Below are 72089 nucleotides of genomic sequence, written 5' to 3'. Positions count from 1 at the left end.
CTTTTATGTATGGTATTAGGACTTAAAGATTATTCTACAGAATCCTGACTTAATACATCATTAGGGATAATCAGGCATGGAGATAGGTTGAGAGAACTAAGCAAGGAGGTTTAAGGAGAGAAGAGAAGGTAGGAAATGAGAAAACAAGATTCAGAGACAAACCACCTGCATTACATTGTCCTGAACCCAGCTCTGATAACTTCCCACAACCTCCAAAAGGCTATTCACAGATCTTAGTCCAGACATGCTTCAGTAACAAAAAAAATACCACAGACTAGATGGCTTATAAACAACAGAAATTCATTTCTCACAGTTTTGGAGGCTGGGAAGGCCAAGATCAAGGTGTCAACAAATTCGGTGCAAGCCCACTTCCTGGTTCATCGACGGCCATATTCTTGCTGTTTGCTCAAATGGCAGAAAGAGCAAGAGATTTCTCAAGGGTCTCTTTTATAAGGGCACTAATTCCACTCACGAGGGCTCCACCTTCATGACCTAATTACTTCTCAAAGACCCCACCACCTGATACTATCACATTGGGAATTATGTTTCAACATACAGATTCTGGGGGGACACAAACATTCAGTCTATAGTGTCACACTTGTCAACCCCTCCCTGGGATCATACAAATACTTATATGTCTATTCAAAGATTTCCAGGGACGAGGAAGCTATAGAACTCTAGATTGTGTAGATTTCCATTTCAGAGCTTTTTTTCAGATTCCTTAAAAGCCAGAAAAACTTTAACATTTGTGCCCTTTATTTATGTCCTTTATTTCCTGACCATTCCCATCATCATAATGGAAACAATTCTCAGCCTTACTGGTTTTATTTTGAGTATGTAAAATATAACATGACACTAACACCAAAACGATTTTTAAAAATACTCAGGGAAGTATCACTCTCCCTTACCCTGTCCCCATTCCTCCACCCTTTCCACCCTGCTCCCACCCATTAATTCATTAATTCATCCAACCTTCAAAGATCCCCCACTGGTATTGTTTCTTGGTTCTCAGGACAACACATTCTATTTCCATTGGGAGTTACCACTGTCTTTCCTCCCAGATGGAAACCTTGAGACTTGCCCCCAAACCGCAGTCAGCATTGGCAGCAGACCCCTGAGTTAAAGGAAGAAATTCATCCGTAGACCCTTATTCATTCCTGGAGTGACGCTGCTAGGCCCTGCACTTGAAACCCAATGCTTCTTTGATAAACTATACCTGGCTCCCTTACAGCAAACTCAACCTGGGAACTATGGCCAGGTCTCAGAGGAAAATACTTCCAGATGATCTTCCAGAAAGATGTTGAAGAAAGAAAGAGATTGTGCTCCTCTGTGGCTTGGCTTTCCTGAGGCTCCAGTCATGGCTTTCCCTGACTTCAGAGAGCTGCCCTGAAAGCAACAAGGACTCCACTCATTGGAATCCTTCATGGAACTTACAGTTAACTCTTCAACAAAAGAAGCCTGACGCTGTTGGTCTTGGCTGAGTCCAAGATGAGTCATCTACTGTTTCAAGTACCTGATTGAATATGGATAGAATGAAGGGGCTCGCTGGGTGTTCTGGCCGGTGGAACAGTTCCATGCAGAGACGAGGGTTGGGGGAGCCTGTGTTCTCAGCACAGAAGGCACGTGGGGCACAGAGCAGCTGGGCTGGCAGCCTCCTCCAGCTATGAGTCACTCATTTGATCGCAGCCCTCCTCCTGCAAACAGGCCCGCCCTGCGCCAGCTGCTGGGCCCTTGCTTATCACTGGACAGCCCCCCTTTGTTTCAACGCTGAAAAGGCAACAGCCCCAAGGAGAAAGCTTTGGAAGGAAGAAAACCAAGGGCATTTCTAGACAGCACCAGCTCACTAGTGCTCCTACAGAAGGGCATTCGGCAGGGCACGCGCAGGCCTCAGGGAGCCGCTCTCCCGAGCAGTGGGCTCGAGCCGTGTGATTATCACCTTCCAGGTCCTGTGAAGTCTGGCATTTCTCCTTTGTGGTTCCTCTAAAGTGACCATGAAAGGAAAGAAAGGATGTAGGACAGACACGTATTCCTGGAGTGATGTTAGAGCATGCCGCAAGCCCTGGGAATGGCTGCAGATGGCTCTCCTTGGTGTCTGTGTGCCATTTAGCAAACAGAAACTGGCCATCTAATCCAGCCCCTTGTCTGGTTTTCACTCACATACTCCTGTGTTCTGAGCACCAAGAAAGGAATTCCTTCTTACGAGCAAATCCTTCATTCATAGACTCCCTGGGTTGCATAAACAGAAGTTCTTAGTTTGAAAAAAAAAAAGTTCTTAGTTTGGTGTCTAATGAAAACACTGAAAAACTATGAATGACATAATAATAGTCTCTTTGTTTACCTGAGTTGTCTGTTCCAAAAGACTTAAAGTCCTGGTATTTAAAATATCATTTTACCTTCTTACAGTATTTCTCTGATATATGTAGGAACCAGGATGGGTGACCTACATTTTTAAGAGAAAATTGAGGTCTGGAGAGGTGAATAGATAGGTGAGTTGTAAATGCAGAGTTGCATGCCTTCTGTTCTCCACTAAGCACCCCTGTACCACGTGTGGTCGAATGTTTGCTGGGGACCCAGCAACGCCGTCCTGGCTGACCTTCAACATTCAGCTCAAGTTTTACCCTGCCCATAAAAGCTAGCACCCCTTTCTCATCTGCACTCCTCACTCCAGGGTCATTCTTTGACTCACTATTGGGCCAGTCTTGAGGATGCAGGTACTGCTTTTTATCTATAATAATAAAAGCGTAATATGCTAATTAGGCCTGATGATCTCCTGAACGAAGCCAGGGCTGTGAGGGAAGCCCGGGTACGGGGTGCCACAGGGAAGCCAGTGCCGGCAGCCAGGGGAAGGAAGGCCTACTCTTGCACGAATTTCGTGCATCGGGCCTCTAGTTTTATTATAATGAGGGGTGATGTAGCATGTTCTTTCTCACTAAGTAGCTTGGGAGGCCCCTGAGGTCAACAGCCATGTCTGAAGCCACTTTGTTTGCCCATTCCTTAGCTCCTTGTGTTGTATACAGTCAGCTCTTAATAAAAGTGTTGATGCCATTCATGATGATGCGTGGTTTACAGTTGATGACAACAGCCACTACTTAGGAAAAATGATGCCCCTCAAATCATACAGGGTTTTAAGTTGGCAAAGCGCTGCCCCAGGCCTTATCTGATACCAGCACCCCAAGGGCACACAACATCCCCAAGTATAGAGCATGACAGTGAGCCTCACAGACTGTGCCTTGCCAGACAGTCCTATGACTGGTGAGTGACAGGACTCAGACTGGAACCAAGTCTGTATTCAAAGCCCGTGGTCCCTCCCCCACAGCACAGCCACCACCGTTGTTCATGAAGAATTGCGCACTTGCCTCCACACCGAGATCCCCGAGGCTCTGGTACACCGAAGCTGCTCTGTATTTTCCTATCCTCCTGAGCGGCTTCCCCTGGAACAGTGCTCCATTACGAACACCAAACGTTAAAATCGAAGGCACATTTTCTATTTTCTTAGGCATGTCATGCAAACACAGCCTCTCTGATGAGGTGGGTAGTAACAGCTGTGCACAAATTTTATTAGAACGTTTCCAATTGATTACCCTAGATACACTCCCGCTGTGACAGTGTGCCCTGCGGTACCCCAGACAGAGAACATTCTGTCTTGGACCATCTGGTCAACCCAGGCCAGTGCTCTTCCAAGCTGCCAGCCTCCATGATGCCGAGGCCTGAATGGACCTATCACATGCGCATGTGGGGATGTCCAAGGTGTCTGCCCAGTTCAGCCCCTGCCAGGCCCTGCACCAGGCTCTGCTTCTGGCCTCCAGGCTGCATGCCTGCACTGAAACCGCTGTGACTCAACCATCCCCTTCCTGAGGTGTCTCCCTCCTCAGACTTGTCAGCCTGGTGCTCAACCCCAAGCAGGACAGATGGACAGAGAGAGCAGTGAGGTTTTCGTGGACGACTGCTCTCAAACACCAAATTCCACCTGGCTGGCATGGATCAATGGTTGAGTGTCGACCTATGAATGAGGAGATCACAGTTTGATTCCAAGTTAGGGTACATGCCTAGATTGAGGGTTTGATTCCCAGCAGGGGTGTACAGGAGGCAGCCAGTCAATGATTCTCTCTCATCATTGATGTTTCTCTCTCTCTCCCTCTTCCTTCATCTCTGAAATCAATAAAAATATATTAAAAAACAAAACCGACCTAATTCCATTTTCTGCACCAAACTGAGGCTACTGGGCAGAAAGGAAGCAAGAATCTGCAACTTCCCAAGCTTTTGACTCTTTGTTGTGAGATTTTTTTCTACTTCAGGCCGATTCTGAGTGTCATTAATATGCCAGCTTGGTGGGATACCTTGGGTGTATGATGAAACTGTTCCGATATTCCCAGCAGCAGAACCTCCTAAACAAGGGTCCGCACAGATGGGCTCAGTGCAGAAAGGCATCCTGGGCACAGCGTCACTCAGCAGGTCAGCAGGCAGCGTTTACAAAAGATTCTCAGAGGACTCCTCCTACAGGAGGGATTTCTTTCTTCTTCGATGCTTAGGTATCATTTAGGATGAAGTTTGGTGAAAGCCACCTGAATCCAGTATTGTACATAGTTTACAAATCATTGAAATGTGTTTCCATGATTTTAAAGAAATACTGTGGATTGAAAACTGTCATTATATTGTAGGGTCCTGCTCTCTGGGGTCCCCATGCTTGGATCGGCATTAAGACACACTTCTATTTCTTGGCAGTGGCCCAAGGGTGCTTTGCTTTTGAGCTGCTTCTCAGTGTTATGCTTTTACTGCAGGAATTCAGTTTTCCAAAACGATTTCTCAGTCTTTCTGGGATAAAGGATCCATAAACCTCCAGAGCTTATCCAGTGTCCCCAACAGTGACACTTGGTAGAGTCACACCTCTGCCTGGTTTCTCTCCATTTCCAGTCACAAAGGTCTGTGAAGTGAGCTAAGTCCTCAGCAGATTATTTCATCAGCCCCAAGACAGGCATGTCAGGGCTCTGCCAGCAAGAATCTGGTTTCAGCAGCAACTTTCCTTTTAAAGGGCCAGGGTAATCGCTTCTACCCAAACCCCAGAGGATCGCATTGCAGGAAGCAAACACAGGATAGCAGGGCATCTTGGCGGACAAGCTCCTTCCCTCTCCCCCTTGTCCTCCGAACAAATGGCTCTCTGGGGGCATGATGTCTACATCAAAAGCTGCTTGTCACTCAGTGGGCCTCCCAGATGGGGAAGTGTTTGCTTTGGCTCAGGACGAGTGTGTTCTCTGCATCCGGAGCCAGGGGCTGGATGCTATGGACACTTGCTGGCTGCAGCAGGGCGGGCTGGCGGATGCCGTGCCTTTCCCAGCTCCCATCACCCAGAAAGGTCAGAGGAAGGTTAGACAATGCAAGTACTGAAGATCTCCCCCGGCCAGAGTAGCTCAGTGGTTGAGCATCAACCTATGAACCAGGGGGTCATGGTTCGATTCCCGGTCAGGGCACATGCCTGGGTTGCAGGCTTGATCCCCAGTGCGGGTTTAGAGGTCACTTTCATCAGGAGGCAGCTGATCAATGATTCTCTCTCATCATTGATGTTTCTCTCTCTCTCATCATTAATGTTTCTCTCTCTCTCTCTCTCTCTCTCTCTCTCTGAAATCAATAAAAATACATTTTTAAAAAAAGAACTAAAGATCTCCAGTCCAGGATGCTAGGTGAGCCACAAGGGTTATAAAAGCTTCTTAAGCTTCTGAGTTGATAATATCCAGCTCTTGATAAAAGCATACCATAATAGACAGAAACAAGTAAATATTCCTATTTAATTTGTTCATTCTTGCATCCATAGAATCTGCATTAAAAAGTCAATGACACAAGTGGCATACCAGCATCCTGGGGTGAGAAATTGTGTTTTCTCTCTGTCAGTCGCTGATGGTAATGGGATCACCGTTTGATGTTCTGAGCCCTAAACAATTTCCTCAGTTGTTGCCTTTTTCATTGATAGAAATTTGTGGCACCATTCAGCGACTAAGAGCTATGTCAGCCTCAGAAAGCTCTCCTAACTCACTTTTACACTCAGGTGAGACCCTCACTCCCAGCTCTGCCCCACGGGCCCAGCATCCTTAGTAAGGAAGGGGCTGGTCATGTGGGAACAAACCAGAGAACAAAGTCACGATTGTGTCCTGTGACTTTTATACATGACAATGATAGAAACAAAGAAGGGATTACTGGCTTAGGATAGGGATAATCAAGAAACAGAGGCCAACATACATTAGAATTGAGGCAGGTCTTGAAAAAAGTTATGCTCATTTTCTTAGAGAGTTCTAAGTGCTGGAACTTGAATGATCCTCATAAAATAATATAACACTTAATATTTGCATTTTTACCTTTCACAAATGTATCTTCTTTAATCCTATTTTCGGGGTGCCTTGTCTCACCAATCCTTGTACAATTTCTTCAAGGAAAAAAGACTTTATTTCTACATACTTTACATCCTTCAAAACGTGACCCACGAGCCAGCAGCGTCTGCACCCACTAGAAACTTGAAAATGCAGAACCTCAGGCCCACCCAGGACCTGCTGACCAGGATCTGCATTTGAACAGGATCCTCAGGGGATTTGTAATTTAAAGTTTGAGAAGTGCTGCTGTGCACGTTTATATCTCCAGACCACCAGTCTTTACACATAATCCTCAATTATGATATAAATGCTTCATTTTCAACGTCACTGAGATACAACTTGCGCACCATGCAATTCACCCATTTGTAATGTATCATTCAATGGCTTTTAGTGCTTTCACAGACTTTTGCATCCATTACCACCCAACCCTTCATTTCCCCACGACTCTGGCCAATCTGAATTTGCTTTCTGTCTTTATAGTTTTGCCTGTTGTGGACATTTCATATAAATGGAACCACACAACATGTACTCTTTGTGACTGTCTCCTTCACTCAGCACAATATTTTTTAAAAAATATATGTTTTATTGATTTCAGAGAGGAAGGGAGAGAGAGAGAAACATCAATGATAAGAATCATTGATCGGCTGCCTCCTACACTCCCCCTACTGGGGATCAAGCCTGAAACCTGGGCATGTGCCCTGACAAGGAATAGAGCTGTGACCTCCTGGTTCATAGGTCAATGCTCAACCACTGAGCCATGCAGGCCTGGCTCAGCATGATATTTTCAAGGTTCATCTATGTCATAGCATGTATCAGTACCTCATTTCTTTTTATTTCCAAATAATATTCCATTGTGTGGATATACATTTCATTTGCCCATTCATCAGTTGATGGACTTTTGGGCTGTTTCTTTGACTATCATGAATAAACCTTCTGTGACCATTCATGTTCAAGTGTTTGTGTGGACATATGTTTTCATCTCTTTCGATGTGTCACTGGGAGTAGAATTGCTGGGTCATGCTTTATGTTTTTAGAGTATCGCCATGTGTTTCAGCAAGGCCAGCTATCCCCATTTAAAAGATGAGGAAACTGAATCCAAGAGGTTGACTTGCCTGTGGACCTGTAGAGATTAGGTCTGTCTTTTGACTCTATGTTGGATTAGATTGGTGAATGGTATAATTAAAAGAGAACAGGTTAATTGGTTTTTCCAAAATCACCCAAAACGTTTAGTTTAATAAAGGAACATTGTGGTCTTGGGTTGACAATATTTCTTCTCAAAGTCCTATAAAGTAACTGGGAGTCTAATTCAGTCACTCTTCTATTTAGTCTGAATGAAGTGTTTCTTCTAGTCAATGTTTTACTTGTACAAGGCAGTCTGAAGGGGAGGCATTTTAAAAGACAATTACACAAAAGCCAAGTGTAAGACAAGCTCTCTATTCCCTGTTTCCCCTTTATTACAAACTAGAGTCCAGTGTACGAATTCATGCACGGGTGGGGTCCCTGAGCCTGGCCAGCGATCAGGGCCGATGGGGGCCGGCCAGAGGGAGGGACCACAGGAGGTTGGCTGGCCATGGGAGATTGACTGTGGGAGTGCACTGACCACCAGGGGGCAGCTCCTGCATTGACCATCTGTCCCCTGGTGGTCAGTGTGTGTCATAGCAACTGGTCAACCAGTTGTTCGGTCATTTGGTCATTCGGTCACTTAGGCATATATATGTGTGTGTGTGTGTGTGTGTGTGTGTGTGTGTGTGTGTATACACACACACTTGAGTTGTTCCTAATTAAAATGCATGGCTCTCTCTGCTTTTGCCAGGAGTGGAGAATTTATGTTACGGTGAGTTGCTTGCATTTAGTTAAACCGCAGCTTTATGCATTGCTTTATGATTTATCTATTAAGTTTCTATAGTACTTTTCCACGTAAGAACTCACAGTACTGGTCATGTAATCTTTTGGATTCTATTTTTAGACATTTCTAAGCATCTTAATGTCTAGATTAACAACAAGAATGATTCAAAGTGTAACTAAAGAAAAAGACAACAGGCCTGGCCAGCGTGGCTCAGTGGTTGGGCATCAACTAATGAACTGGGAATTCATGGTTTGATTCCCAGTCAGGTCACATGCCTCCATGTGGGGTGTACAGGAGGCAGCCAATCAATGATTTCCTCTCATCATTGATGTTTCTGTCTTTCTCTCCCACTCTCTTCCTCTCTGAAATCAATAAAAATATATTTAAAAAATAAGTAAAAGACAACAAAGAAATTATTAGAGTGACATAAATATGAACTATGAACATATATATGAACTACAATGGAGATATGAACTAAAGTACAAGGAGAGTACAGAGGAGGAGAAAGCTGATTCTTCCATATGAAGTAGGGGAGAGGAGAAATTAGGAAAGATCACAAAGAAAGTGATATTGGAGGAGAGTTTTAAAACATAATTAGAAGTATTAAGATAGATAGGAGTGGAAAGAACACTTATTTTTAAAGCTATCTTGAGGTATAATTGATATGTAATAAGCTGCACACATTGAAATTTCGGATTTAGTAAGTTTTGACATAAGTAGGCACCCATGAAATCATGCCATAATCAAGACTGTGACCATATATACTCATCGCTCCCAAAAATTTCCTGTGGCCCACTGTAATTCCTCCCTCCTGCCTGGCCCCACCCATCGCATGATCATCCTGTCCCCAAGCAGACATTGATATGCTTTCTTACCACATTCATTTGCATTTTCCTAGAATTGTATGTAAATGGAATCATAGAACATGTATTCTTTATACTCAGCATTAATTATTTTGCGATTGATCTATGTGATTATGTATATCAGCAGGTTATTCCTTTTTATTGTTGAGCTGTTTTCATTGAGTAGATATACCACATGGTATTCATCACCTTTTATGTATACTTGAGTTGTTCCTAGTTTTATAAAACTGCTGCAAGAACATTCATGTACAAGTCTCTGTAAGGACATACACCTTCTTTCTCTTGGATAAATACCGAGGAGTAGAATGACTGGGTCATAGGGTAGATATTAGGTCAACTTTTTAGAACCTGCCAAATAGTTTTCCATAGTTGTTGTACTGTTCTACACACTCACTGGCAGTGTACGCATCCCAGTTCATCCACATGACTTGGCCTGGGCAATCTTTATCATCTTCATTTTACACATGTTGTGTGTGTGCAGGGGCACATGTTCTGTGAGTCCCTTGGGAAAAAATTATTGAGGCAACAGGAACATTTAAATCTCTTATTTTATACTAGAGGCCCAGTGCATGGATTCATGCACCGGTGGGGTCCCTCGGCCTGGCCTGCAGGAATCAGGCTGAAACCGGCTCTCTGATATCTCCTGAGGAGTCCCAGATTGTGAGAGGGCGATTCCCCCAGAATCAGGCTCCCTCCTCTCTGGTTCCAGGTGCATCACCCAAGAACCGCAGCTGCCAAGTTGCTGCAGCTCGGCAGCTCCTGCATTGAGCATCTGCCCCCCTGGTGGTCAGTGTGTGTCATAGCTACCAGTCAAATGATCGGACAGTTGGATGGTCGCTTAGGCTTTTATATATATAGGTTGCAAATTGTCTTCCACAAAATTCTTTATTTATTTACCCTCCTAACAAAGTTTTCATCTTACATACCTCTTGAAATCCTCCTTCATTTCCCTCGGAATTCCTGTATGGAAAAACCTATGTCCCATCTTTCCTGTGGAGCAGTGTGTGGAGAAGGGCTGGGGGGTGGGGAGGTTGTTTTGTTCATTTGGATATTATCTTTAGCCTCCCTGTGGTCCCTGCATTGCCAGGTATCTCTGCAGAGGTAAGGGCTCCAGGGCACAAGGTAGGAGGAGTGGTGAGGTAGAGAGCAGGACACACAGGCTGCAGCCAGGATGGGGGGCATTGTTATGAGCGTCTAGAGGTGACCATGGGCTGTGTTCTTGCTCAAGTGTAATGAACTACTTGGTGCTCCTTTAAACTTGAATAAAAACTACAACTTTTCTTTTTCCTCTCTCAGGCACCACCTCACTATTTGTGTCACTTGTAACTATGTTTATTTTTCATCATCTGTCTGTCTAAAATCTTTTCTGAAAAATTTGGCCCAGGGGTTAGATTAGAGGGTAATCTGCAATGGGTTTTCCAGTTTTGTGGTTCTCCAGGGGCTATTTCCCTTTAGAAAAACAAATCACTCCTGCTTCTGTCTTTTGAAGCAGTGAAGGTTTCCGCCTTTCACAGATGTTAGAGAACTTGATCGTTACCGGCACCTCACCTTGACCTTTCACTTGGCAATGGAGGTATTTCTTTTTCCCGTCAAGTATTAACCCATGACGATTCTTCACATGGACCGTCTGGAGGTATGCGGAGGTTTATCTCCCTAGAAAATGACTCACCCCAACCTAAAAAGGGACTGGGCATGACAATTCCTTTTAAACCCCAGCTAGACCCAGCTGAAAACCCTGCACAAAGGACGGGGCTTCCTGGCCCAGGGGGGACTCTAATCAGAGGGAAACGGATTCGATTGAGAATTAGTATCTGCCCCTTTGTTTTGACCAGAGCCTCCATATGGTTGGTGGTCCTGGGTGGCATCTGAGTTGGCCTTTTCTTGTGCTCTGTAGGTGTTCTGAGGGCCTTGTCTGGGGGTGAGTGGGGAGGCACCAGATAAGCTCTTGATGACTGGAAGCAGCCTGGCTTTTAAGTTAAAATACACGAGTGGTTAAGATCCTCTTTCTCACCACCATTCCTCTGGAACACACACCGTAGTCTCTGTGTTCAGTTGAAGCATTTCTCCAAGAAGCGGTCCTTCTCAAAAGGACCGAATGGCTCAGAGGAGGAGAGAGTACTTTTCTCCTGATGATGAGTCTGTCTGCCCTGGGCATTGATCCTTTCTCCTTTCCTCTTCTCGAATTATCTTTCCCTTCCCCCTCTTTGGCTCTCTCTTGATTTCCACCTTTCATCAGGGCAAAGACATCCCCTTGTTCCAGTGCTGCCCTAAGAGGTGCCCTGTCCATAGGCATTGCCCATCCATCCCGTCTAGGTGGCCAGCCCTCAGGGGACACTGCATTTCCTTCCTGAATGGGCCCCGAAGAACAACGGTCTCTGATAAGGGTCACTGGCCAAGTTCCCAGGAAAGTTGCCTTCTCGCAGACAGAGGGTGTGAGGGAGGCAGGAAGCTGCTGTGGTCACGAACCAGTGCCCTGAGTGCCCTCCGGACAGGCGAGGTCAGGGCCGACTGCTGAGGTCAGCCCAGGGGAATGTTCCCAGGTGACACCCCCTCCTTGGCGAGGGCGGTGAGTCACAGGGAGAGGGGAGCCCTCCCTCGACGTGAGCAAAACTGCACACTAAGGGCAAGACAGGGAGCAGGAGGTTAGTCACTCCTCGGCTTGGCACAGGTCCATCTCCTGAGTCCCTCCCATTCTCTTTCTCTAGCACAGTGGTTCTCAACCTTCTGGCCCTTTAAATACAGTTCCTCATGTTGTGACCCAACCATAAAATTATTTTCGTTGCTACTTCATAACTGTAATGTTGCTACTGTTATGAATTGTAATATAAATATCTGATATGCAGGAGGGTCTTAGGCAACCCCTGTGAAAGGGTCGTTCAACCGCCAAAAGGGTCGCGACCCACAGGTTGAGAACCGCTGCTAGCAAATCCAAGTTCTGGTTGCTCCTCGCATGGATGGGCTCTGCCAGGCTGTTGGGAGTGAGTAGGAGGAAGCCGCTCACCTTCCCTGCCGCCTCCATGGGGAAGGAAGAGTCCATTCAGTTGAGGACAAGGGGAGGCGGTGCCTTGTCCCTGCCACAAGCTAGAGAATCGGCAAACATTTACTCACTGAGCTGAGAAGTGGGAGTCCACATGGCACCGCCGTCCGGAGCTCTCTCCTCCACACTCTTGTAGAATCGCATTTTCTCAGCAGAATGGATTGGGAGTCAGATCAAGTCTCTCACTCAGAAATGGCACCAATGGCCTTGGCTGGCTTGGCTCAGTGGATAGAGCGTCAGCCTGCAGACTGAAGAGTCCCAGGTTTGATTCCGGCCAAGGGCACATGCCTGGGTTGTAGGCTCAGTCCCCAGTGGGGGGTATACAGGAGGCAGCTGATCAGTGATTCTCTCATCGTTGGTGTTTCTATCTCTCTCTCCTTCCTCTCTGAAATCAATAAAGAAATATATTTTTTTTAAAAAAGAAAGAAATGGTACCAATGGATTCAGAACTTGCTAAGTGGGCTCTGGCAGCTGGGAGAAGACTATAGTGGCTGTAAATGTGGGCAATCACTAAGTTAGCCAATGAACGACAAGATCTGACACAATGAATGAGAAACAGTGAGGGGAAATAATAACTAACACTAAAGTAGCCGTCACTATACAAGCCCGTTTCTAAATATGGAACATTTATTAACTCATTGAAGCTTCATGGAAACCCCGTGAGTTGAATACTATCTATTATGAACCCCACTTTACAGATAGGAAGACTGAGGCACAGTGAAGTAAGGAAAGTAAAGAAGCAAAATATAGCTACATGCAATATAAGAATGAGTAGTCTGCATATATTATAACAGAAGGTCAGAAAAAAAATAATTCACCTACGGGTTCGGGAACATTCCCCCTTCCTCCCTCTGTCCTCACCAGGGAGGGCTGCATTATATGGAGTGTTATGTCCGCTTAAGCCTGAGTGCCTTCAACCCTGGGACTCAGACCTGGGCAAGTAGCAGTCTATTTACATGAAAATCAAAACGACTCCTGGGGCAGAAAAACGCACACATAACACTGGTCCTGAGGGAGAGAGGGGCAGGCAGACCTGCTCCTTATAAGACGCAAGAGGGAGTAATCCAGGAGAAGGATGGCTGTGTTGATCTTTCAGATCTGTCTTCTGGTCCTGCCCCATGGACCCATGCCTGACTCTTATTTTAAACAGAATATAAGCAGAGTAGCGTAAGAAAAGGGAATATAGCTGCTTCACAAAACCTGGGCACAAGCTGCTGGACCAGTTTAATGGCCCGTAACATTAAAAGGGAGTCAAGAATCCGCTCCCACTTTTCCAAGGAACATTATGCACCTCAGCACCCTTTCCCCTCCCAGCCCTGAGGTTTCGACACCTCAGGACCTGCTGAATGGGCTCCGGGGTGTCTTGGGCGAAAGTGAACCGTGGGAGGCAATGATGCCGCAGGATGGCAGAGACTGTAGCGCCCACAGCCTCGCAGCGCCCAGTGGCGTGGCCTGGCACCCAGTACATGCACGTGGTATCCAAGAGAGGCCGCAGGCCCCGACCAGAACCCTGCTACCGAATAAAAGTTTCTGTGGTATCTGCAGTGATGGTGGGACTTGGGAGTTAGGTAGGCAGAGCGTCCAAACAGAGCAATGGAAAAAAAGAGAAATAATCTTATGTTCAGATAAACAGAAGAACAAACCCCACGGGATTCCTGAGAAATAATTGTTGCAAGGGCAATAAACACAAGTGATTGCTGTGAATATAACCTCCAATTTAAGAAAAAAATTTAAATAGCCTCATAGAGAAGTATTTGAGTTGCTTTTATTTTAACTTCGATTTTAGGCAAAATCTGTATTTTAACAGAGTAACATGTTCGCCAATAATAATTTTTCTGAAGCCAAAGAATATATTTTAGGTTATCACAATATCAACCCAAAGGAGACTTATTGTTTTGAAAGGCAGTTTCTTAGGAATTCGTGCTCATTTTTGTTTCCTTAAAGTTTTGCTAACTCCTGGTGAATCTTTTCTGTTTCCTATTGTTTGAGTAACATTGGTGTTCCTGTAGACGAAATCCAAGACTCTAGATGCACAAAGAAAGTTCATGGCATTTGGATCAAGGTTTGCTACTTTCCTCTTTTCCCCCTGATGTTGATTCATTGTGGTCTTGGAGGCATGACCTTATATATTAATCTGAACGACATTCTGGTTTTTGAAAGGGCAATACTCCGAATGGCAAATAATGAAATAAAAGTGTGTAATCTCTTTAGTCCACCTGTGTAGCTAGAAGACTTTATCTGAGAGGGTATATGTGTAAGCAGTGCTCTCAACTAACTCTCTAGGGATCACCTGGGTTATACCTAATGCAACAAATACTATTTAACTTCTACAAAATAAGAATTGTATACTGTCTGGCTTGTCCTTAATTCTTCCCTAAGGGTCTATTTGGTTTAGCATCAAATATAAGATTAAGAGACTCCAAACTTCAGCTAAACAGCCACTCAAGGGATTTAGAGATGATCTCTTTACACAACGGAGAGTTAGCAGACATCTGACATCCCTGCATGGAGAACACAGGCTATGCATAGAATAAACCCACTTGTCCTAATGCTGTTTATTTGAAAGCAAAATAAAAATTACTGTTACTATACACTCAAAAACTCAACTTCAATTGTGTAAAATTTTGGGCAAGACAAAAGTCTCTATCGATTTATAATGAGAAAGAAAATATTGACGTTACAGTGACTAGGTGATCATAAAAATGTGTGTATCTACATGTGTGTGCATACATGTGTATACTGGTATTTGCATATATCTTAAATTCGCAAAGCATAAATGAAATGGGAAAGTCAAACCTCGTAACATTCTCAACAGGAATTCGTGCTTGGGTCTTCTAAGACCGATTCTAGTGTTCCTTGCCTCACCCTTAGACAGTACCCAAATGGGGATAGAAACTCACAGGGCAGAGGAGAAAAAGTGCAGGGGAATATGGCTCAGGCCCACCTACTGGCTAAGGATGAAGTATTTTTGCAGAGGTAGTGAACCATAATATGCATTTTTCTCATGTATTCAGACTTAATAAAATTGTTCTCAGAGTTTTTTTTATTTTCTTTATTGATTAAGGTATTACATATGTATCCTTATTCCCCCATTGCCCCCCCACACACACTCATGCACTCACCCCCCAGTTGTCTGTGTCCATTGGTTAGGCTTATATGCATGCATACAAGTTCTTCCGTTGATCTTCAGAGTTTATTTTAATGTATATTTTTATTGAGTTCAGAGAGAAAGGGAGGGGGAGGGAGAGATAGAAACACTCAACCACACTGGCCAGGCAGTTCTCATAGTTTTAAAGAGAGGAAAAGTAGAGAAACAGGGAAGGAGAAAGAGATAGATGGTAATAGAGAGAATGAAGGGGTATATCTCTTTCTCTGTGTCTTTCTGTCTCTGTCTCTCTTAGAGCTGATTTTCTCCAAAGATATCATAGAACTATGTAAAGAGCTGCAGAATTCCACAGTGTAGCACCACAAAGTTACAAACCGGAGAAGTGGACTTGGACACAGGAGTGGAGGAGCACAGTAGGAAGGTTCAGGAAGGCAGAGGCGCCTCAGCAAAGGCACCCCCAAGCCCGTTGGCCAGACCTGGCTCAGTTGGAGAGGTTTCCATGTCACGATGCACTGGCAGAGCAAAGTCACTCCTAGTTTATCTGCAAATGAGAGGAAAGACATAGTTTAATATTTGCATTGTGTGTGCAGGGTCAATGCAAATATTTGTGTACAAACACGTTTAGATGACAGCGATTGATTGTTACATTTTCTAGAATTAATCATTTCATGTTCATAATGCTAGACTGCGTGGCGAATTGTTGGGTGGAGAGCACAGCTGTTGTATCCAACCCCTTCATATACAGAGGAGGGAACGGATTTGGGTATCCCATATGGTTTGCATATGCATAGCTTATGTAAAGTGATATTTTTAAACGTGAGGGCGTAACTAAGCATTCAGAACTATTTATTTAAACTCTCTTGGCTTTCTTTGATTCTCCAGAGTCCTAAGTTTTCTTCAAGTGGAATTAGAGCAGTAATCTTTGTAACAACTTCATTTCCGCAATGTCAACTCTTCCTCTAGGCAGACCTCTTGCCCTAGGAAGAAATGCTGATGGTATGGCAACAGCAACCAAATAGAAGATTAGGTGCTGCTGGGGAAAGAGTATTACTCATAACTTGGTATACATCCTGTCAATTATTGTGCCTTGATGAATAGTATGTGACGGGAAACCAGGAAGTGGCAAAAGACCTACCAACCCCATCTCTTTGACAGGGAAGGTGGAGCGGTGAGTGATTGCATACCAGGCACCTTGCCACACTCACCACAGAGCAGGGCTGGGTTCATTCATCACGAAGACTGCAGTAGACAGCCTCCGCTCTGCTACAAAGTATAGGCATAAAAGGGTTTGACATTCAGGGCTAAGTAGATGAGCCAATGGTATAAAGAGTCCAAAATGAATATCCTGTCTCAAACCAAAATATTAGTTAAGAGTGAGGGGAGAAGAAAAATCATGCAAGCAAAAAGGGTAGCTTTGCTTCAAAAATGCATCTTTTGCCCACTGTCTTTCCCCAGTTTGTAAATAACATAATCTAACCCAGTGGTTCTCAACCTTCTGGCCCTTTAAATATAGTTCCTCACGTTGTGACCCAACCATAAAATTATTTTCGTTGCTACTTCATAACTGTAATGTTGCTACTGTTATGAATCGTAATATAAATATCTGATATGCACGATGGTCTTAGGCGACCCCTGTGAAAGGGTCGTTCAACCGCCAAAGGGGTCGCGACCCACAGGTTGAGAACCGCTGATTCTAACCAATGTGTCACCATTAGAGTGAAAAAATACTTTTTTCATATCTCTGTGTTGATGAATAGTGTGTAACTTGATTTTAGAGCAGCAGGCCCTGAATTGCAGGGATCCTGGTGGCTTTGACATGGAAGATCTCACCCAATGGAGGGACTCCTCCAATACCCCGGGGACTGACACAGACACAGTTCGTCCCTGAATGTTGCCAGTGTTACCGGCAAGTCGTGACCTACCCAGGCATGTCATTCTACCTTCAAAAAGTTCTAATTATTACAAAGTCCTATGTAATAGGATGAGGCTGGGTTTTAGACACTTCTAGAAGTTCACATGTCCCTCACCAAGTATATTGTGCATGAAGTAATCGGATTGGGAGCTTTGTTTGACCAAAAGAAGGAGGTAGAAAGGGAAGACAAAGAGAATAGAGACCACACAGAGTTCCATTCTAGCCCTTTGGCCTGGTTTGGAGCCCTGATAGAAGTGAGGATTAAGGGCCGGAAAATGATAAACTCTGAGCACAAGCATCTACCAACTGGGGTCAGCTGAGAGCCTTTCCCTGCCGTTGTCATGGAGACCAGCTCTGCTGTGAGCCTTGATGATGGGCAGCTTGGCGGGGTGGGGGGGTGGGGGGCGGGGGGGGGTGCACTGATCAAGGGCACCTGTGCAAAGACATTGGCCTTATTTGTGGCCCAACCGCTATAGCAAGTACCATTGTGAGGCCTCAGACATGGAGAAGGGAGACAGACTAGGAAATGAATGCAGCAGGTGTCTTGGGGGAACTGATGTAGACAGGCTGGGTATTGGGAAAGTTCTAGAAATATTTTGGTTGGAAGTCAGGGGGACAGGAGGTGTGGGTGCAGGGAACTGCCTGTGAGTAGCAGTGTGGGCAGACCAATCCCCTGGGTCACAGGTCTCAGAGTATCCAGGCTGTGAGCCAGAGGAACGCTTGGACTGCATTTATGGAGAATCACAGTCGCTTCCTTTGCAACAGAAGCTAATTAAATTGCTACTCATTTACAGAGACCGTGAGGGTCGAATGTGTTATTAACTCTGAGCAGTTGTCTTTTAAGTCACAGAGTGCTTTTGTCAATAGAAATAATTAATGACTTCCATATTTTCATAACATAAAGCATACTTTAATCTCAAACAATATGAGCAGTGAGAAGCAATCAAGTTAAAAGCTGTCAGTTAAAGGAAGAATGACCATATAATACATCATCCAAACCAGGACACTTCTGAGAGTGAGAGTGTTATTATTATGCTGAGACAAGAAACAATAATATGGACTGTTCTGGGTAAACTGGGCCATATGGTTACCCTACCTACAAGTGATTCCTGCTTGGTAAGACACATATGGGCACTGAAATCAAGCGGCAATACTTGTATTTACCCAACTGCCTGGAATGCAGCCTGAATGTGGCTGGGTCATCTTGAAGCCTTGGCATCCTCTGCCAGCTGACGCCAACCTTCTCCACCACCACCAACAAAGAAAGGGGTGGGGGGACAGAATATTCTAGAAATCTCAAAGAGTAATATAGATTTTTTTCTTCCAATTTTATTTTTTATTTGTTTCAGGTGTAAGCTTAGTGGTTATGGAAGGAGGGTGCTGAGCTTTCATGCCTTCTTCAGTGGCCACTCTCCCCAAATCTACACCCAATGTTCATCAACTCAGAAGCTTGCCAAACCCAGTCCCTTCCGGTTTTTATGGAGGCCTCATCACATACCCATGGTTGACTAAATCATTGGCCATTGGCTGTTGATTCAACCTCCAACCCCTCTCCCTGTCCTAGAAGTCAGGGTGTGGGACTGAAAGTTCCCACCTGCTAGTCACATGGTTGGTTCTTTAGGCAATCAGCCCTTATCTTTAGGTGAGGTCCAAATGTCACCTCCTTAACATAACAGCCCTTAGGAAATTTCAAGTTTTAGGAGCTTTATGCCAGAACCAGGGATGATGACCAAAAATATATTTCCTTTTTTTTATTTTATTTTAAATCTTTATTGTTGAAAGTATTAAATATGTCCCCTTCCTCCCTCCCCCATTAACCTCTTCTAGCCCACCTCCACCCTCTGTCCCAGTATATTTCTTATTATAAACTACTAGAGGCCCGGTGCACAAAATTCATGCACAGGTAGGATCCCTAGGCCTAGCCGGTGATCAGGGCTGATCGGGGCCTTCCTTCCCCCAGCTGCCAGCTGCTGGTCGCCGGCTGGGGCCTTTTTTCATTCCACGCTGCCCCTGGTGGTCAGCACACATCATAGTGAGCGGTCAAACTCCCAAGGGGACAATTTGCATATTAGCCTTTTATTATATAGGATAATAAATATCACACAATCAGGAGTAAGTGGAGGGAAAAAGCCAACTAAGGCTTTTATATTTTTTGGAGGAGGGTAAAGCTATTGATTAACTGTATATTTTAAAAATTAAATATGCATGTTCTATTTTCTGGGTCAATACTGAAAAATGGAAACAGTGTATCACTTAAAAATACCAGAAGGAAAATATTAAGAAATGGAACAAAAACTTAGTCCAAAAGAGAGCAAGAAAGAGTATGAGGGAGAGAAACCTAGAAGGAGAGAAAAGGACAATTAGAAAATACAAACTAATAAGCACACTAAATATAAATGGGTTAATTAATATCTCCAGTTCAAAGATAAAGATAGATTAGATCTTTTCAGATATACACCTGCACTCTGTTTGCAAGAAATCAACTTAACACTTTAGAACACAGTAAGGTTGGTTAAAAAAATAGAAAAAAATATGCTAGGCAAATCCTACAAGAATGAAAGTAGGATAGCTATTTAAATACAGATGAAAGAAACTTTAAAGCTGAAAACATCAATGACAATGAAGATCACTACAGAGTGATAAAAATTTTAACTCACCAGGAAGATATATCAATTCAAAATTTGTATAGCTTCAAAATATATAAAGCAAAATTTGGAAGAATTACAAATTATACATCAATCACGACAGTGACAGATTCTAATATACCTCTTTAGCAACTGACAGATCAAGCAAGTAAAAAGGAGTAAGCTGATCAAAAAGTCATTATATCTAAAAATCATATTTGAGGCCATAAAGCAAGCATAACAAATATTTTTTAAAAATCTATTTTCTATAGACAATCTCTGGCCACAGCACAATTAAATTAGACACCAGTACTAAAAAATTAATTCCACACTGCACCTCTCAAAAACCAACTTGGGGAATTAAAATAAATAATCTATGGGTTAACTTCTTAGAAAATACATAGAATTACAAAGTAAGGGAAATGCTACACCTCAACACTCCTGTGTTTTTCAGTTAAAGCAGTACTTAGCAAAATAAAAGACTTACGTGCATTTTTTAAAAGATGAAACTATATGAGCTAAGCATTCCATTTAAAAAGGTAGACAAAGAATGTCAGAATCAACCCAGATAATACAGAAGAAAAGAAATCTAACTATTCCTTCCCTGCTATTTTATGGTTATTATGTAACATTGTTGTCCCTGTTTTAGTTTTATTGGTCTGATCTTGTTGCTATGCATTTCATAATCATCTTGTTCATTTAGAAGTTCTGCCATCATATTCCATTCCATTAATGGCCTGGGGTTTTTTCTGCCTTATAAATCAGAACAAATGCCTCTATTGCCCTATTCTTTCAAAGCTATTTCTCCCACTGAGACCCACTGGTTCCCCCACTGATTTCCTCCTTCTCATTTCTCCACATTTTGCTCACAACCTAATGTCATGAAATCTGTAGAATCCTTTCCTTTTCCCCCTTTCTTCCCTCCTCCCAATTATCCCTCCCCTCCTAATTAAACTCTGTAAGGTTTTTACTTCCTCTTGCACTCTTAGTTGTAAGGTTTTGCTGAAGTCATTAAACACGGAATTTCACTTCATGCTTGTTTGTTTGTTTGTTTTCAGGGTGCACAAGTGGATCCATTACATGTTCTACCTCTATTCATCAATATTTAATGACATATTTATAAAATCAATGAATTAGTTATCTCCAATTCTTTCCTACTTTACCTTCCCCACCTTGAAGTCTCTGTTTTAGTTCATTGGGTCTTTGGAAAGGTCCTTTTCTCAAGTGTTTACCTCAGATGGGGAACACAATGGTTTAGTTTCTGATTAGTACATGTCTTCCAATATCTTTCACCTTAACAGATAAGCAACTATAAATGCCTAGTGTAAGATTCTTGGGGTTTCATTCAATCACCTAAACATAAGAGTCCACTGTCCTCTAGCTTCCTGTGTGGCAGATAAGAAATCCAATGATGCCTGGCTGGCATGACTCAGTGGTTGAGCATCGACTTATGAACCAAGAGGTCACGGTTTGCTTCCCAGTCAGGGCACATGCCCGGGTTGTGGGCTCGATCCCCAGTGTGGGGCATGCAGGAGGCAGCCAATCGATGTTTCCATCTCTCTCTCCCTTTCCCTTCCTCTCTGAAATCAATAAAAATGTATTTTTTAAAAAAAGAAAAGAAGAAAGAGAGAAATTCAATGACAGTCAAAAGGGAAAAGCCTGGAAACTTCTTTTACCGGATGTATGTCTGTCTCATCCATCAAGAGTTCTGAGCCTTTTTACTCTGAAAGCTTACACCTTTCTTTGGCTTAGAAAAATTTCTCCTAAGTTATTTCAAATTAGTTCTTCCGCTTCATGTGCCCCTTCCTTTACTTGTAGAATGTGTTGTCCACATGACAGGCATCCTGCGCCCGTTTCCAAATCTCACCTCTTCCCTCGTGACTTCGGTCTCTGCCTGCTTTGCTCTGTGATTTGTGATGCTAATGGTGGCCCATTTCTCAGTCAACTCATATAGTTGTCATCTGTCACCACTCACCCTCTTGACTCACTTACTGAATTCGTCGGATTATTAAAAAGTCTTTTTACTTTATGTGCATTTTTATAGTTTTGTCCCTTAAGTGCTCTTTTTATAAGATTTTTAAAAAATATATTTTTATTGATTTCAGAGAGGAAGGGAGAGGGAGAGAGAGATAGAAACATCAATGATGAGAGAGAATCATGGATCAGCTGCCTCCTGCACGCCCCCTACTGGGGATTGAGCCTAAAATCCCTGACCGAGAATCAAACCATGGCCTCCTGGTTCATAGGATGATGCTCAACCACTGAGCCACACTGTCTGGGCATTAGTACTCTCTTTAATTTTTTATTTAGGAGCCCATTTATCTACTCCAGCAGATCTGTTCCGTTGGGGGTGTGATCTGATCATCGTATTTATTTGTCCTCTCTTTGGCTCTGGACACCTTTGAATAGATGAATATTTTTCTCTGTTGGCCAATCGGAATTGAAACCTTTCCCTTTTTTGATGCTGCTCTAAAAATCAGGAAACTCTCAGGCCACAGGGTCCCCTCCCTGTGAGTGTGACATAGAGGCTGACAGCCCCTCGGAGGCACCACAGGAAGTGCTGCTCTCAGATCACTCTGGGCTCTCCCTGCACGCGTGGCCGAAAAGATTTGTCCAAGGCCTTATGTCCCTTAAGGGATCCTGGGATAGTCAAGGAGGACAGAGTGCTACCCCAGGGAGCTACGAATCTTGATTGACAAGCCCTGTCCCTTTCCCAGAGCTCATCTAGCTCAGCACCAGTTCTTTTACCAAGAAAAGATTTTTAGCCCTAACTGGTTTGGCTCAGTGGATAGAGCCTCGGCCTGCAGACTGAAGGGTCCCAGGTTTAATTCCCGTCAAGGGCATGTACCTTGGTTGCGGACACATCCCCAGTAGGGGTTGTGCAAGAGACAGCTGATTGATGTTTCTCTCTCAACGATGTTTCTAATTCTCTATCCCTCTCCCTTCCTCTCTGTAAAAAACAAACAAACAAACAAACCAGAAAACAATAAAAAAATATTTTTAAAGAAATTTTTAAAAGGATGGGATGGAGAAGAGTATTTACTGAGAGCCCACAGCTACTGTAGGTCCCAACTCTGTAAAATGAGGAAATTTAGACTAGTGTTAGATAATACTTACAGGCTTTTCAACTCCAATATAATATTTGTAAATCAGATATTAAATTAAAAAAGTGTTCATGATTATGATCATTTATGAGATTAGGAGTATCATGCAAGAAACACTTTAGAACAAGTATTTTAAGGAAAAGACTAGTTTTTGAGTTGTAATTCTTTTATGAAAAACAAACTAATTTGGAGTCAGGAGATTGAGTTTGAAACGGTGGCAAGATCCTCTGAGTTTTCAAACTTCTTCATCCTGATCCTACAGGAAAGGAAAATATTTGTTCCCATAACCTAGAACAATGCCTCTCAAACTTACTGTACGTACAAATGACCTAGTGATGTTCCAACGCAGGTTCTGGTCCAGGGGAGTGCCTGAGAGTTTGCATTTCTTACCCAAGAGCATGCCCTCACTGCCTGTCTGAGGCTCAGTTCAGTAGCCAGGCTTGGAATATTTGTAGCGGTGAGTAGAGACCTCTGGCGGCCAGAGTAGAAATATACAATCACGTTGTCATACAGCTCTAAATTCTTTTTCTGGGAATGTTAAAAAATATATATCCCCCAAAGCCAGCAACTGATATATTTCTATCAATTAAACATGATATAGGCAAAGCCAACATTTTATTAATTTAGACTTATTAACCTGGAATTTGGTGTCATTCCAACAGACCACACTGCTAGTGATAATCAAAGATGGAATGAATTTAGTCTATTAAGTGCTAAGGCAAATTCATTTCTTCTTAAAAAAATGAAAGCAAACCAGTAGTAGCCTTTATATACAAATAATGAATGAGTTATAGATGATTGTCTTTGTTTTATTGAATTTTTTATTGTCTAAGGCTTTTAATTTGATTCTCTCCCCCTCCCTTGTTAAGGGCTGCCATAAATTACATTTCTTATAAAGTGTCCTCTGATTCAGGCCCTTTTCTGAATCAGACAAGCCTACTCTTTAATTAGGAAAAATGACAGCGGTTTCATAGTAGTTTTAAGTTTCTCAGTCTCCTGGCTCCTCTCAGTCTGTACTTCTCAACAGAACATAAAAAGTGCTCTGCTGTTTGACTAACTCTTGTCAGGGGTTCAAATTAAACAAAGAAAGATATTCAATTTGGGGAATTATTTTTCTCTATTGTTATTTTTCTAGCTACAAATATGTTTCTTATTTTGAATGTCAGTAGACATATTCCCTGGCTTTGCCATGGTAAGCCGATAAATGTTCCAGAAATCATGCCTTCTTTCTGAGATAACAAAGTTAGTAACACTCTAGGAAGGAAGATAAACATGCTGCACGAAGGATGTGCTTATTCTCAAACGTGAAGCCATTTCATTAACACAAGCTTGCTAGCTGATGCCAGTAGGAAGTTGATGTTGATATGAACCTCTGTCTCATGAACCAGTCACTATCGCTAGACTGGTTCATGGGACAATGCTCCATCCACTGGGCAGTTACTGAAAAATGGTCCCTTGGCTAATGGAGATTTTCCTGAGTCTGCTCATGTTCTAGTGTCCTTGCATTTGGATACTAAACGGGAACCCAAAGCAAGTGTTTCCCTTGCCAGCTTCCACAGGATTATCATACTCATCTATAATTATAAAAGTGTAATATGCTAATTAGACCAGACGTCCTTCCGGACATCCTTCCAGATGAAGCAATAGCGGCGGGGGCCAAGGCAGAGGAGGCAGAGGCAGCAGAGGCGGCAGAGGCCCCCCAGCCTCCGCTGCGGGGGCAAAGCCCCTTGCAGGAATTTCATGCATCAGGCCTCTAGTTTATTTATAAGAGTTATACAGATCTTCCCTATTGTAGGAAGTTATATATGTCTATGCAACCTTTTTATCAACCAGCTTTATAACAACATCTAGAGTTGTTGCTACTAATGATCTGGACTTGGCAGTTACCGACAGAACTGCCTGTGTAGATCATTTAAAAGCCACGTATTCTGGGGTTCAGGGGTATGAGATGCTTTCTCAGTAAAGGTTTGGTGGGAAGTGCAGGTATGTGGTGAGACATCATAGCAAGTATTTCTGTATTCTTAGTCTCCAAAACTACTCAAAAGTTCACATGCATCTCTGACACAGGGATAGGCATGTGTTTCATGCGGATAACTACCCATCACCTGGCAACAGCCCCTCATTGGTTTGCTGGAGGGAAAATACCATCCCTCTGCCCTCTGCTCACCATACATTGACAGCAGGAGTGGGGTTGTCCCCACATCCACCAATTCTCTGACACCAGCTGGTGATCTGCAGTTCAGTTCTGTCCGACACCATCTGCCTGGAACTAGTCAGATCGCACAGGTGAGAGACGGAGTCCCACCCACTGCCCCCACTTCGGATGCCAATTCCCCAGGTGGCCCGGCCTCTGTCGGACTTGGCTACAAATTGGGGTTCCAGTGACCCTTTCCTTTGGGTTCAATAACTTGCTATGATGTCTCACAGAACTCAAGGGAATACTGACATTTACTGGTTTTTCTTTTAAGAGAGAATATGATAAATGATAAATGAACAGTCAGGTGAAGAGACACATAGGGTGAGGGCCGGAAGGGCCCCAAGCATAGCAGCTTCGGTCACCGTGGAGTTGGGGAGTGTCAGCCTCCCAGCCATGTGTCCATGAACTTGAAACCTTTTGAACACTGTAGTTTAGGGAATCTTAAGGCATTTTCATCACAGAGGCATGATTACTTAGTAACTGCAACTTCTGGTCCCTCTCCCTGCTTGGAGGATGGGGAGTGGAGATGGAAGTTCCAAGCTTCCGGCCCAGGCTTGGTCTTTCTGGTGACCAGCCCCCATCCTGACATTATCCAGGAGCCCACAGAGAGTGACCTCATTGCGCCAAAGATGCTCCTATCACCCAGGAAAGCCCAAGGGATTGAGGAGCTCTTTGTCAGAAACTGGGGTGAAGGACTAACATTGGAACAAAAGATTCTCCTAGTGCCTTTATGGCTTACAGAGATTTGGAGAGCTCTGGTCTGGAGCCAGGGACAAAGACCACAATATATTTATGTATTTATTATTACAGCACAGTACCCCACGAACCTTAATAGTTCATTGCATTTTAAAATCCCTGCCTTAGAGGTTAAGTGGGAGACTGTTAACCAGCAGGTTTTGTTTATCTGCAGTTCCTAGCATTTCATTACCACCAGGTCTAAGGAAGGAACAGAACCTCAATTGACATCTACTAAATTCAAGACACCGATTATTTTGCATTTTAAGGTCTAATTGATTCCTTTCTTAGGTTTAATTTATTCTCCTTCTTGTCTTTCATTCTGTGGAGCTCTTTTCTACCGAGTGAGGCAGAAAGCACGAAGGTAATCATTGGAAGCGAATCGCTCTGCACGCCGGCCCTCAGCGACCACCAGAAGGAAAAGCGGAGAATCATTCCTGGTTAAAGCGAATCTATGTTTTGGTAGCAAAACACCCAAATCACACACACAAAAGAACAGAATATCTAGATCCTATCTGTGTGCCCACTATGACAACCACGGAAGCCATTTAAAACTGGAAAAACTTACGGGCTCTGTGATTTCAGAACAGAGTGAGGGAGGAGGTGAAATAATAGGCAGCTCAGGGAGACGGGACAATCCACCTTGGGGGGGGGGGGGACTCACCACTTTGAGACTTCTTGGACCCCAAATATATTTACTTTGTGTGTTACATTTATATACTTTTTTAATAAAGATATAAATAAATAAATAAATATATTGATTGATTTTTTTAGAGAGGGAGGGGGAGAGAAGATAGAAGATAGAAGCATCGATCGAGCCCGAAACCCAGGCATATGCCCTGACCAGGAATCAAACCAGCAACCTTCTTGGTGCATGGGACGATGCTCAATCCACAGGCGCATTTCGAAGAGTGGGCCAGGCCATTTATGTACTTCTAAAAACTAGAAATATATTTAAGATAAGCTTAAGTGTTAATTGGGAATGATTAATTCACCCGTGAGAGGGAATCAATTCAATCAGATGGCTTTCTTCTGCCTCTTCAGAACAGCCACGTTCAGAGGGCTCAGGAAAGAAGGTGAGTCTGAATTACAGAATTCTCCTGGGCAATCGCCCTCCTGGGGGGTAGGGCGGGCAAGAGGCACCCTCAGTCTCTGGGTGGGGAGAGGTCAGAGGAAGGAGGCCTCTATTGCTGAAAGTTGCGCAAGGTGCAGACAGGTAATTCGGGAAAATCAAGTCCCCAAAGGAATGCAAAGTCAGAGCCAAAACAAACCTTCTAAAGTGGGTCAGCAACCCCAGAGGCCACATCCTGAGCGACAACGAAGATAAGACGCCAAATGGGTTAGAAAAACAAAAGAGGAGACCTGAGAAGTGGAAGGAGCAGGCGGGACCCACGCAGGCAGCTTTTCGAGGTCAGGCTGATGGCATTTAGAATGAAAGTAGCTCAGAACTAACTCCAACCGCACCTCCCCCACCCGGCTTCCTCCTGTGAGGGTTCCCTAGATTTGCCTGGTCCACGGCTCTGAAGTCTGGACCATGCATTTCCAAGGCGATGGAGGTTCCTTGCCATTGTCACGGGGGATGAGTTACTGGAGCTCTTGTTGGGATTGAATGTTCAGGCACAGTTCGGAGGGTGGGTTGGGTGTAGCAGGGACCTAGGGGGCAGGTGGGGATGTTTGCAGAGAGGAAGACTAGAGACCGAGACTCATGGGGATGGGGGCCTCCGGCAGCTTGAAGACCCCAGTGCACCTCTGGTTTCTGACGTGTCTGGTCTGGAAGACTCTGGAGGAGCCCCAGGCATCGTCCACTGAGATGCCCCCCTTTAGGAGGGACAGCTACCACTGTAGGGCTTAACTTTGACCCTGCACATCCTACAGCATTTTCTAGAGGCCTTCCTAGGTGGCACAGTGCCTCCCACCCCAGGTACTGTTAGGGTCGCCGAAGGAGGAACGCATAAGGCCAAAAGTGGTAAAGGATTATACATTTATTACGTCATCTGGAACCCAGATGGGCTGGGCCCCAAAATGGCGTCAGCACCCAGGGATGGGGATGGGGAGTCGGAGGTTTTAAAAGGCAGAGAATTGCCTGCACGGGTCGGGATCCTGGGAAGGTCCGGAGGGGAAGGATAATGGTTTTAGCAAGTGGAATGTGGTCTCAGCGAAAGGGAATGTCGATTGTGAAGAGGCTTAAAGGTCAGTTCCCAGGGGAGGAGGTATCGATTCGATTATTTGAACAGACCTAACAGGTCCAGGTCACCTGCCAGGCCTGTGGCTACCGATGGGCTATTCTTGGGGGAGGGGTACAGTGGATTGTTATAGCAAATGCCACTGCGCTGAGGTGAGCGCACTGGTTATTTTGGCTTCTGTTCTCTGCAGATGCTTCCTACGTGGCCCTTTCCCCAAAGTAATGTGATTACGTATTTATGTGAGTCAAGCACAGCAATCGCGCTTGGCATGCGATTCTCACAGGCCCTCCCCAGCATCCGGGGCCCCGTTCCTCCTTCCCCAGAGCCCTCATTCTGTTCCGTGGTCCACCTCGTCCAGCCACGAGGCCCAGAAGTCACCTCTCGCTCAGCACCTGGGTGGCCCTAATTTGTCTAAGGGTCCTCCCTTTCCTTTCACCAGTTTCTGCTTCAGGAATGAACATATGACCAACAAGACGTGAGGGAGATGCGCACTCACGTTTCTGGCAGGGTTCCCTCACTCCTGAGGAAGCCTGTTCTTTCTCTGTTCCATGTTGAACTTTGACCTACTTCCCGGAACCTGCTGCTTGCCAGAGGTCGCACACAGGGGGCTGGGTAGATGGAGATAACCACAGAGAAGTGCAACCAGGGTCCTGATAGATTGTCCGTGGAGCAGACAGCTTTTACTAGTACATGTGATAACAAATTTCACTGTTTATGCCGCTTTAATCAGGGCTTTCTGTTTGGTGCCTTCAAATCATCCTATGGATACAACAATATAAGTCAGATATTTTTCTCCCTATTCTATAGATGAGGATATTGAGGCTAGCTTAACATTAAGCAATGTTTCTAAGGGTCAACAGCTCTTCAGGTAGGGTCGGGATTTGAACCCAATGTGGCCCAACTTCTAAGACTGTTTTCCAAACACAGAGAATGCAAACGCCCCTAGTTGATGTGATTAATCCGACGGTGGGTCAGAAGGTTATGAACGCAGAGGGCTTTGGTTCTCCCAGGGGTCCCCACCCAGGTGGCTGGCACTTCGTCAGTGTACTTGTCCTGGGTTGGCCTGGTGAGGATGGTGCTTTCCAGGGATAGAGCCCAGGACAGCTTGACCCAGGGATTTACCTGAGACAAATAGAAATTCCTGGCGAAAAATAGAAATCTCTCTGTTACATAAAGACTCCTTAAACACCACGTTCTCAGTGCAGGTTTTCTCCTACATCCCAGGTTTGCGCAATCACAGTACTACATGCTCTCACCAGAACCTTGTACTTCTCCAGTTATAAGCAGGTGTCCACTATCTGTCTTCCCTGTAGACCAGTGGTTCTCAACCTTGGCTGCACATTAGAATCACCTGGGAATCTTTTTAAAATCCTGATTTCTGGGCCTCATCCTCAGGATTTTAAAAAGATTCCCAGGTGATTCTAATGTGCAGCCAAGGTTGAGAACCACTGCTGTAGACTATAGACTACCCCTTCCTTGCCCTCTGGGCTTCCTTTCCTCCAAGCCCACCTCCAGCCCAGCTATCTGTTTGGTTGTCACACAAGGTGACAAGTGCATCTGCCAAACAGATAGGACATCTATGGGGATGGGTCAGTCCTGAGCGCAGTGCTGCGTGTAGGCAGGGGAGTGGGTCCGAGGTTGGGCCGCCGGGGGATGCTGCCTGCCTGCGGGTCTAGGGAGAGCGTGCCACGCTGTCAGGACATAGAAAGGAGACAGAAGGAAGCTACAGGTGAACCTCATCCATTCCAGAGTTTGGCTGGAAACTCCATACATAGAAAAGAAGTAGTGCAGCCCTAGCCAGTTTGCTCAGTGGATAGAATGTCGGCCTGTGGACCAAAGGAGCCCAGGTTCGATTTGGTTGCAGGCTCCTCCCTGGCCACCAATTGATGTGTTTCTCTCACATCGATATTTCTCTCTGTCTTTCCCTCTCTCCACTCTTTCTAAAAATCATTAGGGTGAGCATTTAAAAAAAAGGAAAAGAAGTAGTGTACAACTTGTTTACCAGCAAGACAGACAGATAGACATACACAAACAGACACCAAAGGGACCTGAGCTAGTTCTTTCATTACTTCCTTCAGTTACATTTGATTTTCTGGACTGGTTTAAAAAGTTAACTGTCATTTGTAATTTAGTTCTGATTAGAAAATACTTTGAGAGTACCCCAAAATATGTACTTCATACAGACTTTCAGTAAAGTATAATTATTGCTTTGTATTGAAGTGTGTTTTTTTTGGGGGGGGGGGAGAAGGGATGATTTTGGCTCCTTCAAAGACAAATGTATTGTATGGAAACTAGTAGGTATAGGTGTTCAGTAAACAATTATTGAATTTAGGAAAGAAAGTTGATCATTAGTTATACTTTATTTCTATGCAGAAAATAAACAGAAATGAGTTTACTTTAACAAAGAGTGTGTATTACGAAGGATATTACTGCAACCAATACTGACTGAAGAAGACACCAAATAGGAAAACTCAAGGTTGTCAGAAGCAAAGGGAAGGTGTTAGATGCTGTGTTCAAGGCCAGCTCAGGGCCTGCTGTTTCTTCTTCCTTCATCATGAATAGGCATCTGTTTGGCACAATGCTCATAGTCCTGCGCTGGGCACATGGGGTGTACATGAAGAGGTGTACTATACAGTTCCCATAGGGAAGACATCACCACAATCCCACTGATCTTTGAAAGTCAGAATACGCTCATATTATTCTCCCACTTAAAGACATCCATTGCCTATCGTGTAGAGAGAGCAACCTTTAGCCTGTGTGTGGTACCTAACTCACAAGGTATTCGCAAGTGGCTCTCCTCCCATCTGTCCTACATCCCTATTGGTCCTGCCATCCTTTGAATTCCCAATTCTCCCATCCATACAGTTTTATCTGCCCGAAGTGGCTCCCCTCTTCCTTACAGTTAATGCCCACTCATCCCTCAGGTCAGATCAAACTTCACTTACTCAGGGAGACCTTCCTGGACTCCCTAGACTGGGTCTTCATTGTGAGGCAACACTGATCGAATGAGAAATCGCTATCATCCTCAAAATAAACAATGTCATAAGCTCCACTTTCAAAGAATTGTTGGAGAGTTGGCAGGATTTAAAAGACAGCTGAGCCCAGCTGTCATTGCTCAGTGGTTGAGCGTCAACCTATGATCCAGGAGGTCACGGTTCGATTCCCAGTCAGGGCACATGCCCAGGTTATGGGCCCAATCTCCTGTAGTGTGTTCAGGAGGCAGCCAATCAATGAGTCTCTCTCATCATTGATATTTCTATCTCTCTCTCCAGCTCTCTTATTCTCCATGAAATCAATAAAAACTTATTTTTTTAAAAAAAGGATCAGAGAATGAGAGTAACCCTATGACAGTGGTTGGCAAACTGCAGCTCGCGAGCCACATGCAGCTCTTTGGCCCCTTGAGTGTGGCCATGAAGTTTCAATCGCACTGTACGTGCTAGCCTGCACGTGGTATTTTGTGGAAGAGCCACACTCAAGGGGCCGCAGTTCACCGACCACTGCCCTATGATAATGCAGGAAAAATAACATTCTACTAGCCTACCACTCTTTTTTGGTTTTGCTTTATTTTTTGTTTTTGTTTTGTTTTTTTGTCTCTCTTGAAAATTAGTTATTTTTATGACTTCGGAGGAGAAACCCTATATTCTACTTTCTATAGATAGTCAGAGAGAGTCAGCCCTAAAGAACTTGGGTGTATCTGCTAGATTTGAATTGTACTGCAGCTAGTGAGTATGGGGGCGGGGTGCACATACCTTGCAGAAGGTGAAGCTTGGGGCCTGGTAAACATGCTTTTCTGTCTTATTTCATTAGATTCTTTCATCAAAATTATCATAGCCGAAACCGGTTTGGCTCAGTGGATAGAGCGTTGGCTTGCGGACTGAAGGGTCCCGGGTTCAATTCCGGTCAAGGGCATGTACCTGGGTTGTGGCCACATCCCCAGTAGGAGATGTGCAGGAGGCAGCTGATCGATGTTTCTCTCTCATCGATGTTTCTAACTCTCTATCTCTCTCCCTTCCTCTCTGTAAAAAATCAATAAAATATATTTTAAAAAAATAAAAAAAAATTATCATAGATTCTCAAATCAAAACCCTTTCATCAAAGCCAACATCACCTCTGAACCCATGGCAGTGTTTAGCGTGGTAAGTGAGACTTGAGGCAGACTCTAGGGACTGCTTCATGTAAGGAATTACAATATGATGGGTAGTTATATACAACAAATATGTGAGTAACACAGTATGACCCACTCCCACCAGGATCAACATTTCCCTACATGAAATATTCATGCAGTCACTTTCCTAAAAGAAACATTCTATGAAGCGCCTGGGAAATTATTTTGTGATTTGTCTCTCCTTTGGCCATTTATCATCTGTGGTTTTCCCGTGTTTTATATCCTTTCGTGTGCATTCTTTCTAAATTAAGGATTCCAGCAGAATTAAGTCTGATGCATGTTAATGCCATTCTCCATTGTTAGTCGTTCTCGGAAACTTATAAATATTTCATGTTGGGTATTGCCAAATGTTAGGCATCATGGTTCTACATGAATAATCTTCTGCTGATAATTGCTAGCAAGGCTTGTGGTTTACTGCCTTGCTGGGGTTCATGGAGATTTATTGACTTAGAGCTAATTAAATTGTTGCCTGCTGCTTTCGAAATTCCACCACAGAAACACGCCTGTCATTAGGCAGCCTTTGTGCCCGAGGGCCGAGTCAGAACGAGAAGCTGAATTCTTTCCTAGGTGCTTGTTGGGGTGGGCGTGGGGACATGGGGGGCTTTTCACAGGTGAAGGTTGTGTGCACATGAAAACTGACGCATGAGCACTGGTGTTTTCTGTGTGTTTGTGTTTGTTTCTGGGGTTTCTGAGCTATTGGAACTCTGTGTTTAAGTTGCTACGTTTTCCTTCCAGAATCGCTCTCTGGATTGGAGGGCTAGTTGGTGGTCATACTGATTTCTTTTACCAAATTGCTTTTAGGGAACATTCTAAATCCACGTGTTTTGATGCATGATTGTGACTACATGAATTATTTGGGATTATTTTACCTCCCTGAATAGGTTTTTATTTATTTATTTGTTTGTTTGTTTGTTTTTTATTTCAGAGAGGAAAGGAGAAGGAGAGAGAGATAGAAACATCAATGATGAGAGAGAATCATTGATTGGCTGCCTCCTGCACGCCCCACACTGGGGATTGAGCCTGCAACCTGGTCATGTGCCCTAACCAGGAATTGAACCGTGACCTCCTGGTTCATGGGTTGATGCTGGCTGGGCTAAGTTTTTCAGAAAAATGACTGAAAGAAGTTTGAAGAGTAGGACTACCTGTCATCTGTGGTCACATTAAATCTGAGGTCCCTTCACATCAAGTTTTAAGGACTAGAGCTGATGCAGAAGCCAAGCTTTGCCCTGGGGCCTTCTGCCTTCTGCCACGAACCCGGCCTCTTTGTTGGTTGTGCCATTTCGTGTCCTCTGCCTCAGTTTTCCCCTCTGGGAAGTGGGGATTGTCATGTACTATCCTATAGGGTTGTTGTGAAGATGAAGAGACCACATATTCACATGCTTTAAAATACAGGTATTGGTTGGTACTATTTATTTTTATTTTTGTCATCGTAACTATAGTGACAAAACTCACATTTATACTGAGCTTCAGAGTTTTACAAAGTTTAAACATGGGTCATCTCATTCGACCTTCACTGGACATAAGAAAGTCATGTATTATTTTCACCATTCCATTTAGAGATGAGAAATCTGAGATTAGAAAGGCTAAGCATTGTTCTCCAAATCTCACAACTATGATGTGATGAAGCCAGAACTCACACCCAGCTTTGCCGAATCCCATCTGCCCTATTTCTTTCCTATTTCACTCCACTGTCCTTTTAGCATCAGAGTTAGGACTGGAGGAGGTCTCAGAAAACATCTAGCCTGAGCCCCTCCTTACATGGATGGGAAAATGAGCGCGCCCCCCCCCCCCATACACACACACACGAAGCGTTGCCCAGATCACGTCGTGCTTTGGAGAAGGGCCATCTTTCTTGATTAGCATCTGAAACCCTTTGCCGCCCCCAGTCATCAGATCCTAGGCATCCAGGGCAGCCCTGAGGAAGTGGTCAGAGCATTCATTCCCAGCATGAAAAACAGGGCTTCTTTTTGGTAACGTGAGAATTTTAATACCATTGCTTTCCTGCAAGCCAACTATTGTGGCATTGCAATAAAAGTTAACCAACATCCTCTCCATCAATGAGTTATTGTCATAGCCAGAGGGTCCCTTTAACTTCCGCTTGGTACGACTTTGGTTTCGGCTGCTGGTAATGTGTCCCTTTCGTGGGAAAGGGGAGCCCCTGGCAGCTGCCCCCCCCCCCCCCGATTATTCTCGTGTTCCACGCTGCCATGAGCCATGAGGTGTGGCTAGAACACAGGTCGGCTCTCACAGGTGGCTTCTGGAAACAAAGAGGAGCGAGGATGAGTCGGACCCCAGTTCCTCTGGCAGCCCGGGCGCAGTGACGTGTGCGGTGAGGTGGCGGTGACTCTCATGCACTTCACAACACGGCCCAGCAAGAGCCAGCTTCGCGCAAAGAACAGGCACCACGTTTTGTGTGGTCAGCTCTCCAAGCCTGGCCTGAGTTATGGAAAATGCAGGGAGGGAGAGACTTGAGATAGGAAATGTGTCTGTCCATCCCATACCCGAGGGGGCGATTGCATTGCTCATCAGAATAGGAACATTTTGCCCGGCTGCTGTGGCTCAGTGGCTGAGTGAACCAATAGGCCGCCTGTTTGATTTCTGGTCAGGGCACATGCCCGGGTTGCAGGCTTGATCCCCAGTGTGGGGCGTGCAGGAGGCAGCCAATCAATATTCTCGCTCATCATTGATGTTTCTATCTCTCTCTCTTTCCCTTCCTCTCTGAAATCAATAAAAATATATTTTTTAAAAAATAGGAACATTTCTGCCAAGGGCTTCCCGTATCAGCTCCATACCATAACGCCTCTCCTCTTGACTGCATTTCTGAAAGGCAGCTCCTGGCTCTCCAATAGGACAGGTCTCTGCCACCTCAGAGCCCTCCACCTTCCTCTTCTCACCTGTGACTCTCCGTCCATACCTGGCTGCCTCTCACGCTCTCAAAAATGTTTTCCTCCAGCGCCGTATCTAAAAGAGGCCACTCGTCCTGTTTCTTACAGCCACGTCCTGTGCGATTCTCTGATGGCGCTGGTCACACTTTCACACGACTTATTTGCTGCTGCCGTAATTATTCTACCCCTCCCGCTAGACTTTAAGACCCAGGAAGCTGGGCAACGTTCAACTCTCAATGTCAGTGCCTAGAAGATGCTCCAGGTGCTGAGCATTTGTGCACCTGTGCGGGCCCAACAGGCTCGGCCTGTCAGCGAGGGGATGACTGAGGCCATGACTAAGGAGTTCAACTGAAGTGGAAAGTTTAGGAGGAAAAAAATCTAGCAAGGTGACATTAAGCTGTGACAATAAAATAATGACTGATGGTTTTAAACCCGAAAATTCATTTGTGTCATTCCAAGGTCAGAAGTAGCCTTTGAAATAAAACGGGTTTAAATCTTCTCCATGTGCCCCCACAGCTCTGAATTGTCTAGCTTGTGGGTGTCTGTACTGCATGCGCATCCTGTCCCCCCAGTGGCAACAATCACTCAACACCTGCTCTCCCAAACCTGCCCATTACTTCCGTGACGCTCAGCTCTCTCCTGCGAGTTATGGCTTAGGAATTTTACCAGAAATTCTAAGCTACTTTTCAAGGTATTTTTCTTAGGCAAAAAAAAAAAAAAACCAAACAGTTCCATCCCTAAGAGATAGTCTGGTGCTAGGAACATAACGCATCGCTTCACTTTGCTGCATTCGTTAAGGTTCATATGGTCATGAGTGAAGACTCCAAGTGAAGCTGAGGTGAGCAGGTTAAGGGATTTAGCATAGGAATGCTGTGGTTCCTAATGGGACTTGTGGGAGAAGTGAATAATCGGGCCTCGGGGCAGCGTCTCAGTGAAAACACACAGCCTCTGAGGACCCCAGACAATTTCCACAGGAGGGTCATCCGCGCGAGCCGGCCAGACGCGCCCACAAGTGTCTGTGATGTGACCTGCTGAGTGCACGCGATCAGGGCCCCTCTCCTCAGAGATGGTGGTTCAGATGGGTCATGGACTCTAGACACTTCGCAGTATGCAGAGCACTTTCACATATATGAACCCACAGTCATTGCTTCACTTAAACACACACACACACACACTCCTACTCCATTACCACTCAAGTCAGATGTGGATGGGAGGGAGTAAGAAGTCATTAACATTCATTTTTAAACTACTCCTGCCAGACCTAGCGGGTTTGGCTCAGTGGACAGAGAGTTGGCAGGCTGAAGGGTCCAGGGTTAGATTCTGGTCAAGGGCACGTACCTTGGTTGCAGCTTCTATCCCCAGCCCTTGTCGGGGTGCATGTGGGAGGCAGCCAATCAATGTGTCTCTCTCACATTGATGTTCCTCTCTCTGTGTCACTCCCCCTCCCTTCCACTCTCTCTAAAAATCAATGGAAAAATATCCTCAGGTGAGGGTTAACAAAAAATAAAAACACAAACTACTCATACCAGAAATTATATTAACCTGTGAAGTGATCATCTTAAAAGCCTATATATTCTAACGTTGTCATTCTTAGCATTTTTATGCATCCATTATATACCCCTGTGAGATATGTAGTAAATATTTAACTTCTATAAAATATGAGATATAGTTTTTATTTTCATTATCTTATAGAGAACTGAGGCTCGGAAAAGTTAAATAACTCATCTAAGATTTCACGTCTAGGAAATATTAGTAAAAATGTTAATTTCTCTCTCAGTCTCTCTCAAGACTATGGTTTTAAAAAAGTGTTCCTCTTCTAATATGGAAGATGTTTTCCTAAATATATATATTTTAAAAAACTGGTTAAAAAAACACTATAGCCTTATCTAAGAGCATGTGTGTGTGTGTTTTGTCCCTCTGAAGCTAACTGGCCCTGTTTTATCTTCAGGTGTGGCAGCACCATCTAGTGGTGAAAAAAGACATAGCCCCATTGAGTGATTTTCTTCATTGGACATCTAACCCCATTTTTGAGGGTGACAGATCAACTTGGGGCTTCCAATTAAAAATAAAATGAGAAAATATGTTTATTTTCTTTACCTGGAAAAATTGCATTCAAACGGAGCCAATGAAAGGAAAAACGTTATTAATTCACAGAGGCAGAAAATTGGAGACAAACACATAGGGGACAAAAGACTCGTACAAATACTTCGAAGACAGAAAGAGGACAGAAGGTGGTGACCTAGAACACAGGAAGTTCATGTTTTTTGTTCTCATCAAATTCAACTCCTAACAAAAGGAAAAAGAAAAAAATTCAGCTCCTAACATTTCCTTTATCAGTAAGCTGCCTAATATGTACCCCCCAACAGTTAAGTTTGAAGCAGAGACCGACTTACATATTTCTTTGTCATTATGAGATAAATCAAGCATCGTGCGGTTAAAGATGCAGCGAATTTGATGAAATTTCACGGTATTTGAATCATTTCTTTTTAAAATATATATATTTTATTGATTTTTCACAGAGAGGAAGGGAGAGGGATAGAGAGTTAGAAACATGGATAAGAGAGAAACATCTATCAGCTGCCTCCTGCACATCTCCTACTGGGGATGTGCCCGCAACCAAGGTACATGCCCTTGACCGGAATCGAACCTGGGACCCTTCAGTCCGCAGGCCAACACTCTATCCACTGAGCCAAACAGGTTAGTGCTTGAATCATTTCTTATCTAGGAGGTTGGCAGAACCATCTGTTGGTGCCCAAATGGAATAAGTGTACCTGTTGTCTTCCTTAGTAGTTACTGTTGTTTATAGAGAATTCTAGTTCATGCTGTTCCCTCCATCTAGTTCATTTCCTCCTCTCCCACCTGATTAAACACGGCTCATCTTTAAGACAGCCTAGAGTCCCTCTCCAGGAGCCTAGCATAACACTCCGTTGCCACCCAACCCTCCTATAGACTAAGTGACCCTCTTAGAGTTTGCTTAACATTCCAAGCTTATGCCAATCACTGCACTGGCCCTGGTTTTTATCACCTCTTTCTGCATTCATCTTCCCCACTCTAATGAGAGTCGCTGAGGACAGGAACTTGGTGTTATTTATTTCTGTTGCCAAGCATCTGGTGTCATAGTAGATGCTTATTTCATGAAGGAACACAGAGACATAACTGTGGCTTCGCAGCAGAACTAGAAAGAACACTTACAGATGCCCCGGTAGCTGGAGCTCTCCTGGCCCAGATCACTTCTCAGGCTGCGGGGCCAAGGCCTGGACTGAATTTGAGATGTAAGAGAGTTGGCCCGGCCGGTATGGCTCAGTGGTTGAGCATCCACCTATGAACCAGGAGGTCATGGTTCAATTCCTGATCAGGGCACATGCCCAGGTTGCAGGATCAATCCCCAGTGTGCGGCGTGCAGGAGGCAGCCGATCAATGATTCTCCCTCATCATTGATGTTTCTATCTCTCTCCCTCTCCCTTCCTCTCTGAAATCAATAGAAAAATATTATTTTTTAAAAAAATGATATGTAAGAGAGTCAGAGTGGAGCGCAGGAATGTCAGTGACACACAATCAGTAAGAGGCATAAAGAAAAAGAACACGGTGATGGAATGCTGCGGGAGTACCCTCTGGTGACCTTCCTCAGCCCAAACCGGGACCCCTCAGCAGTACCAATGCAGTAAAAGGAGGGAACTGTGTAGACTCACCACAGAGGTGCATACATGTTTAAGGCCAGGGAAATGATGAAACGCTCCACGTGAAAATCAACTCCTGACTTTTCATACCTGAACCCGTTAACGTATCTTCAGATGCGGCAGCACCACCTAGTGGCGAAAAATTCAGACACAGACCCATTGAGTGACTTGCTTCATCGGACAACTAACCCCATTTATAGGGTGACATTGATTTGGGGCTTAGGAAGTCTCAACCAAATGAGGAACAAACTAGTAAAAAAGATGTAGTGAGGGTGACAGTGTGCCACACATCACAGGATACGGTTTTAATAGCATGGAGTTTGAAATGTGGTATGTATTGATATATGTCAGTTGCTACAAATTTTGGATCTGTGAAAGCTCATGGGGGGGATTTCTAGATTTATTGAGACGTTTCTACAACTGAGGAAATGTGGCAGATGGTGCTTCCTGCGGCATTGTTTTCTCCAGTTTCCTACTAATCTAGCACGAAGACACCTCCAGCAAAGCCTCTTCTAAAAACACGTCCACACTGTAAACAGAGCTTACGTGGCTGGGTAATTGGTGAGACAATTTTGAACTTTGCTTTTTACATGTCCACATTATTTAATTTTATTTTAAAATGTGTAGTATTGTTGTGATTATATTAAAACAAGCCACCAAAACAATCATCTAAGTCAGCGTGCGGTGAGCAGTCAACCCAACCCTCCCTTTGCAGTGTGTGGCGGTGTCCTCACTGCATCGCAAGTCCTTCTGGTGGCCAGTGGGAGGCAGGAGGGAATCTGAGCCCAGCTATTTACAAGCAAGTCCTATTTCCTCCACTTTCCTTTCTCCAGGATTGTGCAGGAAAATAGGCTGGAATCGACGGGTCTAAAAGCTGGCATCTCAGCCTGCAGTTGATCTTACTGGCCACCAGGTGACGCCTGTGTGCCTCTACTGGGGAAGATTTGAGTAACAATTTTTAGAAATTTGGGACAATTGACAAGTCATGAGATGAACTCATAGAGAAAGGGAGTCTAGGTGTTTCTGGACACATTTTTATGAACAGATCAGAATCTAAGTTTCTAAAGGGCTGATACTTTTATTTCAAATACCTCGCCGTGTTGGGCACAAGGTAAATGCTAATAAATACTTTTGGAACCAAAGATCTGTGAAATTAGTCCTGTCTTTTATGTAAAGAGATCTAGAGTTTCTCCATTTGGCATTCTTAATTGTCATATGTTATCAACAATATGGTGCAGAAGTAGCATAAGAATCTGTAAAATTAAGAATGAAAATCGTGCTAGCCAGGTAGCTCAGTTGGGTAGGGCATTGTACCAGGGTACGGGCACATACAGGTAGCAACCAATGAATGGGTGGAACAACAAATCGAGGTTTTTCTCTCTCTCTCAAATCAATGAATTTTAAAAAAGAATGAAAATAACCTACGGACAGACTGCATTGTCCCAGTAAATACCTGGATACCTTTCACTTCATGAAATTTGTTTCCCTGCAGACCCTACTGAGCTCTTAGTTTTGAAAAGTGAATTGGTGATAACATGAAATTATCTGCTCATATTTGTCTCGATAGGTGGTCATTCTATAGGTATTTATTGAGTAACTGTTATGCATATGAGGTGCTAGAATCATTCCAATGCTTTGACTTGGGGTGAAAGGATGGCCTTTACGTGTCTTGCATTTACCAGCTGGTTTACATGGATTTATGAATGTGCCTGAAGTAAAAGGTGTAACTATTTTGAGTCTGATCTGCTGATTTGTCCCTTTCCTCATTTCTGGCAACTTTATTTCTACTTACAAATCCTCCAACTCTAGAATTAATTCTATCAGACGAGTTACTAGAATCAATTTTAACCAGAAAATGAGTGTTCAACCAGGTCCAGTCCCAGTTGCACATGGCCTTTGCATCACAATCCGTGTGTCAGTCTGAAATGAACGCTATGCTGGTTTTCCCAGGCTGCCCCCCTTCAAACGGGGTGGCTTTCAACAGTCTACATGCATTCTCTCACAGTTCTGGAGACAAGAAGCCCCAAATCAGGATGTCACCAAGGTCATGCCCCCTCCAAAACCTTTAGGGGAGGGTTCTCTCTCGCCTCTTCCAGCTTCTGATACCCTCAGGCATTCGTTGGCGTGTGGACATATCACTCAAATCTCTGCCTCTGTCTTCGGAGTCTTTGTGCTTCACATAGCATTCTGCTCTCTGTGTCTCCTCCTCTTCTTAGAAAAACATCAGTCATATTGGACTAAGGACTCACTTTACTCCAGTATGTCCTCATCTTAATTACATCTGCACACTGGACCCTATTCCCAAATAAAGTCACAGTCTGAGGTTCCAACAGTTTAAACTTCAACATGTTTGGCAGGGGAAGGGGAACACAATTCAACCCATAAATTACTTAACTACATAGTGTTTCAATTTCCTCATCTGGACAAAAATACCTACTTTATGGGATTTTCTGAGAATTAAATGTGGTGCTTACCACATTTTGAAATTAAATCTATATTCTTTTCACTACCTTAAGTTGTGACAAAAAGCTTAAGGACACATTTATGTTGGTGACCAACCAAAAGCTATTTGGAGACAGGTATGCAAGAGAGCTCATATAACTACTAGTAAGCTGGGTCATAAATGTCTTCTCTATTTAAACACATATATAGTGTCACCCCAAAGTGTATACACACTTTAACAGCTGATAGCTCAAATTTGAAAATTAAGTGTATTTTAATAAACACTGTCTTTATAATTATTCAACGTGTGTATACATTTTGGGGTGACACCCTATATATTAAACACTATTTAAATGTTGGCATTTAGACATTGGCTTAGGTCTTAGGAAGAAAAGTCATGTGATCCAGCCAGTAACCTCATTGCAGAGCAATGCCAGTCAACTGAGTTATTGCTGTTTGTCCCTGGTCCACCTGGGTAAGTTTGCCTTATTGTTTCCCTTTTGATAGAGGAAGTTAGCCCCTAAGAAAGCTTATTTTTAGTCCTTGAGCTCTGGGAAAATTACTTGTTACTTCTCTTCCTTTTTTAAACTTCTATTACATGGACATTAAAACTTTGTCTTCCATGTCTGTTTTTCCCTCCTATTTTGACTGCATTGATTTCTGCACTGTGTTCAGGAAAGCGCCCCGACTCGACTCTCCACCTCATTTATTCTTTAATTCATTCTGCATAGCTCATCTACTTGCTTTTTGATTCACTCATTGAATGCTTCTATGGTGTCAGGGACTATGTGAAAAGTATTGAATTCCCAGATCGTTTTGGAATTGCACATTCTCAAACCTAAGGATATTGAGTTTCTGTGAAGCTATGTTCTCCTTTGGTCTCCTGTATCAGCTGTTTCCGTATCTCAGAAGTTCCTCACAGCACTGGCCAACTGACAGACTTTCGGTTTCACAATGCCAGCAGACTTCATTTTCATTACTGTCCCTTTTTTCTATTTGGGAGGAAGGGAAGGCAAAGGTATTTGCAGTCTAATCATCCTCATCCAATTTCCCTTCTTAACTGGCATTTATTTCAATTCTGTTCAGTGGTCAGCACATGTCTTAGAGCTCAAATCTGTCTAAATGCTGGACACTGGCCCTAGCATTTGGGAGAGGGGTTTTGTATTTAATTCAGTTATCCTGTGAGTGCCAGAAGCAGAGAAGAAGGAAAATGCTATGGAGTTCAGAGTTCCTGCTGAGTGAAGGCCTCCCCGCTGGACCTTGGAGAGCAGGAAGAACTGGTGTAAAGACAGGCGTAAAGGAGACAAGGGCAGCAACTAGCTACTTTGGCTTGAAATGTCAAACTCATCATAGAACTTAGTCACTTAACGTGATAAGGAGGGAAAGTGTCAGATTCCTTTGCTCTTTCTGTAAGGATACTTTTAAAGATATATTTATTGATTTCAGAGAGGAGGGGAGAAGGAGAGATAGAAACATTAATATTGAGAGATAATCATTGATTGCCTGCCTCTTGCATGCCCCATGCTGGGGATCGAGGCCACAACCTGGACATGTACCCTGACCGGAATCGAACTGTGACCTCCTGGTTCATTGGTCAATGCTCAACCACTGAACCATGGCTGTAAGGATATTTTTTGTTTAAATCTTTAGACAGCAACTATCAGAATTTATCTATCACAAAATTAAGGTCAGATGATAAATAAAACCCATGGAATTCCTATGAGTACATGTGTATAGAGACAAATAAATGCCCATTTGTGTTGGTGTGTGCTCACACATGTGCACTTCAGGCACACGTTACAAATGTAGATTCAAGACCATTAACTTGCACTGCCACCTGATACATATTTGAACTATATAGGTAAACTCTGCACTTCTACCCAGACACCATTTAATGGCATTTAATAGTTTATTACAAGGAAGTGTAACCTAACACTTCAGAAACTATTGAGAAGATGCTTTTGGGAAATGGCCCATTCTTTAGACAATATTTTCTGCAGAACTAATGAACATTCTCAATCAGCATAACTGAGGGGCAGCGGGTGGTCCTCAAGGCAGTCATTTCTGAGCATAGTTTTTATATCAACATTCAATATTAAAAGATGTTTGGAAAATCTTAGCTGGGAAAGTGGGGGCCGAAATGGTCAAGTCCATTTAACCAAGAGAAGCCCCAAATGGGTAATATGTATTTATCCTCATCCTAAAGGGATGTGGATTTTTAAAAGGTTGAAAAATAGTGCGTTAGAGAATGGTTCTAGGGCAGTGATGGCGAACCTATGTCACCTCTGACACGCGAACTCATTTTTTTGATTTTTCTTTGTTAAATGACATTTAAATATATAAAATAAATATCAAAAATATGTCTTTGTTTTACTATGGTTGCAAATATCAAAAAATTTCTATATGTGACACGGCACCAGAGTTAAGTTAGGGTTTTTCAAAACGCTGACACACCGAGCTCAAAAGGTTCGCTATCACTGTTCTAGGGCCTTAAGCCTCCTTAAGTCACTGCCTTGTTTGGTGAAAATTTGACCAAGAAAAGTACTTTGAAAGCTCGTGTTAATGTCTCATGGCACAAACAGTGAGCAAAACCCAACGGTGCCTTTACTCCGTAGTTTGATTCCCCCACTGACTGTTTTTTACAATGACCTAAAATTTAAAAAAAATTGTTATGAATTTAGCTTTTATTCAAAATTAAATAAGCAAAAGCAATTTTTTCCGAAATTTTTACAAATTACTTACATAAAAGAAAGTTAATAGGGACAGTCCTAAGTTTGCAACAAATAATTACAAAAGTGTCTAGGGCAGCATGAGTATAAACCACGTCACAGCATGGTGCTCTAATTGTCAGATGAGTAAGGCATAACTAACATTTGCACCGAGACCAGAATTAGAAAACAAAACAGACTGTAAAAGCTTAGTTCTACATTAAGCTCCTTCTCTTCCCTCAGGTCCTTAATGGGTTTGAACTATGTCATTGTTTTACACAAACACATCATGTCAAACTATAAATTACATAGATGGGCAGTTAATGAGAAAAGCCCCCTAAAAGGTACAAACTAACTGGTACTGAATTGAGTTCTCCATTTGCCTTTATGTACAATTAAATGTAAACCATATTTTCACAGTTTTGAGTGTTTTGTGAATAGATGCACAGTACCATGTCAGGTTTGCAATTGTTCCTGAAAACTGGCTCTAGGTTCTGCACCCCTGTCGGCCACCGGGGTGCACGTATTTACATAAATAGGAAAGTATCATAGTCAATGGTCAAGACAGTTCAGCAAGAGCAGGATTTCCAGCAGAGCGATACGCGATACCACAGTTTACACACCTGTGCAAACAGAAGCATTCAGACAGAAAAATCGGAGGCAAATGCAATTCGCAAAAACTCGTATCGCTACTGTTGTAAACTTAGGCAGTAAATGACCCTCGGCAAGCTCTGCTCTCTATGGCTTTTTTTTTTCTTTTAAAATCTTAAAGCCAGAGAAAATGCACACATACTACCCACACGCTCGCGCACACACACTCCACACACATACAAAGTTCTCATTTCATTTTAGAATACGGTACATAGTGCAACTTCATCACAATGTAGAGGTTTAACACACATTTGCTGTGTGTTTTCCTGTGCAAGTTCGTAGTGGTCTAAATCCTAGTTGAGGGTATTCATTTGCAGAACCACATGATTCTGGAGGTTGAGGAAATAAAAAAAAAAAAACACAAGAGTTTCCATACATTTTTCAAACCAGCACTGGAGGTGCAAAGGCAGCAGACAACCTGGCCATCAACAGAGCCAGGTTAGGGTAACTTTAAAGGAAGATCCAAGCAGTTAGTTACTTAGATTGGTCTCTAGAAAAATAGGTCAGGATATGCTGTATCTTTGTCAACCGTTCCTTCAAAGACTTCATTGACAAAACTGACAGCTGGTATCGGGGATCCACAGGGAGAACTGCAAGAAGCCACCAACACCAGGCAGGTCCATTAGGAGTCGCCTAAAAAAATAAGCAACATTTATAGGATTAATTAAACAAGTGTCCATGTGATAACAGTAACAAACCACCAACAAGCTAGTCTGACTGAGCATTTCTCCCTATCAAGTCCCATCTCAAATTCTTTAAACAATCATGCAAGGAAGGCTATTACTATACCCATAAAAAATGGGAAAACTGGAGCTCCGAAGTGCAATATAACTTGTCCAAGCTCTCTCAGCTCACACGTGGCAGAGCCAACATCCAAACCCAGACCTGATTCCACAGCCCACACTCTTTCCTCTGCAGGAACTGCTTCGAGCAGGGTTTCCTCAAGCTCAGGTGACTGGCACTGGGGGCCAGATAATTGTTTGTTATGAGAACCGTCCTGGGCACCATGGCCTGCTGAGCAGCACCCCTGCCTCTGTCAGCAGCACCTCCCTAGTTGTGACATAAAGTTGTCTCCAGATATTCCCAAATGTCCCACGGGGGCAAAACTGTCCCTACTTGAGAAATGCTTTCTTAACATGCATATTTAAAACTTTTTAAAAAATATGTTTTTATTGATTTCGGAGAGGAAGGAAGAGAGAGAGATTGAAACATCAATGATGGGAGAGAATCATTGATCGGCCGCCTCTTGCACGCCCCCTACTGGGGATGGAGCCCGCAACTCAGGCCTGTGCCCTTGACCAGAATTGAACCCGGGACCCTTCAGCCCACAGGCCAACACTCTATCCACTGAGCCAAACCGCTAGGGCTAAAACACTTTTTTTAAAGTTAGTTGGTATTCTGAAATATCTTCAAAGAATTGTGGACTCCTGGGAAAGCTAGAATCCCCCTGATGTTATAAGGGCTGACTACTGGCTATTGAAAAAACAGGAACTTATACAAAAGAATTGTTAAGCCACCTTTACTACAATTGAACTGCTTCTTATTGGACCTAAAAGTTCAGAATGACAAAAGGAGCTATATCAGTGTTGGTCTCAATGCACTCTTAGACTCAAACTAGATTTCTATATGTATGTATTGTCTGTGCTCTACTCAGCACCACGACCACCTCCTTCTGCATATCAGAGACATCAGAAAACTACATTCCCCAGAACCCCTTTCCCCATATGGTTCCAGGTTAGACTGGCCAATGAGAGGCACTCCTGTGTGAGATGTGTAAGTTGGAAAAGAGGAAGCCACTACCCTCTGGAGATTGTTGCCAAGTGTGGGCAGATGTGAGATTTACAGAAGCTTCCAGAGAACCCCTGAAAACCACCTGCTCTGCGGCTACAGCTGACACTGAGCAACACCGGGGCAGGCCCAGGTCTGTGGAGGCAGATTCTCTGAGCACTGACGATGTCCCCGATCTTCTCCAAGCTGGGCGTTAGATCTACATCCTAAAGAAACCCTTCATTCCAGGAGCAGACTGAGGGGCTCTTCTTTTCCTCACTGAATCCTGCCTCATACAGACTAACAGACGGCAGAGGCGGAGGATAGGATAATAATGGGGGAGGGTGGTAAAGGCCACGGGAAAGCAATGCTGAATTTTTCTACAAGTTGGGTTTGTTAACACTTAAAGTTTATTAATTTTGTGCTTATCAAAAGCTTTTCTATTAAATTTAATCAGATTTAGGTGGACAGGATAAAACAAACATGCTAGACACAGAGTAAGTGCTCAATTACAAGATGGTCTAATGCTGAAATTTCGAGTTCAGGTGAAGGACTCAGCTGGGATTCAGACAGACTTGCACTGACTTCTGAGCACTGACCTGAGAGGCAGTCTGCATCACAGCGGGATCTGTTCTCTCTCCATCTTCGTATTTATTTATAGTCATTCCTTTATGAAATCTATCACCTTCTGACCACAAACATTTTCTTCTATGCAATTCAAAACGCTTGTGCCTAAAAGTCAGTGCTTTGATGCATCTAAGCTCAGACTTCCCAGGCTGGGGACCCTCCTTTCTTGCCTCTCACAGTGCCTACTGCACAGATCGCTTGCCCAGAATGCCTGCTACACATTAATTAGATTAAGCTTAAAAGCAAACCCTAAGTACCTGAGCTAGACCATAAGGACAGCAGTTTCCAAGGAGAGTAGCATTAAACATGAAGAGACAGAAATGAATTTAATTGCCAGGCTGAAAGTTGGGAATAAAAGGTGGTGAGAAAAAAATTTTCAAAGTACAGAAAATGATACACTACATCTCTTAACTGTCCCAGAACGACGGCTGACTGGCTCGAGGTGCAGTTGTCACAATTTACCCGATGGTACCACGTCCCATTTTGGATGTCTTATTTCTCCTTCTGAAAAGGGCCCCTCAGTTAAGGGTTCGACCTTTCCTGCCCTCACTCCTACGGGCATTGCAGCGACACCTACACACCCCCTCCCACTTCAAATGCAGCGGGTACCACTGTGCTAGGGAATACAGGCACGATTCCAAAGACGAGGACAAAGGAGATGCGATGTAAACAGGACAACAGCAGCAAAACCTTAAAAATCTACTCACTTGGGTTTATTTTAAAAAGTGAGACTTTTGTAAACAACATCAAAGCCATCTTACCTGAAGGTTTTCCTCCCTCCTGGGCATTGAGCCAAAGTGCTGAAGAATTTGGCTTCGAAATCTGTCTCTTAAATTCTGAAACCAGCTGCAGGCTTGAGAGTAGACCAAATTATGAAGCTGCCTGAGACTCTCTAACTCATCTTCATTCTCCACCTAGAAATACAACAGTTAGTAAGACCTCTGTGTCTAATATCACCAACCCCACAGACATGGGAAAAAAATCAAAAAATAGGGACTCCCTATTTCAGTGCTGGATCATGAGTATTATTCTTATACAATACGTATCAAATATTTCTGCCTCACATAATATAGTACTATAGGACCCTCCTAACAGCCCCCAATCAGGAGGAGGGGTAAGACTGTGAGGGAGTTCTTTGTCTTTATGGATCAGTGGTTTTTGAAAACAGTGGAATGAAAAGAGCAGGAGTTCAGCTACTACAATAAAAGGAAAGACAGGGAAGGGGACTAAGGTGCAGACGACAGGATAGAAAGCGGAACAGGATTTTCCACCACAGAACGGGGTCAAAAAACAAACAAAAAATTTTAGAAAATCACTTAGCATATAAAAAGGTAGAGAATAATTTAAGCAGTGATGGACAACTCCTGCTGTAAAGGCCCAAGGCTGTGGCCACCTCCATCATCCCTCCGGACACCCTGCAGACTGCTGGATCATGGCAGCACCAATTAAATGCTCAGCCTTGCAGCCTGCGATCGAGTGGTCTCATGAATGCAGGTGGAAGATGGAGCATTAACTCACCCACCTCACACTGACTGCCTTAATGCACACTTCTCTCCCACTCACTGCCTGTCAGGGAGCGCTCTAGACCATACACATGAACACATCTCAGCAAATACCAGGCTTGACTCAGCCTTTCACACTCAAGGATGACTCAAGAGAAAAATAACAAAAGAAATCTAAAAACATTCTGAGCTATAAAAGGTGAGTCTACAGCACAAAAGAGACAAAAAAACAAACATGCTTTTTATTTTTTAGAGATCCAAAATGAAACACAAAACAAGTTTAAAAGGCATCTACTTTTGCACAACAATGAGAACACATTTAATGCCACTAAACTGTACACTTAAAAAAGGTCAACATTCAACCCTGATAAGTGCCTGCCTTGCCAATACACACACACACACACACACACACACACACACACATATTCTGGGTGCTGTGCTGGCTGCTGAGCCTGGAGAAACAAAGAGTATCTAGGTCTGGTCTCCCAGGTTCTCTGGGAACTCACAATGATTAAGAACAAGATAAGAAAAAGGTAAGTCAAAACTAATTTGCATAAGTATTGGTGAGGGTCTCTGAGAGGAAGAACTGTTTTATCTGCCCGGATGCCTGTACCATGCCCAAGACAGAGTACACCAACGTGTGCTGGAAAACAACACTGTGTAATACCTTAACATCTTCCAGATATTCAATGTCTGCAGTGCAATATCCATCTTTCATTCCTCTTTTTAAAACCTTAAACCGCTTTCCTCCAACAGTATCCACCACAGACCTTCCATCAGGTAAGAAATGTACATTTCTAATTTGTAACATACAACCATAATCTGCAAAACTAAAAGAAAAATTCTAATTAACATCAAAGTTTAAGCAACAAGCACGCACGTTCTCAACAATATTCAAGGAAAAGTTCCAAGGTAAATAAAAATATTTAAAAGAACACAAAAAGCATACCCATTCTGCTTGTCACTGACACACATCCCAAACTGTTTCGTTCCAGTTTGTATACTTCTTCGAATCATCAATCTATATCTTGGCTCAAATACATGAAGAGGGCAAGGCACAGTGGGGTAGGCTATAGTGCAAACAAATATTGGGACATTCTTGGTCAAGCTGAAGAAGAGAAAAGTGTCATTATTATATGTCAGAATTTATAACCAAAATGAGTAAAACTTGCAACAGTAATAAATTCATATAAAAAAAAAAAAAGAAAGCAGACCCAAATAAGGTAACTTTTATTCTTGGCAAGAACAACAATCAGTACACTCACATGGATACGTCAGCACTAAAACAATGTTTGTGATCCTCTTATGCACACAAGTCAAGCAAGTCAACCTGCATTCGAGCTGCCATGTTATCATATAGAGCTAAGTTTCTTTATGAATCAAAAAGTAATGGACGAGAATTCTATTCTATATTTAAAATCTGTCTAAAATATCTGTAACATGACAGAGTTAATATCTTTTCTCCGTAAAACACTCTTAGTCACTCTTAGATAACAGTAAGAAAAAAAGAATTCCCAGAAAAGACAAAATGCAAATCATTAAAAATTCTTAGGCATTAAAAATATTTTCAAACTATCAAAATAGGTAATTCAAAAACATTTTTCCAGGTAATTAAAAAGATACATTTCCATTGCCAGATTTGCAGAAAATGAGAGGATGCAGGCAGCGCCCAGCTCTGACAGGGCTGGGGAAGCTGGCAGTGCAGGGGGCAGACTGGAACAGGACAGCCACGCTGAAGGAGCATGTGGCAATCAATACACATCAAAAGCTTTTTTAAATGTCCACATCCTTTGAACCAACAGGCTCACTTTTCCCCACAAGTACTGAGCATGTTCAGTGTAGCACTCTGTACAGCAGCCACAACTTAGAAGCAAAAAGAATAAAATAAATCATGACATAGCCATCACATGGTATACATTTAAATGCCTATATTAATGAGAAAGAGGTTATGGAATTATATGAATAAAATGACCCCATCTATGTTTAAAATGTATTTATATATATTAAAACATAAAAGGATATATGCCAAAATGCCAAAGGAAGCTCCCTTTGGGTTGCCCATTATGGCTTTTTTCCCCCTACTCATATTTTCTAATTTCTCTTCAAAAAGATCATAAGTTACAAAAATTAATATTTAATAAAAACATGTTTAATGTACAAGTGCTAGTTACTCTACTTTTAAAACTGTGTTTTACCATCATTGTACACTCTCCTTATGAACCTGAGAACTTGGAAAAAACCCAACAGACCCATTAATTAGCAAAACTTGTAAGTCCAGAGGAGGACCCGTTCCTCAAGGACAACAGCCTCGTCAGTGAGCAGCAGGTGCCCTCAAGCTTCCCTCCGTCACCTCAGCTCCCCTCCCGTTACTACTGCTGGTCATTCACCGATTGCACTGCTCTGCGGAGGGTCTGGTGTGGCACCGTTTTAAGATTTTAAAGTATATCTGCAGCTTTCTTATAGGCAGCTTCTTGCAGTGCTGATCAAAAAGCTTCATAATCTGCACTTCAGAATATTTTCTACCACAGAACCACACAATAAAATATCAGTTCCACGAGAAGACAAATCATACCAATTTCCATAAAGAAAAGATCGGAAGTCTCTTATTGACGGCCACGGGCCCAATGAAGACATTTGGAGGGCACATACTAAAAAAGAAGAGTCCATGCCCTAACTGGTTTGGCTCAGTGAATAGAATGTTGGCCTGTGGACTGAAGGGTCCCAGGTTTGATTCCAGTCAAGGACACAAGCCTGAGTTGCGGGCTTGATCCCCATTAGGGCATGTGTAGGAGGCAGCAGATCAATGACTCTCTCATCATTGATGTTTCTATCTCTCTCTTCCGCTCCCCTCCTCTCTGAAATCAATAAATATATATAATATATTTTTAAAGAGACAGAATTTTTAAAAAAGAAAATGAAAGGAAAAGAGTTAAGAAATTAAAAACCTATGAAAGAAATGTAGAGACTCCAAAGACTGGTCAAAGAGGGAAAGACGTAGGTGAAGAAAAGTACAAGAAATAAAGGTTAAGAGCAACAAGACTAGGACCAGCCTCCCAGCCCCAGTCGGCCATGAAGTCCTCAATAATGGTCTCTCCCACCAGATCCCAAAGCTACCCCCAGGGCTTTCACTTTCCTGTTACTGACTCGATTCTGCCTCAAGTCAATATTTTCATTAATTGAGAATCTGGCCCCTAAGTCACCTCCCTACCCTTTTCCAATTTCAGGACTCAACGCCCCACCTTCCAAACCTCCAATTGGCTAAACCCCCTGCCAATCCTGGCCATTTGTCTCCTGCCTTCCTCCTACACTGCCTTGATACCTGAGGGTTGCTGTTTCCAGCAACCACTGTTACTAGCTCCACCTCTCCACTCCAGATTCCACTGCCTGATGTCACTGTAGGAAAACCCTCCCCCACCTAAAATGCTGCTTAAATGAATCAATAATTCCCAGTAGAACATCTGGAAGTTACCAAATGAACTTTTAAAAAATTCTGTTTAGGACAGGGGAAGCGGACCAATATTTGTTTGAAATATGCCTTTGACTATATGGGTTGAAATAAAGGCGGGATCCAGCTTGCCACGAGAAGGCTTCTCCTATTTTCAAGGGTGGTAGTTTGTAATTTGATTGTGTTTTTATGAGAAGAAACTTACTGTGAGAGTTCAGCAGTTTCTTCATCATATATTTTTTTTCTCTCAGACAGCTCATCAGGCAGATACTTCACTATTAATTCTTCCAACAGCTGTGTGACACAGTACCTCCTATCTGCTAGATACTAAAAGACAATATTATTTTACATTCCAATTCTTTTTTCCTACAGTATAAAACAGGCAAAACAATTTAGCTGATACAGTCAAGTCCTTATTACATATTTATACAGTCTATCTGAATTTACCGAATTAGTGAGGGGAACCTTACAATGGATGATGCTAAACAGGCCACCTGTCTGAGGCTTCGCTCAAGAGCATAAAGCTGCATGGTGGCAGCTTGAGCCACACCCTATGTAAGGACCATGTCTTGCTCTGATTACAGATCCTTTAGCAGCTGTCAGCCCTGCCCCTGCATCTCCCACACAGAGGGCCAATCTCCATCTGGCAGCTCATGGGTACCTGAAACTAGCATTTTGACTGAAAAACAAAAATAAGATAAGGAATAAAGAAAATGGTGCATTTGCCTTATTTTTTAAAAAGCAAAAACTACACATACACCCTTCTTTGTTCCCTATTTCAGTAGCAGAGTTTACAGCAAATTTTTTCTTTCAGATTCTCCTTTCCCTGTCACCTTACTATACTCAGACCCTCGTCAAGAGGTTGCTTTTCCCAGATGACCCCCTGTATGTATAAAGGGGACATTTTATCACTGCCTTCAGACTCTGAGAAACCGCTCCTCATGCATTTGATGTCATTGTTCCAACTGCTAGAAGCTATCTCTTGCCTGTGAAAAGCCCATCTATCTTTTACCATCTGGCTCCAATTTTACCTTTTTTATAAAGTCTTTCTAATTATTTTTCTGTCTCCCAAGAACCATATAAAAGGCAGTTACCACACCCTACACTATATAACATGGACAGGAATACATCACGTCTCTGTAACTGAACTTAACACTGCACAGGGGAAGGGACCAGGTCAGAGTGTACGCACAGAACTTTGCGCAAAGCAAATGCCCAGTACAAATCTAATCTAATAAAAGACAGACATGCAAATTGACTGTACCTCTGCTACACCTTAAGCCACACCCCCAGCCATCAGAGCAACTATATGCAAATTAACCCAACCAAGATGGCAGCCGGCAGCCACGGAGCTGGAGCGAGCAGGAGGCTTGGTTGCTCCAGTGATGGAGGAAGCCAGCTTCTCGCCGGCAAGGCCGGCTCTGAGCTCCACTGAAGGCAACAAAGTTTCAATTAAAGGTAAATAAATCTCAGAATAAAAAGAAAAAGAAAAAAAGGAGAGGCTGGGAGCTTCCGTCGCCTGAGGGCTTGGCCAGCCTGAAAACGGCCCTCAGCCCCTCACCCAGACTGGCCAGGCAACCTAAAGGGGGTGTGACCAGCCTGAAAACAGCCATCAGCCCCTCACCCAGGCTGGCCAAACCTCCATGGGGTGAGGGACCCCACTGGGGGAGGTGGGGGCTTGACCAGCCTGCAAACAGCCATCAGCCCCTCACCCAGGCTGGCCAGGCACCCCAGCGGGACCCCCACCCTGATCCAGGACACCCTTCAGGGCAAACCAGCCAGCCCCCATCCATGCACCAGGCCTCTATCCTATATAATAAAAGGGTAATATTCAAAGTGACCCTAACAGCAGAACAACTGGGAATGACTGGTCACTATGACACACACTGACCACCAGGGGGCAGACGCTCAATGCAGGAGCTGCCCCCTGGTGGTCAGTGCACTCCCACAGGGGGACCTCTGCTCAGCCATAAGCCAGGCTGACGGCTGCCAGTACAGTGGTGGTGGTGGGAGCCTCTCCCGCCTCCTCAACAGCGCTGAGGATGTCTGACTGCAGCTTAGGCCTGCTCCCCACTGGCAAGTGGACATCCCCCGAGGGCTGCTGGGCTGCCAGAGGGATGTCTGATTGCCAGCTTAGGCCCAATCCCCGGGGAGCGGGCCTAAGCCAGCAGGTGGTCATCCCCCGAGGGGTCCCAGACTGCGAGTGGGCACAGGCCTAGCTGAGGGACCGCCCCCCTCCGAGTGTACAAATTTTTGTGCACCGGCCTCTAGTTTATTTAATAAAAGTAATGAGAAAAAACTCTTAGGAGACCACGAGGAGGTAAGAAAAAGAGAGGTCATCCTTTAATCTGTAGATCCAGCATAAATAAAGGTTTTGTCGTTATCCAATAAAAAATAGAGTAGTGCCCGGCTGGCGTGGCTCAGTGCTTGAATGTCAACCTATGAATCAGGAAGTCACAGTTCGATTTCTGGTCAGGGCACATGCCCAGTTGTGGGCTCAATCCCTAGTATGGGGTGTGCAGAAGGCAGCCGATCAATGATTCTCTCTCATCATTGATGTTTCTCTCTCTCCCTCTCCCTTTCTCTCTGAAATCATTAATAAATACATATATACATACACACTAGAGGCCTTATGCACGAAGATTCGTGCAAGAATGGGCCTTCCTTTCCCTGGCTGCCGGCACCGCCTTCGCTCCAGCCAGAGCTGCCTTTCTGCCTTCGCTCAGGCCCGGAGTGGCTGGGGCAGTGTGGAACGCCTGTGTCGTCACTATGGAGACGATGGACGCATCCTGCCCTGCCCCCGGTCGCTCAGTGCCTGTGTATGCAAATTAACCTGCCATCTTTGTTGGGTTAATTTGCATACTCACTCCTGATTGGCTGGTGGGCATCACAGAGGTATGGTCAATTTGCATCTTTCTCTTTTATTAGTGTAGATATATATATATTTTAATAGAGTAGTAAATATGAGAATTTAGAAGAGGGGTAGTAGTGGTTTTCAAATCTTAGCATGAATCAGGGCTTGTTAAAATGCAGACTGCTGCGCCCCACCAGAGTTTCTGATTTAGTGGCTCTGGAGTGGGGTCTAGGTGATCGGATGCTGCTGGTCAGGGGAACACACTTTGAGAACCACTGAAGAGTGGTACTCTTGAGCAGATAATGTAGATACAGATAACTGATGAGTTTACTGTAAAATTAATCAAATTATAGGCATTAATAAAGGCAATGTTATTACCATCTTTCTATAAAATTAATAAAGATGTTTTAAAATTTAATACTCATGTATTAAATTTGGGAAAATATGGCCTCTCTTACATGCCTGATAGGAATCTAAATTTGTACATTTCTAGGGACCTACACAATTTGGCACTTGGTTTTAAGAGTCTTTTAAAAATAAGATGTTTAAGCTAATAATTTACCCTAAGGAAAGAGTAAAGACATAACACATGATACATAAAAAAAGAAAAAACAAAGCCATTTACAAATCCAACAATAGGGAAATGTCAAGGCATTATATTATTATACTGCTATAAAATGTATTCAAATGAAAAAATGAGCAAAATAAAATCACAAGTAGGAAAGACGCAAAACTATGGAGCATATCAATTTAATTCTTTAAAATATATACTTAGCTTATGCAAATTATGTTACACAAGGTATTTTCAAAGTCAGGACACAAAATAAAGTTATTTTTAAATAGTATGCTAGTTATATTTTTAAATATGCTTATTTTCTTTCAAACGCCATTTTTTTAGGGTGAGGTATCTAAATTTAAAGCTACATACCTAATTATTAATCTAAAATAAAGCATAATAAATATATTAGAGCCCTGGCCAATGTGGCTCAGTTGGTAGGAGCATTGTCCCATACACGGAGAGGTGGCAGGTTCAATTCCCAGTCAGGGCACATACTTAGGTTGCAGGTTCAATCCCAGGTCGGGGCACATGCAGGAGGCAACCAATCGATGTTTCTTTCTTTCTCTCTCTCTCTCTCTCTCTCTCTCTCTCTCTCTCTCTCCCCCCCCCCTTTCTTGCTCTAAAATCAATAAAAATATAAAATAAAAATATATTACAGAGTACTAAAAACTCTGGGAAATATAAATATGCTTATATTTAGAGTACTTCACCTGAAAACAGTATTTAGTTGAACATGCAATTAACAAATTCTTTAAGAATAAGTTTATCTTGTTTCTTGACTTTGTGAACGTTCTGTACGTGGTTTTGTTTTTTACATATCAGCTTGTTCTATAAGACACATATCAAACATAATGCACATATAATATTATGATACCTACACAGGGCTATATTTTGTATATAGGAAATAGCTATGTATGTTCAATAGCAAAATGTTTTATCACTTTCTTATTCATATCTGGAAGACACTTTTTCTTTAAACAACCCTGCCGACCACCAGAGACGGGATCGCTCTCCCCTGATCAATGCTACCAGCACAGCTGGAGTGCAGAATTCCAAGGCTTTGGCCTCACTGAGGGGGTCTCCAGCTGCCTTGCACGACTGAGCGGGTGTTGTCCTCCCACCTGGGATCTGCTGCTTTCCTCACACAGGCTACTGGCGCTGACCACTGACTCTACAAGAAGCGCTGGGGAAGCTGTGCCTCCCCTCCTTCCCAGCCTCCTCCTTCTAGAGCTGTCCTGTCCAACATGGTGGCCACCAGTCACATGTGCCTGCTTAAATGCACATGGGTTAAAAATACAATTCCTCCGTCACATCAACCACATTTCAAGTGCTTAATATTCACATGTGGCTGGTAGCGACATGTTGGATAGCACAGAAATAGAGCATCTCCATCAATGCACAAAGTCTACTGAACAGAGCTGTTCCAGACGTTAATGGGACTGAAGAAGGCCAGAAATCCAGCCTTGTATTGGGGGTTTCCTCAAGATTGTCATCAGTAATATTGAACCAATTCCTGACCTGGTACTTGACCATATACCCTCTTTGCTAAAAACATTAAGTACCGGGGGCTTGGTCTCCAGGACCTCTCTGCTTTCCCTGCCCTCTCTAACCTCGCCTTCTCCAACACTAACATGTGGTCCTGAGGCATCATCCTTTGCAGTCACTCAGCATATATAATGTAATTCGTTCTGAACATCATAGTCACTGTTTCTATGACTGATCAGAAATAAAACCATGTTGCCAAACTTGAGACCAATAAACAGATAAAATGTTTACCTCTTTTAAGCTTTCTTTGCAAAGGGGACAATATGGTGTATGATCTAAACAACGCTCAAGACAATTCTTACAGAATGAGTGTCCACAAGGGGTTGTTACTGGCTCGAAAAACAACCTGAAATCAACCAAAATGCATGAAGTACATATTAGTTTTCACATTAAACTGTTTATTAGAAAAAATGGACAAACTATTAATAGAACCATAACACTAATCCCTATTTAGAGGAGGAAGGAGGGTCTGATGGGTAGAAGAGGAGGAAGGGGGCAGTGGTTAATGCAATTACACAAAATGTTCCTGAAGAACTGTTTAAACGTTCTCTACCAACAGAGGTGCCCTGCCAAGCACCCAGAGCTGCACTGACAATACAACCACTCGCCCGTGGCGCTGACCACCTGAAATGTGGCCAGGCCACACTGAGATGCGTAGCAAATGTAAAATACACACCAGATTTCCAAGACTTATGTAAAATATGTCATTCATAATCACTAAACAGCCTTCCTATAGATTATTTTCTTATCTCTTTGAAATTATTTTCTTAATAAGCTTATAAAAGGCATACTCTATAAAATTCATTAAAAGGAATAATCCAATAAATATTACAGTTAAACCCTAAAGAAATATTAGGCTTAATACCAAAGACAATACTCAGATAATATGGGAAAACTAATTTTACTTACAGTATGATTATTTCCTGAAACACATCTGAATTTCCTAGAAGTATTATTAGATATATAGGTACTTCAGAAACTGTCTGGTCTAATCCCCCCACCTCATAAAGAAAGAAACCTAGGCTCCGATTAGAGACTTGCTTGGGAATACAGCCAGTTACCACCAGCCTCGTGGGGCCAGTTCCAGGTCTCCTGACTCTTCAGGCCCTGTTCCTTTGACGCCACACAACTCATGTAAGTGGAAAATGTTCTTTCCAAACCACCAGTCTTTTAGAATTCTAAGCATTCCACATAATGAAAATCCTTATCTAATGGTTCTTTAACGAGCCAGACACATACAATACAGAATTAGAATCCTTACCCAAATATAAAATCATGGATATTTCTAAGTTCTAACAATAATACGTACAACCTTTATAGAACTTCACAATTTTCCAGGTACTTTTTATATTTAAGTCATTTGATTCTTATAACACTGTGAGAGAGGCTATGCAAACACTGACCCCACTTTCTAAATAAGGAAACCAGAGGTTCATATATTAAAGTTATTTGTCCAAAGTATGAAAGGTCCAGCAAGGAGTAAAATTAGCACATTTAGTTCACTTACATTATCTATTATTACAGAGTAGGTTATCTTTATCTACCCTGTATTTTATTTATGTTAAAATAAAATATTCATCTTGTAAAATAATTTTACATACCTCATGCAGAGAGAACACTCAAAATCTGAGACGTCTATTAATTCCTCTGGGATGTCACCATAAGTTAATGAAAACGTACACACCTCATTGGGCGTTTCTATTTAAACAAAGAAACGACAGGGTTATTTTGGTGGGAAAGTTTAAAGGTTATTCTAAATAAATAAATGTTTTTTATGAGTGCAGTGAAATGTTTACCTCCTTGCTTTTTAAGCTTATTTCTTCCATCTTCATTGACAATCACATCCTGTTCTAAGAGAGACAGCTTTCTTTTCAGGAGAGCACCTTTTTCTTCAACAGAGAGCAAAGGTTCTGAGGACACGCGTTTTAAGCAATCCTCTCTGGTGGGCATTTCTGTGGAATTGATAGCCTGTGCTGACTGAGCACGGTTTAAGCTTCCTTTGACAGGTTCTGCCGGGGTCTCAGGTATTTCTTCATTCTACAAAAATACAGTAACAAGAGTATCTGTATTTCTTCACTATCCTTACTGCTGTCACCAAGAATCAAACGGAAATGAAATTTCAATAATTTATAATGTCCACTTAACTGTTCATTTAACAGCACCAACTTATTAAAATATGTTTTTCTTTACTGACTTCAGAGAGAGGAAGAGGGAGAGAGAGAGATGGAAAACATCAATGATGAGAGAGAAATCATTGGTCAGCTGCCTTCTGCATACCCCCTACTGGAAATTGAGCCCATGACCCAGGCATGTGCCCTGACTGGGAATCAAACCATGACTCCTGCCTGGTTCATGGGTCAATGTTCCACCACTGAGCCACACCCTGGCCAGGCCAATAGCACCAACTTTTAATTCTAAAACCCTGACAAGCAAATTATTTTTGGCACTACTTATATAACCCTAGACATCCAGCTAACCTGTATTATAATGAGGCGTAAGCAGTTATGCTAATACTAGTGGTCTGGTGCACGGATTTGTGTACATTGAAAGGAAATTAATTAGAAGAAATATTTTAATATTGCTATTCGCCCTTTCTCTATAATAAAAGTGTCAACCAAATTCATGATCAACAATGACAGATTGAAACACACGCGTGCGATTGGTGCCAGCAAGAGCTTTATATGTATCAGACATTCACAAGTCAATGTTTATTTTTTTTAAATATATTTTATTGCTTTTTTACAGAGAGGAAGGGAGAGAGAGAGTTAGAAACATCGATGAGAGAGAAACATCGATCAGCTCCCTCCTGCACATCTCCTACTGGGGATGTGCCCGCAACCCAGGTACATGCCCCTAACTGGAATCGAACCTGGGACCTTTCAGTCCGCAGGCCGATGCTCTATCCACTGAGCCAAACCGGCTTCGGCCAATGTTTATTTTTAAGTTGCCAGTGCACGTCCTATGTACCGGACGGTCGGCTGGTCGGCTGGTTGGATGTATGTATGGTTGTGCACTTAGCCTTTTATATATATAGATAATTGTTCCTACTCTGAGGAAACTAAAATAAATACAATGTTCCCCATTTTCCAAGAGACTAAAACATTTCTAACATTCAGGTGACCAAAATTGTGATTAATGAACAAGTCTTTTCACATTAAAGTTTTTAGTGTGAAATAAACGTTTATAGACAAAAAATGTACTAAGACAACATTAAGTAGCTTAAAAGTACCTAAACAGATTCTAGTACTGAAAGGAGGGAAGTGCAGATCTTAACTTGTAAAGAAGCGGATACACTAAACCCATGGTGATCTTTTCTCCTCTTTACCTGCTCCGGGCTGAGCTCACTGGCAGAGGGAAACTCTTCCATTACTGACGGAAAACCAAAAGGTTTGTTCTTAGTACATGGCAATGAACTCCAGGAAGAATCCTTCAGGCCTTCTTTTAAGTTTTCAGGTGATAATAAATCAAATAAAATCTGTAAGAGAAATATTAAAAAGTAATAAAAATATAAAATATTTGGTTAAGGATAATTTAATATAAAGTTACCTAATATTTAAGAATTTTGAGAAAATTTGTAGCGGACATAATTTTTTAATGAGCAGCAGAAGAATAGATTAAGTAATAAGCAGAACTGCCAAATATTTTTAAAAGTCTTGCAAAACCAAAGTGTGCCTCAATGGGGAAAGAATCATCTCAAAGAAATGGCTCAAAAGGAAGACATGGGTGTGGTTCAACTGGATACCTGAAGGCTGACTTTTTAATGTAAGGACTGTAAAAAGAGGAGCTCTTATTACCTCTGAAGATCAGCAAATCCTGTCCTGTCAAAAAGTTCACAGTTCACCCCTGATGTATAGAGTGTTTATGTGAACTACAGAACTCTAAAATTCCATCTATTTACATGAATTTACCTTCTTGCTGAACTAACCTGCTTGGGCAGTCACCATGCCAGCTTTTGGCTGGGAGCACTGAACAGCAGCTGCCCCGTAACAGCTGGGAGTTACAGCTGCAGGATGAAAATACCCGGGCACTTCTATCAGGAATACATGCAAAACTCTCAAAGAAGCAGAGGAGGTCAAGACAGGGGAAGAACCAGGCTCAAGGAAATGAGAGGGATTCAAATTTTTTTGTTTGTCAAATAAGCTGTATCTATATGTTCAGTAGAGCATTTCTTAAAGTCTAAATTTAGAGGTTTGATTATTTTTAGCTGTACTAGCTCTCAAATACACAAAAATCAGAATTTTTTATGATCATTACAATGTAAATAAGAGGAAATATATACAATGTAAATAAAAGTGTGCATATCTGGTAGGTGCTCAAGCAATACTCCATTTAATAAACATTTAAAAATCTGTATATCTCACATTTCCCTTGATTTAAAAACATGTAGTAAACACACAACTACTCTAGAACCCAGCCACTCCACTTCTAGTTGGTTACCAACGAGATGTAAAATATATGTCCACAAAATGACTGGTACAAGAATGTTCATAGCAGTGACTGGAAATAACCCAAATGAAAACCACTATTAACTGTGAACACCACAAATTGTGGTATGTTCATACAATGGAATACCTGGTGAACAATAAAAACTGTTAAATTACTGGATGTATTTCAAAAATACTATGTTGGAGGGAAAAAAGTCAGACACAAAAGAGTACTACGATTCCGTGTATATGAAGTTCTAGAACAGGCAAAACTACTCTTATGGTGATAGAAATCTGAACAGTCGTTGCCTCTGGGAATCTACTGGAAATAAGACAAAGTAATTTTCAAGGGTGATGAAGATATCTAGATTTTGATTGGGGTGCATTTACATGAGTTTATAACTTCTCAAAATTCATGGAACTATAAAATCCATGCATTTCAATATATGTAAATTATACCACAATTTTACAAGAAGCTTATTGGGGAAAAACAAATATTTCAAAGCATCTGTTATTTTGCATTCACCTGACCTTTAACCAACAAAGAAATATTTACAGATATATAAGGATATCTAATAGCGTGGAAAATACAAATGATAAGCCCTTACTGCAATCTCACCAGGAGGAAAGGCTAACAAATATAGACTTGTCAGAAAACACACAACAGTAAACATAGGACTCTGCCGAGGTGCTTCTTAAACTATGTCCCAGTTGCAGAGACTCTAACTCCAAAGGTGTGTGGTGGGGCCCAGGAATCTTTGTTTACCATGCACCCAAGATTCTGACAAAAAGCCATTCTCTAAGAAACACAGCTAAGGGATTAAATAACGTAGCATGTTTTGAGGACATTGAGGAAAGAATCATGACTAGGCATTGAAATTGTATTAAGGTTGATTTCCCCCCCAAATTTTCAATGACTCTAGTCTTTCCAAATGCTCTGTGAATAAGTCCGACAACAGCTGAATGCCACTGTCATGCTAGTATAGGGAAACCTCTGAGTTTTGAAGAAGCCTCTTTAACTTGGTTTAACCCAATGTTTCCTAAAATCATTTCATCAGAGAACCCCTTCCCTTTTTCTTTTAATTAACACCTACTAACACAGTACAGAACAAACTTTCAAAGTGGAATATGGACTGCCGAGAAAAATCAGGAAAACAATTTGACTAGGGCAATACTACTGGCACCCGTGGAAAGTAAGCAAAGTTTAGACCTGAAATGAAAGGCAAAAGGCAGGCCAATAAAAATTCCTGAGCAGAAACATCATGACAACAATGTTTAATTAAGGATAACTCGTCTGGCTCGGATTAAACAGACTATTAGGGAACATCTAAATTTAACTAAGTAAAACGAATGCATTTAAATATCTGTGAATGAAATATTCTGATTTCAGTAAGAACCCAATTCACTACGTATATGAACCTGAAAACCACCTGTCCAACTGCTACTAAATTTGACTTACAGATTCCTTATGTTCTTATCCCAGTTTTCTAATTAGGGTTTTTCAAAAGAACTGTGCCTTAGCCCTGCCTTAAACTATTAAAGTTGGTGAACCAATTACCTTTTCCACTTCCAGCTTTGCAGGTGCAAAGTCTTCATCAAGGGCTAAGCACTGCAGGAATAGTTGTAAGGCGTCACCTAAAAAGCCAGCATCATGGAGGACTTTTCCTTTCCTGAAGTAGACCTTCAATAAAGCACATACGCACAACTTTTATTTGATGAGTTGTGTTGTTTTTTAAAAATCAACATCAAGTAAAGGTGTGCTCGGAAATGCTCATTTTGAACTCTGAATGAGTCTGAGGAGCTCAGAGCATTTAGAGGTACAGTCACACTGCCCTGGAGAGGCAGTTACAGAGGAACTGAGGCTGAGAAAATGACTTCAAATCACATTTCTAATTGTATCACTCCAGTGCTAAGTCCAAGGGTTCTTACTTTTTTTTAAACAGTTTTAAAGTTGTCCATACAGATCATTTTCCCTCTTATTCTTAATATATACGTGCCTTGTACTAACCCATCATGCCAGCATGGGATTCTGCTTAATTTTTGTTATTAATTTATAATTTTTGGAGCATCCTTACTATACTGTCTTCTAAGGCACAGTTTTGAATGGAGGAAAAAGTCACAAGAGTAACTTCTAGCTTAAAGAACATATGTGGGAGATGGACTGATGTGCCTTGGCAACTTGATAAAAAAGATAACCAGTAAACGGATTGTATACATGCACAAATCTTTTTAAAAAATGGCAAGGCCAGCTCCGTGGCCCCCTAATCATCTGGTTCCCATCATAATGCCCCAATCCATTCTCCAGCCTCGAGGGCCTCTTCTCTTTCCATTAATAAACCCCAGGCACCAATGGCCAGTTTGTATCCATCTTCACAATATGGCCAGTTGTCTCTCTTTGAGGAAATTCTGTATACTCGAGTCTCTTTTCTTCTGTGTCTTGAATTCAGTTGTTCTTTAGCTAGGAAACAGATTTCTTACAATTTAAAAAACTATCAGATGATAGTTATCCCAAGTATTGATCTTAGATTTTGAGAACTTTCTATATTTTTACTTAGAGTCAACCACACCATCCTGTTAAAACTTATAACCATAACTGAATGCATGTTCCTTACAGTTGAGATTTTAAAATGTATGTAAAACAGTCATTTTACCTCGGGCCAACTTGGCAGCTGAAAGAGCACTGCATTCAGGTCCTCTATGGCTGCTTTGAACTCTCCGAGACCAGCATAGGATTCAGCGCGGTAGATTTTTAGAGTCAAGTTGCTGGGCTCTGAAATAAATATTTTATAAAGGTTGATTGCTTTTAAAAGATGGTTGTACAATCCACAAAATGCATCATACTAGATTTAATAACTGCTCTAGTGATGCCAGTCGATAGCCACCAAACCAAAGGTTGTGAGCCCAGCACAGTACAGGTGCAACCTACTCACATGTTGAATTTTATCTAGAAGTTTGATGAAATCACTGTAAGTAGACTATTTGAGTGGAGGAAATTACGGTTCTTAAGAACACTGGAAATATTTTCATAATATGAATAATCACCTCTAAGAAAAGCAATGTGTTGTGTGTGTTTTTTTAAATAGGGCATTCTATACAGATTTAAAAGACGTCTTGGATGTTTAGAAGATTTGCCTTTTTATGGTAAATTGTAATTATTTTATACCCTAGTTTCTAAATCCTTATTTATAAACAACTGTATGTGTCAATATTGCACATGTAATTTCCATAGTAACAAAGAGTGACCAAGGCTCTATCTCATGAGGTATATAACAGTCCCTATTTGGGAGAAAATGGGTGATGATTAAGAGATCAAAATTTTAATCCCTGCCTTAGCAAGAATGGTATTGAGCCATCCCAAAATAGATTTAATTTAAAATATTCCTGAGTGAAAAAAAACCTTTTTTTTAAAATTTCACTGTCCTTTATGTCTCTATAGGAGAAACCAAATTAGTATCCAATGGCAATCAGAATTTCAGACACTTAGCTGGTTCACCCAATACAATAATCAATGACTACTGGTATATAGATTATGACAGAAGTCTAGCCCAGCCAGCGTGGCTCAGTGGTTGAGTGTCATCCTATGAGCCAGGAAGGGGTTTGATTCCCAGTCAGGGCACATGCCAGGGTTGCGGGCTCGATCCCCAGTGTGGGACATGCAGGAGGCAGCGATCAATGATTCTCTCATCATTGATGTTTCTCTCACTCTCCCTTCCTCTCTGAAGACAATAAAAACATTTTTGAAAATATATTTTTACCAGTATTGACTTCAGAGAGAAAGGGAGAGAGAAAGAGAAGCATCAATGAGAGAGAATCACTGATCAGCTGCCTCCTACATGCCCCTTACTGGGGATGGAACCTGCAACCCAGGCATGTGGCCTTGACTGGAATCGAACCCGGAACTCTTCAGTCTGCAGGCGGACGCTCTACTCACTGAGCCAAACCAGCTAGGGCAAAACATATTTTTTAAATAAACTACCAGAAAACTCCTCATAGCTCCATGGTTTACTCATTTATTATAGAAAACTCTCGACTGAACAATTAGGCCTTTTCAATTGCTGGTGCTCGAGAAGTGGAATGATACTGTTCCCTCACATATATACCAATGAAAAACTTTAAAGAACAAAACTTATATTTCATGAAAATATTTCTTACTTCCTAAATAAAAGACATCTAGGGCATCTTGTCTTTTTTTTTTTCTTACAGCAATGTAATTGGAAATCACTATCTGAACAAAAGCACACAAAAGGATCGCTCACTGTGATTAACCAAGGATGAAAAGTTCTAGCACAAAGCTAGCCCCCGTAAGTGTTCAAAAGATTGTACTTTATCCCTGTCTTTGAGGAGCTTATTATCAAATTAGAAAAATGGACTTTACTGTGAAACAGCGTCATGTAATCCTGATTTGACAAGCCCGGCTGGAGTTCAGAAAGTGGAGAGCAGCGTGCGCCAGAACAGTCCCAGAGTGGGGAGTAAATACACCAGCATCAAACCCCTGAGCTGGAAGAAAGACTGCGCCAGGACGTGCGCTTTCCGCCCACAGCTGGGGTGCTTCCAACGGCATCCTTGAGGCCCGCCTCCGCTCAGCACCAGAGAGGGACTTTACTGTGGCAACAAGCAGCCCGTTCCACTCCTGGATCCCTTACTAGGATTTTTTAAAAATGTCCTTTTTTTTTTCTTGTACAGCGAGTCCCCATCGCCTCATACTTCATGCACATTCAGAAGTAGTGAATATCACACCCGTTCGTCAATGCCTTCACTGCTCAGTTGTCACCAGGACAGCACTGGAGGAAGTGACTGAGAAGATCCATCTTTGAGAAAATCCAGTCAACCTATCAAATTGCTCCACTCTGACCAAAGCAAAAAGACTGTCCCCTCTTCCTTCAACACAAAACACTCAGACTATGAGACTAAGAGATGACAAGAGGGCCAGATATTACAGCTCTTGCTCCCCAATTCTACATAGGTAATGTTTTATTGAGAACTTCAAATATTAGATGATTATATTGGGTGAATCTATTAGGGAGAAAAGTATCAGCTGAGTTCAAATTCAATAATTTTTGAGATCAGGGCCACCTCTTCTTAATTCTAAAAAAAGAGCCAAATGCACTTACTGAGGCCCCTGACCAGCTGAAGCATATAATACATACTAATACTTAGCCCAGGGCACACTATAGCACCAGCAAGTGTTCTATTATGACTGCGTTCCTTCACCGTATGTGCATAGCATTAATTTTAAAATCTATTTTTGTGCTTTCTCCATCATTTCCTGACTTTGTATCCTCAAGTCCTGGCTTTCCTAAATGCTTACAAAAATAGGAGAAATTCATTAGAATCGGCCCACAATTCATGCTCTCATTTTCTCTTCTCCTGACCTAGACCCAGTAATATTGTTAATCGTTAGGCAAATAAAAAAATTGAACTGAAATTCTGCTATACACCTGAGGAAACTAGTCTTAGGCTGCTCAAGGCATTCGTGGGCTGAGGACAGAGCTCTCCTGTCATGATTCCCTATCTTTTTCCAATCGGAGGAATATGTGTGGTTACTAATATGTCGTTTCCTTAGCTCATTTTCAAGAAACAAACTTTTTTTCCAAAGTATGTTATTGTTTACTTATAAAATTTGAAAAATATAGAAAATTAAGAATTAAAAATACTTATCCCACCACAAAGAAATAACCAGTATTGGCATAGATTGAACCTGTACTTTTTCTGTGTTTATAGATTACATTTTATGTAGTTTTATAAAATATACCACATATACTGTTTAAAGCTTGCTTTTTTGTCAATGTAATTAAGTCAACATGATTTTAATGGTTGCAAAGTAGTCTACACAATCTTAAAAATTCCCTGCTCTTCAATTTTTTACTTCCAATTTTTGCTAATATAAAAAGTAGTAGCATAAACACCTATCTATATGCCTTTTTATATATCTGCTTATTTCCTTAGTTGTTTTTATAAAGCTGAATGACTATGTAGAAAAGTTATGTAGCTATACAGAATTTTCAATATATTCTAGCCCTTTTATAAAAACTTTACTTAGGTTACACTTCCACAAACTGTGTTTTTTGTTTCCTAGAAAAATACAAATGAAAAACAGCATTATTTTAACATGCATTTCTTTCTTCAGTGAGTTTGACCTTTAAAACTACATATTTACACACCCTTAGACTGCATGTGTAAGTGTAAAAATTCCTTGTTCATATCCTTTTTCTCATTCTTTGTCTCATTTTTTCTTTGACTTATTGAGCTATTTCACAAAGTTTAATGGCAAACCCAAATACCAAACTTCTTTGCTTCTTTTACTTTATCAAGTTCAGTATGGAGTACTTGGTTATCACAGTTAAACCAGAAGACATCAATTGACAAGTTATTAGTGTGACTGATTAATGAAGTCCAAGAATAGCAGTTTGGCATATTAAGATTATAACCAGGGGATTCAGAAGGTCTGTGTTCAGATCCATTCTGGAAGTTTACCTAACTCTCGGAACCTCAGTCTCCTCACCTATAGAACGCTGGTGATACCTCCAACTTAAAACTGCTGTGAGGACTAAACAAGATAATGCGTGTAAACAGTTAAGACACTGTCACCCTAGCCAGTTTGGCCTGCGGACTGAAGAGTCCCGGGTTCAATTCTGGTCAAGGGCACATACCTTGGTAGCAGGCTCCTCCAGGGCCCAGGCCCTGGTCACGCTCCTGCAGGAGGCAACCAATCAATGTGTTGCTCTCACATCAATATTTCTCTGTCTTTCCCTCTCTCTTCCACTCTCTCTAAAAATCAACAGAAAAATATCCTCGGGTGAGGATTAAAAAAACAAACAGTTAAGACACAGTCTAGCACACAAGTGCTCAATAAATAGTGATTGTTAATATTACAAAATATTTCAAAAGTTGATAGAAAAATAAGATTAGCTCTTGATACAATGTTTCAAGCCCTTTGTAACGTTATAACATGTGTAAGTTTACTAATTAAATTCAAATCTTGCACTGTCCGGTTTTCTCAGTGGTTAGAGCATCGGCCCAAGCACTGAAGGGTCTCAGGTTTGATTCCCAGTCAAGGGCACGTACCTGGGTTGCAGGTTCAATCTCCGGGCCTGGCCGGTGCAGGAGGCAACCAATTTATGTGCTCTCTCACATCAAGGTTTCTCTCCCTTCTTCCCCTCCCCTCCAACCTTCCCTCCTCCCTTCTACTCTCTCAGAAAAGCATTGGAGAAAGAAAAAATATCCTTGGGTGAGGATTAACAAAAAACACACACCAAAGAACAAAAACTCAAATCTCTTCACATTAATCTCCTTGATTAAGATATTAAAATTTTTTACATGTTCTTTAAATGTATTCAGATAATTTGTCTAATCTTTGTTACCTAAAGCCTTGCAGTATCTATATTTTATTGATGTAGGCTAAAATGTGACCACTAATTAACATATGCAAGCCAGAATCAGGATTTAACCCTCACTCTGGTAATCTATTAATGTGGTAGAGAAAAGAACAAGACTTGGCATCACAAGATTTAGATTTCAATTTTAGTTAAATCATCTGGTAGCTGTAGCACAACTTTTACATTTGTGAAAATACTATATTTTAATTGTTTTCTGGGTATTTACTCTGTCAAGCATCATTCAAAGTGCTTTACAGGTTTTGACTCAATTCTCACAACAGACCTAGGTGGTTGTTGTTATTGGTATCTATCTATGACAGTGGTTCTCAACCTTCCTAATGCCGAGACCCTTTAATACAGTTCCTCATGTTGTGTTGACCCCCAACCATAAAATTATTTTCGTTGCTACTTCATAACTGTAATTTTGCTACTGTTATGAATCGTAATGTAAATATCTGATATGCAGGATGGTCTTAGGCGACCCCTGTGAAAGGGTCGTTTGACCCCCAAAGGGGTCTCGACCCACAGGTTGAGAACCGCTGATCTATGAGGTGGATACTATTCTCACTTTTCAGATAAGGGAATCAAAACAGGGTGTTTAGACCACAGGCCCAAGATCAGAGAGTAAGTGGAGGGCTGCCTGGAATTCACACCAAGACAGTCAGCTCCCAGCATGCACAGCTTTAACCACCAGCCCACACTGAATCTCTGGCTTGAGGTGCCATAATTTCCTTCTGAGGACAATAGTACTCTACAAGATTCTTTGTGAAGATCAGATACTGTAAAGAATCTAAAAACACTTTAATAGTCAAGGACTATATAAACAGAAACTATATTAAAGACAAAAATTTCCTTCTCCAAGTATTTTAAAATAAAGTGTTCTGCCCTTTACTATTATTATTAAACAATTCAAACCGTAAATTATACTGTTCTGTTCCCTTTTTTTGGGGGGGGGGGAGGGGCATACAAAGAGAGGAGGCAAGCCTGTAAAAATTCATTAAAATTAAAAGGAAGACAAGCATATCAAAATGGCATCATTTCAATATACTCAAGTATAAAGATTCAATGCAGACAAGACTTTTTATATGATAGCCTTGAATACTAAAAAGACATAAGTTATGAAACATCTGAGAGTTAATATCAAAAGATCAATGGATTGTTATCTAAATATATTTCAATTCAACAGAAACTTATGTAATCTCAATGGGAAACTTCAGATTTTGGCAAAGGTTTTCAAGCTTTCCTTTCTTGTTGACAGATAAATCTCAATGTGTGGGCTAACTGTAGACTGGATTATTTTTTTCTATTTAATAGTATTTACTTGTTTCATTATAAGAATTACATTGAGGAATTATAGTGGCTCTTTTTCATTGTCAACAATGACCGTATCATTAGTAACTATAGTACAATTATATAAATACATTCCAAATGCATATCTAGCTAACTAACCAACTCTCAGAAAAGTTAAAGCCTAACTGTACAAATAGATTTATAACTCTACTAAATATTTTCACTTATGCGCACAAACTGTTAAACACATATTTTACCACTAAAAATTCAAAGGATAAAAAAGGTTATTCTCCTTAGTCTCATTCAGACATATTTTCAAGTAAGGAATTGATGCTCTTTGAAAGACCTAAAAATGAGGGGAAAATAGGCTAGTAAAGTGAACGTCAGGAAACTTGGGTTCTAGTCACAAAAAAGTAGGATTAAGTAGTTGAATAGGCAAAATTCCCATGTGCAATCTATGCAAATTGGAAAAAAATAAAGAGTAGATCTTTCAGAGTCTATTTCTGTTAAAGAAAAAATTACCCTAGGCCATGGCTGGGTCGCTTAGTTTACTAGAGCATCATCCCATACACCAGTGGTTCTCAACCTTCCTAATGCCGTGACCCTTTAATACAGTTCCTCATGTTGTGGTGACTCCCAATTTCATTGTTACAAATTGAACATAATTAAAGCATAGTGATCAATCACAAAAACAATATGTAATTATATATGTGATTTCCGATGGTCTTAGGCGACCCCTGTGAAAGGGTCGTTCGAACCAAAAAGGGGTCGTGACTCACAGGTTGAGAACCACTGCTATGCACCAAGTTGCAGGTTCAAATCTCCCGTCAAGGCACATACAAGAATCAACCAATGAATGCATAAATAAGCAGAACAACAAATCGATGTTTCTCTCTCCCTTTCTCTTTCTCTAAAATCAATAAAACTTTTTAAAATGCCCTCAATTCAAGGTTAATTAAAAGATTACTACCCTTAATTAAAAGATTACTGGTCACAGAACATTAAGCTAGACCTTAATTAGTAAAGGTCTCACTGTTCTTCCATGGATTAGGGCCCAAATTCTTATGAAACACCTCATATAAGAGGTCAAATCACGAAATCATAATACTGGATAGAACTGACAATAAGTTTCATCCACTATTTTATACTAGTGACAAAAACTCCTTAGAAATGTATATTAAACATTTTTATTAGATGAGCTACAATCTAAGATGAGCCCTGGTCCCACATTTAGAACTGGAGGATATAGTGTTGTTGCCTCTACAACCAGTCAGCTGTTTGTGGACTGTGGACAAGGCATTCACTGCCCTAGCTTCTGCTTGTTTTCAACATCAGGATGTGGCCTGGATGGTCTGTACTTCCCCTCTCATACTCTAATCATCCAGAGATGTGGAGTTGTCCCTTTCAGAATTTTGAATACCGAACAGTTCTTTTGCTCTGGATCTGCCATTCTGTTCTATTTTATAACTGCCTACTCCCCATAAAAAAAATTTAAAAAAGTGAAAGTACTAGTATATGAAAATGTACCAGGTTTGTGCTTTGAACTCCAAAGGTATTAAATAACTTTAGATATTGCTACTAGTTCAAAATGACAAAGCACTTGGGTAAAAGAACCGTAACAAAATACTTTAAACGGCAGTTCATAAATTTGCCTATTACCTAACATCAGTTTCTATTTTAGACATCTATTTTCTTAGGGATTGTCCCCCCGCGTATTATTTCATGCAAATACAGATGCTAAGCTTGAAATAGGCTTATTTAACACGAGGTTTAACAATGACACGCTTGACATTTGGGGCCTGATTTCTGTGTGGGCGGCTGTCCTGTGCATGGTAGGATGTTTAGCAGCATCCCCAGCTAGATGCATCAACACTAATCCCATAAGGGGTGGCAACTAAAAATGTCTCCAGATAATGTCGGGGGCGGGGGGGGGGGGGGGCGTGTAAGATCTCCCTGGTGGAGAACCACCGATTGACAGAACAACTCTACATCGCACCCGGATCAGTCAGGCAATGTCCCCTTCCGCAGCCTAAAGTCACCTTAAGAAAAGTGCTAACCTAGCTTGGGAGGCCGGAGCTGCTTCTCGGAGAAGAAACAGACAAAAGCCCCGAAGGCCGTTTCCCACAGCCGACCCAGAGCGGAAAAGCGAACAGGAGCCTGACAAAGAACTCCAGGAAACTACCTCTCTGTCTTGACCCTGAACTAGGTG

The 72089-nt window shown here is 42.3% G+C and overlaps 1 protein-coding gene across 2 annotated transcripts; it reads right to left on the bottom strand.

The window, feature by feature from the left end:
* Positions 1 to 43798: 43798 nt before the first annotated feature.
* Positions 43799 to 65620, bottom strand: LONRF1 (LON peptidase N-terminal domain and ring finger 1). 2 transcript variants are annotated; one of them, XM_023751832.1, is made up of 12 exons: positions 65590 to 65620; positions 63866 to 63984; positions 62773 to 62895; positions 60116 to 60265; positions 58587 to 58827; positions 58392 to 58488; positions 57022 to 57136; positions 52038 to 52159; positions 49337 to 49495; positions 49055 to 49217; positions 47647 to 47799; positions 43799 to 45124 (listed from the first exon to the last, which is right to left on the bottom strand). In XM_023751832.1, exons 1-12 carry the CDS (start codon positions 65603 to 65605, stop codon positions 44966 to 44968), a joined length of 1617 nt encoding a protein of 538 aa, XP_023607600.1. In that variant the 5' UTR covers positions 65606 to 65620; the 3' UTR covers positions 43799 to 44965. The 2 variants fall into 2 exon arrangements, with proteins under 2 accessions (XP_023607600.1, XP_014309079.2); XM_014453593.2 differs by lacking the exon at positions 62773 to 62895.
* Positions 65621 to 72089: the final 6469 nt, after the last annotated feature.

This window comes from Myotis lucifugus, unplaced genomic scaffold (genome assembly GCF_000147115.1).
Source record: "Myotis lucifugus unplaced genomic scaffold, Myoluc2.0 scaffold_26, whole genome shotgun sequence".
Classification (NCBI taxonomy): domain Eukaryota; kingdom Metazoa; phylum Chordata; class Mammalia; order Chiroptera; family Vespertilionidae; genus Myotis; species Myotis lucifugus.
This window is presented reverse-complemented; position numbering and strand designations above follow the sequence as displayed.

Coding starts and splice junctions, on each gene's coding strand:
- LONRF1 (XM_023751832.1), bottom strand. Junction 58,828..60,115: donor GTGAGCTCAGCCCGGAGCAG/GTAAAGAGGAGA, acceptor GTATTTTTGTAG/AATGAAGAAATACCTGAGAC. Junction 58,489..58,586: donor TAAGCTTAAAAAGCAAGGAG/GTAAACATTTCA, acceptor TTGTTTAAATAG/AAACGCCCAATGAGGTGTGT.